At 34.3% G+C, this 72,089-nt stretch overlaps 2 protein-coding genes across 9 annotated transcripts; both read left to right on the forward strand.

Annotated features, from left to right (window-relative positions):
• Positions 1-18,676: 18,676 nt before the first annotated feature.
• LOC120624492 (TOX high mobility group box family member 3-like) lies at positions 18,677-50,890 on the forward strand. Of its 8 annotated transcripts, none has more exons than XM_039891066.1 (14): positions 18,677-18,757; positions 34,506-34,580; positions 36,610-36,735; positions 41,081-41,190; positions 41,704-41,920; positions 42,421-42,498; positions 42,660-42,793; positions 43,766-43,901; positions 43,972-44,052; positions 47,845-48,117; positions 48,236-48,454; positions 48,816-49,112; positions 49,355-49,473; positions 49,766-50,890. In XM_039891066.1, the coding sequence occupies exons 1-14, from the start codon at positions 18,692-18,694 to the stop codon at positions 49,833-49,835; spliced, it is 2,001 nt and encodes a 666-aa protein (XP_039747000.1). In that variant the 5' UTR covers positions 18,677-18,691; the 3' UTR covers positions 49,836-50,890. The 8 variants fall into 8 exon arrangements, 7 of the variants coding, with proteins under 7 accessions (XP_039747000.1, XP_039747003.1, XP_039747001.1 ...); XR_005658769.1 differs by having other exon boundaries at positions 18,692-18,757; positions 48,816-49,080; XM_039891067.1 differs by lacking the exon at positions 18,677-18,757 and adding an exon at positions 23,219-23,304.
• Positions 50,891-60,852: 9,962 nt separating this feature from the next.
• LOC120624460 (protein RER1) lies at positions 60,853-63,340 on the forward strand. Its single transcript, XM_039891022.1, has 5 exons — positions 60,853-61,125; positions 61,310-61,414; positions 62,554-62,650; positions 62,816-63,039; positions 63,147-63,340. The coding sequence occupies exons 1-5, from the start codon at positions 61,048-61,050 to the stop codon at positions 63,228-63,230; spliced, it is 588 nt and encodes a 195-aa protein (XP_039746956.1). The 5' UTR covers positions 60,853-61,047; the 3' UTR covers positions 63,231-63,340.
• The last annotated feature ends 8,749 nt before the right edge of the window (positions 63,341-72,089 follow it).

The following is a 72,089-nucleotide window of genomic DNA, read 5'->3' on the forward strand; positions in this document are numbered from 1 at the left end:
TGAGCATCATCACGAAAAGCTTACGCTTGCGTGTTTAAACAAGAGCATGGATATAAAAGGCGGTAGGCACTACTTGAATACTACAAGCATTGCGTGTATCTTCCACGCATTGCTATTAGTAGCACAAAATTATACTACTATAAATAACTACGTAGTCTATGTTCCTCACTACAGAGTTCTGACTACTCTAATACAAACTGCTTGACCTTAATCTTTTTTAGTAAGTTTTTGTTTAAATTGTTTGTTAAATATTCAAAAATTATACTATCAAGTGTATAAGTAGGTACTCACGAGTCATTAAATATCAGCAATGAAGATGTTCATAAACCACTTTTACTTTTAATCAGGTAATTGGCTGGTAAGAAATCAGTTCATTAACATATTGACCTTGGCTTGTCTTGAAGGGTAGATACTACCGATCCGCCTCAGGATAAATTTCATATTTTTCGCAGCATAAGAAAATCCGACACTGTGAAATAGCAACGGTTCTGATGAATGATGAACATTACGATGGAAACTCAATCTGCGACGCTATTAGAAATTGGGTTTTCGTTTAGGCAGGTAAATTGTAGTAGCGGAATCTCACACCAGCTTTAGTACCTTCATTTTTGTCTACAACGATTTCCTTGACCAAATTCGGCGTAATAAAAATCTAATAAGTTCTAGAGAACACTCGAAATGTAAGTTCATACACAGGTTCACACGCCCTTGACAATATCATAGATGATATTGTCGTGTGAATTCTACCAATCCGCCAACGGCCACAGTGGTGGTCTATGGCCGGTAGGTAATGAGTGTTATGATGAGAATGTAATAGAGAATCGGCACCTGCCTTACTGCCTGCCTGCTTAATATTGTTAAAATAGTGTTCCAGAATTATAATAATTTAGTAAGGAATTTTTATGAAAATTATCAAATAAACTGTAATTTTCAAATAAACTGTAATTTTGGAAAAAGACTGGTATTAACGATGGTAGTAAGCGCCCAGGTGTTAAAAGACTTAAAAAAGAGATCTCTAAAAGCAGCATTGAACATTTTCAAAATTAATTTCAGTCTTGAATAGAGATTTAATTTAGGAAATGTTTGTTTGAATTTTTTCAGTTGTAAATTGGAGTAAAATGAAGGAGCGTCCCGGCGCGGGACGGAGGAGAATAACACATGGGGTGCAGCGAAGGGTGCGGCGGGCGGCCCACTGAAAAGTGCGCGGGTGGGGCTGAACAAACTCGCGGGGACATGCAACTGCGGCAAACCAGTTTTTCTACATTTTCAATAAAATAACTATATTTGAAAAAAATGCAAATAGATATTACTTGCTTTAATGATGAAAACATCAAACAACTTGCGCGTTTGGGGGTAACGTTATCAAAGGCGTGTGAAGTCTACAATTCCGATTGGGCTAGCCGCTAGCGTGGTGGACTACAGTCTAAACCCTTTTCATTCTGAGGGGAAACCCGTGCCCTATAATGGCCAGGCCGGTGATTATGATGAATAAAAAAACATTAGATAAGTGAGCAAAAGATGAAGAATAGAAATCTAAGTAAGTAACGATTTATAGAAACCTGAACAAAAATTAACAAATATATAATCATAATGAAATTACTAAGCTTTTTTTAATTAAAACCAAATAGATGAGGAGAATTGTTTCTTTTTTTATATCAAACAACAAAACTGTATTGAGTTCATGACGATAACAAGCCTAAACAAGGTGCGGTTAGATAAGTAAGTAAAACAATAGAACTGGCGTCCCATTAGCGTTTTAATATTCTCGTATCCGGTATTAAATTTTACGTAGACAACATCCGATATGTCGAAAGTATTTTTTAAAGAAAACATCGTTTAGTGAAGGCTCAAGCTGCGCGTCCCGCCAGTATGTACTCTCAAATAGGGGAACAAGCATTTTAGCATTACCCCCGTGCACAACTCTTCCCGCGGGGCGGGGGTGGCCCACGGCGACGTAAAAATCAATATGCTGGAGTTGTTAAATCACGCTTATAAACGAGCACTCGTCTTCGTTTCGTTCTTAAAACATCACATGTACATGTAACTCTACTTAAGCGGTAATTATGAAGCCTTTAATATATCTCCTGGTATAGACTACTTGATTCTCAAACGAGCGGTATATCTGGTGGTGTGGCGTGTGTAATATCAAGTGCAATGCACTTACTGTTACACACGCCACAAAAATATATACTATAATAATAACACAGTACAAAAGTACTTTTTTGCATAGGTACATTAAGATACAATTAATTTTCTTACAGCATTCCTATATGGATTTCCCGTACAAGTATACCTATCTATGCTTATTAATAAAGAATATTTGTTTTAACATATCAAATAATTTAAAACTACCTTTGCGTGCATTATAAAACTTTCAAGGATATCACCGAGCGTAGACTAGTATTGATTCTCAAACGAGCGTTATATCGGGTACACAGTGAAATGCACTCGCTATTACATACAACAATACTTTTTTGAATGTACATAAAATTTTTATCTTCTTAAAGACATAAACAACACCTACACGGGGTCTACGTTTAGGTCTTAATAATATCAATGTATTTTTACTACAGTAGATAATTTAAAACAGGTAATAATTAAAAGTAGGTATAATATAATATAGTAGTCATGCAATGTTAAAATACTTATTTAAATATAACTAATGTGGTCCGTGTGGATAAGGTGATGAGATTTCTCACTGGCTGACACTATTCTAATATTCGCACAAATCACGCAAATTGAGCATGCGACAATCGCAATTAACTAATTAACAAAAAATGTAATATTCGACCACGAATCGAATCTACGAATTCGAAATCGAAAACCATAAATTTAGCAATCGACACTGATCGAAGATTTCAAGCAGTTTTCAACATAATATATTTATTTAATACTTATTTGCCTACATTTTGATGGCTCTTAATTTGATACACACTAATGTGATAATACAGATACAGATTTTTCTAATACCAGCTATGTGGCAAATAGTATGTATTTTACCTCCTCAGATATGATAAATGAGCTAATCGCTAAAAATTTCGCTTGATCAAATTATTCACAATAATTATTTTTTTTAATATGAAAATATCTCTCTAAATATTTCTTGCTTACAATTAATTGCTAGCGCATCGTGGTATCACAAAACTTCACAAAAGATATCAGAAGCGCCTTTTTCCTTTAATATTTGTAATCGTTTTTGCAGTGTGCTTAATCATTATTAAAATATCAACTTTCAGCAGATAAGGAGATTTTCATCCACTGATAATATTAATAAATTCTTGAAACGCGAGTGATAGGATATTGTCAAGAGAGCCGAGAGTGTTATATACCCTAGAATCATATGTACTATTATTATTATAGTGTACAATATAAGTTCCTTTTTTCTTGCAGCTTTCTTAGAGCAGTATGCGACCCTGCTATTATCTATTTCAATACTAAACGTCAATCTACCCGTTCATCCCGTTATAACTTTTACACTTTTAAAATTTACGTAAATGTTTGAAAACTGAATCGTTTTATTTATTTTAAACTTTATAAAAAATACCTACTTAGAACTAATTATCATATTATTCACATATGCATTCATCATCATTTCATTAGATGGAGGTATATACTGGACGAAGGTCTTTTGTAAAGAATTCTACACTCTATGCAACTCGCTGCACTCGCGGCACCCCCACTAAAAATCGGTCCAGTACTTTCGGAGCATATTCGGTAGAAACGAACCAAAAAGTCTTTCCTGTTTATAATATTAGTATCGATATAGATTAGATACTCGGAGCTTATTTGCCCGCTGCTCTCCATTGGCCGCTGAGTGACTCCTTAATGTTTTTCATAAAATTAATGTGGACATTCTTTTTTAGCCCAAGATCAACATTTACTGATAATTCTTGGAAAATATATCACGCCCCATAGTACTTACGCAAACTAACGTTGCTGTAGCGAAAACTTTAAGGTATATATTTTATGTTATTTTTGCATTAAGCATGTTATTTTTTTAAAACAAAAAACAAGACAGAACTTTAAATCTCCAAAATTGGAGATGTGTGTGACGACAAAATACCATGTGGCCACAAATATGGGTCGGGGCCAAACTTTTTACACATGCAGCCATACTGTGTGCCTGACATATTATGAGCGATAAAAAAATACACACCACTATTACTACTACATTTACAATCTTATATAAAACTGACTAATCATAAAAATATGTAACGCTGCAATCTTTAAATTAGTTTCTAAATATTAAAAATACAATATATGCCTACGGCTTTTGTAGATTGACCTTTAATGGGACGTAGACGACAAATTTCGAATGGTTTAAATTCTATTATTAACCCTACAAACTTCATAAAGTTCCTTAGAAATTTTTATATTTTAGGCGAGAGAGAGTAATTTTTTTTTTATTTCAATAAAGTTTGCTTCAAAAGGATTCTTTGAAACTACGCTTATTACATCAATCCGTATATATTAATAATGCTGTCTCGTGTGGTGCCGGCAGATCACAATACAGTACTGTTATCACCAACCCTCTTCTTCCCCTGACAGTCGTACGAAGCGATTAAGGGAGTATAACGGAGAACGGGCAGCAGCATTCTCTGTGCTACTACTAACTCTACCAACTAGTCTGACCAGCGTGGGGATTACGGGCAAATTCTTCCAGTGGGCGAGGATTGTAGCCCATGCTTTCCTTACGTGTAATTAAAGTTTATCGGAAAACTATTATAACTATTATATATAATTGAGGTGTTAATGTTCACATTTACTTTCACCACGTGTTTACTGCCTTTTGTATACAACATTATTATAGATATAGGTATTTATGTATATATTCAAACACTCTTGGCCTTATCCCGTTCTCTTGCTGTAAGTCCTTTCTACAAAGGTTGCCTGTAAGAGATTGCTTACAGCAATAAGGCCTCCTTTGCATATCTACATTGTTAACTGTATATTGTGTGTTGTTGTGTTTACGTGCAATAAAGTGTTTCTTCTTCTTCAATTAAGTTCTCTGAGCACGAGAATACAAGCAGCTTATGAGACCCAAACTTAGCAGAAACAGACCGCATTTTCAGAAATCCATGGGATATATCATCAAGAAGGAGACTAGCATCCTCAATTTTAACAGAATTATCGTAGAGAATTCGTAAGTTAAGCTTCTAGATATACATGTTTAAACAAATATGATTATGATAATGGTCAGTCTATCAAGTTTTTAAGTATGAGGAAAGATAAGATGGAATTTGAGATTTATTTATTTAGTGACAAAAAGTATATGAATTTAATTGATGTGCTTTGCAGCCCATTGGACCGCAAAGCATTTGGCAACCACTTGCTTTTCGTATCTAGTAAATTATTGCTAAATTTTAAAATATACACACACATTCTAAATGCAAGAGTGTGTTTATTTGTTTGTCAGTCCTTCACGCCCTAACTAAGCAACCAATCACTTGATTTTTGGCATAGTTACATAACATAGGCTAATTTTGGTCTTGGAAAAACATCAATTTCCCAAGGGTGGTGGAAGATTCGTATTTTTACATCAAATAACGCCTTTACAAGGCAGTCATATGACTTATTCACCGCAGGTATCACCGAGTGGCGCAGCTAGTTACGATTACACTAAGTAAGCATGGAACTCATGTACATATAAATTATTTCACCCCCAATATATATTTTGCATTATAAATAATGTAGGTATGGTAGTTGTATATATTAGAAAAATAATACCTACAACATAAATTGTTATTACGTAGCAAAAATACGATAGAAAACTTAATTAATTCAAACAAATAACACGCCTCCCTATACAAAATATGGGAATGGGGGCTGAGCATACATAAACATTCTATACAAGACAGCCACGCTTATAACCACACTCGTTCGTTTAGATTAGACTTAAAACTGAATAACATTAACTGAAATAATCAACGTAAGTATCTGTTTGTCATTATTATTTTTGCTATAAACAAAACGAAGCTAAATACAGTATATAAAACAAATAAACTTATTGTATAAGTAATATTAATCTAATGTACCGACGAATTCTTTAGATCTATTAGAAATCTGGTAAAGCTAAAGTACATAGGAACTGCAGTCACAAATTCTCATTGATGGGTAGTAATATATTTTTTATCGACTTTTTATGAGTGTACAATACATGTTATTATCACAATAAAAACGTGAAATAGTTACCTAAAAGTAAAAAGTAATATTACTTGTCCCGTTAAAGTGGGTCACCCCCGGCGCCCCGCACACCCCCGCACCCCCTCCACGGCTCCGTCTCTCGTCCGCCTCACGACTGTCCCCACTACCCACTCCACCCCCAACATTCATTGTGCCGCAATATATTTCTTTTTATGTGCAAACAGAAAAGTCATTTATTTAAATTTTCTCACGAATTCGCATAGCAATTTTATTTTATTATATTATCTATATCGCGTTTAGATTTCTTCGAATAACATTGAAGAAGCATGCAAAGTAAATTATTTTGAATTGAGTACCTTTCAATACATTCAATATGGCTGTTAAAAGCAGAAGAGAACAGAACACTTGCAGATAGCGACTACCCATACACCTGTATGGATTATTTTTCCATGTAGCAATTCGATAAAATGAAATAAAGTTGTGTCCTTTTAGCGGAAGGTAGTATAATACATCTACTATGACTACACTGTCATCGCTATTATGTCCCCAAATAATTAAATTGAAAGCGCTCGACGTCGTCGAGAATAACATTAAACTCAATCGCATTGCAAAGATCACAATTTCCCACTGCTAGTCTAGAGGATAATGAAATATGAAAACTTTTACTGATATTTTTTACCTATTTAACACAGGTTTTATACAATTATTTTAATTTTTGGTAGGTTATACTGTAATAAACAATAAATTATGTTTTAGATAGGTAATTTTTAAATACGATAGTTATAGAATACATTGGTGGCTAATTGAATTGTAGTTATTAACACCTAAGTCCACCAACGTATATTGGAGCCGAGTGGCGGGTCTAAATTGTATTCTCTCTCTCCTTTTAAAATGTTCATGCTTAACCATTAACCATCAATTTGGCTTCTAAATTTGGTTTTGTCTAATACTCTTTAACCGAATATTTCCATGCTACATTTGTAATGTATAACAATACCAATGTTTTTCATAATATGCGTTTGTCTGATATTGGATCGGTTAGTAGATCGACTGTATTCATAACTACGATAAAATAGTAGCGTAATAAATACTTTAAAAAAGCGGTTAGATGCGAGTTGCACTTGCACACCTAGGTTTCCGTACAAAGATATAATAAGAAACACTACAAATTACTAACATTATTAGGGACGAGCTTAACACTCTAAAAACACGTTTCCTATATGGGGTTGTTACACTAAATTTGAAGAGGTAATTCTCCACTTTTTATTTTCAATAATGAAAATAATTTTGTGATGTAGCACATTCCGTGAATTTTTTTACTATTTACTAGCTATAACGGCTCATGAGATACACCCTGCTGACAGACAGACGTCAGTGTTCTTAGTAAAATCACACCATATGTTTAGATATAAAATATCACATTTACGTCACATTTTACCTGAAAGCGGATTTACGTCGTTGCACAGCCGGCGACCTAAGCCGGGCGACTTTCAATTATTCATTTAGTAATTGAAATTTTGCTTTTATGTGTTTGTCTTGTTAAATAAACCCATTGTGATCATGAAGAGGAATAATGTGTGACACGCGTTATGCCTACCTTAATCATAAACCACTGCAATACGCAGCGTTGTGGACTACGAACTACACCCTCTCTTTCTGAAAGGAGACCCGTGACTTACAGCAAGCCAGTAATAGGTTGATAATGGTAATGATGATAATAGAGAATCAGTTGTTTATTCGTAGAAATTAAATCATAAATTATTTTAAAATGCTACAAAACCTATTGTAGCAAATATCTGCGTAGCGTTGTAGCAATTGCGTAGCATATTAACATATTAGTTTGCGAAAAAAATAAAAAACATATTTGAATGATAATGTAAATTCATTTTGATAGTCGTTTTAGAGATGGATGGATTGTGCGGAATAAGTAATGCGTGTGCAGAGGGAATAATGAGGTGAGAGCTGGTAGAAGTGAATGGAAGATGAAGACATGTTGTGCCAACCCCACTTAGCCTGGGACAAGAAGGAGAAAAGTAGACTTTGAGACAAACACTGCGTTAAATGTGACCGTGTTCGATCCCCAGCATGCACCTCTAACTTTACGGAGTTATGTGCGTTTTTAACTGAAGCAAATATATATCACTTGCTGGAAAAGGTGATTAAGGATAACATCGTAAGTAAACCTGCATCAGTGAAAGTGTCCAATTCTCAAAGGTATGTAAATTCTAACAACCCGCACTTGGCCAGCGTGGTGGACTACTGCCTAAACCCTTCTCATTCTGAGAGGAGACCCTGTAGTGGGCCAGTAACTTCCACAGAACAGTTAGCGTATTCTGTACATTTTTTGGCAGTTCCTCAACGCTGCAGAGGACAAATATGCGAGTACACAAGTAATGCTTTTTGTACGTAAACAAACGCCTTTTGATCTAGTGCTAGCACATTCGACTGCATATCACATGTTCCTCTCAAAGATTCTCAGATCGAAACGAAATTTTCTTGGTTAACATTTAGCATACGAGTCAACTAAAGTACGATTTCGATTCCTCCTTGAACGATTACTATTCTTTGTAAGTGGAAGAAGCTGAGACTGATAGGACATGGGATTACCTACTGCTATCGACTAATATGTAGTGCTGCTGTCAACCCAAACATATTATACTATCTCTTCCCGTTTTTAAAAAAAATTTAAATAATATCTGTATTTAATAAACGCATATCTGGCGTAGTACGCCGTAGTAGTAGTAGTAGTGGCAGTAGGTACGATTAAAAAAACTTTACGCTTGGTAGCAGTACGCTGCGTCCCGTAAGTTACGCGAGCGAAGCCGCAGAGCACCGTACCATCCCACCAGCCTACATTAGAGGAGCGTTCTGGGTCTACGCATCGCAACCATCGTAGGATTTGAATAGGTCCGATATTAATAATCAATAGAATCCAGAATCCTAAGAGTTAGTTTAAAAGGATAGCAATCCTAAATTGAATATCCCATCCAATCAAATTTTGGACTAGAAGACAGATTAGTTATTAATATCAGGCGTTAGTTGAAAACTTGTGACAAAAACCAGGGGTCTTACTTCTATCGCTAAAATCTAGTCAATCTAAAACTCCGTTGCGCGGATTTTGAAAGACAAATGCGGAAAAAATAGCGATGCTGTCCTGGAGAAGCTGTTTGCTTTTTCGGACTATATTTGATACATGAGCTATTCCAGACTATATTTTAGGTATCTCTTCCAAATTTTAGCCAAATCGGTTCATTCGTTGTGGCGAATCATAACGAAACGAAACAAACATCCATCCATCTATCGATCTATATATTTATCCATCCATCCATGCATCTCCGCATCGCATCCATCATTCTCACAAACTTTCGCATTCGATCTTTGTCCCATATGCCTTGCAACTTGCTGTTATCTGTGAAGAATTATGTCCTTGATCTCCGACAATATTCATCAGATCTTCATTAAAATTAGACAATACATGCTTGGTAGTACACACTGTCAAATAAAAAAAGAATGATTAAAATCGGTGCAAAATTAACGGAGATATGAAGTAAAATTGATAAAAAATTTCATCCCATTTCCCGGAGGAAACTTATTGTTTATCGCAATAAAAAGTATCATAAGTATATGTTGACCCAGGATATCAGCTACCACTATACCAAATTTTATTAAAATCCGTTGAGTAGTTCACAAACAGACAGACAGACAAAAATTTAATAAAAAGAGACCATTTATGCTATTACTCAGCGTAAATTGTAAGTTGGTACCTCAATCCGTATCTGGGAAATAGGTAGACAAGAACTTAACTCACCATTCTTTAAAGTCAGTTGAAATTTTTTTGTGACGCAAAGTCGACTCTGACTGTAAAAATTTACGCCTAATAGAATGTGATTAGGTATAATTTATTTACACCATATTGAAATCACAATGCTTGCTTGTTTGTCACTGTTACATTTCGTGAAAAACATGAATGTTTTTCAGTGCCTGTTTATCTATATATAATTATTTGTGTATACTATTCATAAAAAATATTCATCAATTATCTTAGTACCCATAACACAAGCTACGCCTACTTTGGGATTAATGGCGATGTGTGCATTGTCGTAGTACATTTATTTATTATTTATTTGAGATACAGTTTAACTTTACGTTACGTTACTGTTGAAGCAAGTGAAAATTAAATTGCTTTAACTAAAAGCGCGAATATAAATCCGAAAACTCAGTGGTGCATGCCGGAGATCGAACTTGGTCTCCACTACAGGAAAGCCGAAAACTTACCAACTAGGCTATAACCGCTTATCTCCACGTATTATCATCATCATATCAACCCATTGCCGGCCCATTACAGGGCACAGATCTCCTCCCACAATGAGAATGGTTTAGGCCGTAGTCCGCCACGCTGGCCCAGTGCGGATTGGTATCTCCAGGTATAGTTTATTATAAAGTGTACTTTTTATTTTACTAGTAATTGCCCGCGTTTTTTACGGTTTCCTCCAAAATCCGTGGGGACTGTTTGTTTCCAAGGATAAAATGAAACTTATGTTACTCTTCGTTCTTTCAAATAACTCTATAAAAATAAAGTCAATTTGTTGCTTTGTCAGGGCATTAAGTACGGACAAACAAACAAACACAAATTCGAATTTATAATATTAGTAAGGATAGGTAGGTAAGGATTCATTTCAGTATCAGTTTTTTTTATCTTAAAAGTAAGCTAATTAAATTAAATATTAAAATTAAAGTGGCGCTTTGATTACACTGACGTAATATGAATTTTGATTATTATTATTTATTGTCATATTCGCACAACACGCAGCCTTTGTATTCATACTGTCCGGTTATATTTTTATAGTCCACAATAATAGTCAACTTTAAACGATTGTCAACGGCAAAATAACAGACACTTTACGAGTAAATGTATTGAAAAAGCAAATTGCAGGTGTTGAGGCAAATCCCCGCACATTCAACAAAGTGGCGATAAAAAGCGAGTTGGCGCGTTCATTCATTGTACACGCCTGACTCCGCCAAGCTCACAGCGTGTTGCTTTCGACTGTCGAGTGCCACACGCATTCTTTGACAGTTGATAAGCTCGTTTGCCTTCAAATTGCTGAATGAATACTCCAATTGCATGCCATATTGAGGAAATACCTGCCATTATTTTATATCGTTCGAAGTTTTTTGCCCATTGGCAGCACCGTTTAACATTAGCTTGACTAAATGGGCTGCCAATGAGATTTTTGAATGTTTTGAATATGATAGGGAAATGCTAAACTGAAAAGTAGACCATCGCGCTACATTTTAGGCTACATCATCAATTACCATCAGGTCTGATTTCTATCAAGTGCTGGTGTATAAGACGTTTGGTCGCTTATAATATATTCGTAAATGTCAGTTTTGCGCTAACTCTTTGTTGGCCTTACTTATAAGTGTAAAACCATCGCGTATAGCCAGAGCAACACTTCGCAGGGCATGCAAGGAGCTCATCGTAGGAAGACCGCCTAGTGTCCTGAGATCAACCTGAGACGTAGGCGCTAAACTTCATGTGCCTCTGTGATTAAACCAATAACCACTTCATACAGACCGCAACACAGCATTTCAACAGTTCTGCTTTGCGGTAATAATTTGCATGGCGGTTGTTCTTTCCCGGACGAGCTCTGTCACAAAATCCTCAACTACTGCTTACACTAAGGACACTAAAATACTGTTCTTTTTTTTATTCCACTACAAAGTAGCATTTATCTTCAATCTCACCGGCTGGTAACCCATAATGCAGTCTAAGATGGTAAAGGGGCTTGATAGGGGGGGCGGGGTTTAGCGGTTAGGTATATTAAACCCATTCCCCTAATCGGTTTCTATGCGACATAGTACCGGAAGGCTAGATAGTAAGCGCCACCTCTTTGTCGGTAGGGTGGTAACTAGGCACGGCCGAAGCCTCCTAAAAGACCAGATGGAAAACTCAGAAATTAAAAGCTCTGCCTGAGATCAAACCCGGGACCTACCACTAAAAAACAGCGCTCACCGCTGCGCTGGAAGGTTTAGCAAATATTAACGCAATGACGTGGTATTTGTTTTCATTGAGACTGAACATAAACACGGTAGTGGCGCACGAGTGCAGGCGGGCTTTCGGGCTGTCGGGCTGATGGCGGGGTCACTTAAAGTTAGTGTCGGCTCGTAAACGTATCGGGCGGGGGCTACCGCGCCCCGCGGCGACCGCACTCGACACGCCGCACGTCGCCGACGCTGAATCGCACCCATTCACACTATGGTGTAGCGTGGACATACCCTTGCGAATATTTACTAAACTGGTTTTCTTTTCTCAGTCTTTCAGCAGGGCTGGCATAGGCAGGAATTAAATTATTCCCCGAATATATCCAGTGATAAGGGGCAGAATTAACTTGTCCATCTGCCAAAGCACGGTAACAGGGTTAATATAATATTACACATTTGGATAGTTAATAGTGAATCCTCAATAATATTATAAATGTGAAAGTGGGCTTCTTTTTTTATCCTTCCTTTTCCTAACTCAGCAACAATGCTGAGTTAGGAAATCGCTGATGATAATAAATAATTACCAGTGATTACCATCATAAAATAAAAACATATACCACGTATAAGAGAAGTAGAGTGCCAAAAAAGTCAGTAAATAAATTTGGTAAATTGTAAATTGAGTAGAACTTTTTGGCTCATGTGTGTTAATGATTTAACCAATCCTTAGTTTTTCACAAAATATACTTGTAGTGATCGGGAACGGCCTTTTTAGACCTTCCTTGCTTATATATCTTAGGCTGTGGGAAGCGGACTAAAACTTAAGTTTAAAGTTATAATTCACTGACCCTGAATTCCATTCATAGGTGTCAGTACTTGTAAAGTAGGGTCAGAAATAATTTATTTAGATACAGTATTTCTTTTCCTCGCAATTGAAATAAAAAGCAAAGCCTTAACTCTCATTTTATCTTTCAATCAAAAATTAAACCGGAAAACGAACGAACTTGAACAAATTTCCTTGCATTTCCTCATTTTATCCTCGGCTGAAATATCAGCCCTCGCCTTCCGCTCAGGTAATAACCATCTCCTTTTTTTTCTAATGATTGTTTTTATTTTAGTTTTTTTATTTGGTGTACAATAAAGTGTATTTTCATTTCATTTTCATTTCATCTTGTTGATATAAATGGATTGTTTTATGCGCTATAACACAATCTACTATTTCTCTAATTCTTTACTAATCACACATAATACCATTTACCATAGAGACTAAGAAAATTTATCAAAAATTACCTCAATAGAATAAGAAAATCCTTTCGCAATTGCTGCCGGCATGTCCACAACAGGCTCCCCTGGGAAAGGCGGCGGCGCTCCGACAACAGACAGCGGGTGTCAGCCGCCACGTGCTACCCAAGGCCACTCGCTTAGTGTCAAGGTCATTGCCACTCCAGCTACACGCGGCACCCACGCTTCTGCTGTCACCACAAATAGACCGACCCACTCGAAACAACCTGCTCGCTGATTCTGTAACTTTTTTTGACATTTATCGACCGTCGCGCAATGATCGAGACCTGTCATCTTCATACAAAGCTCTTGAATTCGAGATTAGTAAAGTCTTTTCCCAGAGAGCTCTACTAAGCAATTCCTCACTACTCATCCCTGCCTTCTTACATCATTCAACACCAGGCACTGAACTGGTGTGCAAGACGTACAAGGGTAATGCGGAGCAGGAACCTCATGAGTTTTCCACAAATCTTCAATGTCCACAGCAGTACTAAAGGCCTTCCCAACGGGTTAGTTTGGCCATAGTCACCACGGTGGGCAGACGGGTTAGTTAGTGATCGCAGTAGATGGTAGTGATAGCACAGAGAACGCTGTTGCCCGTTTTCTGTTATATACCCTTAGTCACCCCGTGGGAAGAAGAGGGGTAGTCACAAATGTTTTCAGATCTGCCGTCACCACACAGCATAAATCCTTCGCCTCCCTTATTAATTTAAATGCAAAACGATTTTTTTAGTATAGAACAGTATGGTAATGAAAACCATCCCCATATTACCTACCCTGTCTTAGGCTATTGTTTGATTAGGATAAAGTGATCAATGCATAGATATGTTCCGAAGTATATATTATGTAAGCCCACTAATAGGAACGCTCTGTAGCCTCAACTGGTGGAAAAGGGTGAACTTAGATAGTAGGGAGCTCACACAAATACCTTGCTGTAAATCCTCTCATAGTTGATTTAAAGGCAGCCTTATCCTCTTTATTTCGGACAATGCTCTTGTGGAGTCATTTAAGTGCTTCATGATTAAATCAACACACGATTTAATAGCTCTAAATACACAAAAAAATCACCGACACCAAGTATTATTGTTGTCGTAGATTCTACCTGCTCCAACAATATTAGTATACCCCAACAGTATGCAGCTTACTCTTCCAAGTCTTTCCTGGAATGATAAACTACATACTTTTCATACAGACCCTTAGTATTTAGAATCCTATAAGTATTAGTGTGTAATTGTTCGTAAGTATGTATATAATAATAATACACCCCACCAATCAGTTTCCCTTGGTTTTCCTAATCCTAAGGTTGCCTGGAAGAGATCGCTTCTAAGCGATAAGGCCGCCCTTTGTATCCTACTTTTTAAGTTTATTTTTGTTGTGTCCATTGTTTTTTTTTTCCTATTTGTGTTGTACAAATAAAGTGTATAAATAAATCCTTGGACTTTTACTTAATTTATTACCTTTCCAATGTAAGTTTTGTTCGGGTTGGCTCTACAATTTAGACTAATGCCACTTAACATTTTACTAACATAAAATAACATATATGATTTCTTTCAACCATTCAATACTATGTTGTAAATCTTGAATGAATCATTTTTTTTTATATTAAATATGACTATCTTTTTTAATATCACCTTACTTCAAACACTACAAAACTAAAAGTATAGAAGAATTAGTTTTGAAAATCCAATATGCAAATACCTACAGATAAAAGTTGAATCGAAATACAAACAGTAAAAATCGAAAATATGTAAAGTCAATAATTATTTTAAGTGACATGAATACGATGCACATTTATCCATTACCAAGCAACAAAATAGTTAATATTTTGTCTTTTGACAGTGTGTTCCTTCGTTTGTTTTTTAGTATATACGTTCATCTGTCCTCTCGTATCTCCGAAAATATTTATTATAATGGGATAAAATAAATGTTTTACATATAAGTAGGAACTCTTCATTACACAAGAATTCATCACCAATTACAATACTAAAGTAAAAGCATTAGTATGCAAAGGCAGTTTTATTGCTCAAGCAATTACTTCGAGGCAACTTTTGCGATTCGCATTAGCACTATATGCATAGCGTACCCATTTTACGTGTCTAAATGACATCATGTCAAATATAACTATCAATATTTGAACAAAAATACTCAAATTAAAATAATAATTTTCTAAAACCGCCAAACGAAACTATCTGTTCCAAGCGCTCGAGCTGGCTATTCCTTTTGCTATCACTGTCTGTAAGTGTCGCTTAAAACTAAGAGCAATATTTATTTAAATATAAATGAAGTATAACCAGGTTGCATTAACGTAAATCATAGAGCGTTTAGAACTCCCAATAGGATTTTTCTATAAGCTTCCGAATGTTATAAACACTTTGAGCTTATTAAGAGCGATCCCCATGATATTATTTGCCAGTTTATTACAATAGTATACAGTTAAGACCACCAATCCGTTCAGGGCTAGCGTGGTAGACTACGGCCTTAACCCCTTCTCATTGTGGAAGGACCCGTGCCCTGTATTAAGCGGGTAACAGGTTGATATGATGATGCTGATGATGATGATATAGTTAAAATAAATACTAATTTTATCAAGTTTTTTACTGTGGACTCAGCTTTTGTAAGCTTTTTATGGTACTCTATCCATATTACCATACTTATTATTACAAAATTAAAAGTGTATTTATATGTTTATTGTTTACCCTTTTCGCCCTAATTAAGCAAGCAATCAACTTGATAATTGGCACAGAGTTAGTTGAAAGAACGGCGAATAAAATAGGCTTTCGTATCCCGTAAAAACAAACGGTTCCCAAGGTATTTCTAATAAACGCGGTTGAAGAACGCGGGCAACAGTTGTCTGGAAACCTTCTAGCTGGTAGCGGGGATGGTAATTAGTTTCTACGTTTTATTTGACCATACATAAGATGATTCATTTCAAACCTTGAGCTTGAATTAAGTACCTCCTTCCCACCAACGATTTTATAATCTAAGGTCTATGCATAGCTTACGGTTAAAGTGTAAATGTTAGGTTAGGTTATCCGAACTGCAGTCGAGTTTTATAGCAATGTGAATTTCATTTTATAAGTGCACCTATTATATATTATTTTACTTACTATTAACACGTATGTTAGTGGCAATAACCGGGAATGATGGTTCAACTTGCTCTTAAAGCTAGAAGTGTGGACAGCACCAATATCTCCAACCTGAGGGCTGGTTGTAGTATAACCCGAAAACCTTTAACTGAAATAACGGACGGATATTATAGCCTCATTAAAAGACAGTGTTGGAAAAGCAAAAACAGGTAGATAGGGAAATATATATATATATATTGCATTTATTACGAATACAACAAATTATAAGTGTTCTTTGTAACTCAATCTAATTTCATTCGCACTTGGCCGAGAAACTTGAACAACTTTCGTATACTTATTCAAACTTTGCTGGTTTTGGCTGCTTTCCAGAACATGGTTGGATAACAAATTTTTGAGTAAAATTAGTTTAATAATTCTTATCGTTATATCACGAGAATTAAAATCACAGATATTATACTTTTTACTAAAACTTGGAGGCAGGTTCCAGTTCATAATACAGGTATAGAACGACACGTGGAAGGTATAAGATTAATTTGTTAATTAGGCAGAAGGCAGTGAAATGGCCGAACTGAGGGTGAGGGGACAGGGATAGTCCAATTGAAGCAACTCGACGTATGTTTCGATGTTCGAACATAAATAATTACTTCGTGTCTGGGCGTATTTTCCTTGTTGTCTGGATGCTACTAAACCGGTCTGTGCCCGTAGCAAAATCGAAAATCCACTTTTATGATAAAAAAATAAAGTTTTAAACTTTACAAGTAGAGGATACCTAATATCATCCAATTACACATCTTCGGGGTGCACGTAGCACTCCTAAGATGCTTAATTTGCACTCTATTATAAAAAAAACATAGTTTTCTTGTTTAGAAAAATTCTATGAATAGATATCTAATTTGAATGTTTGAATTGTTTTAATTTTAACGTCGTTAACATAAAACCTTTATCATCTTGGCTCAATAATAAATACAGAAAACGGTATCTTCTTTTATTTTTGATGTAAAAAAATCTACTGGCACTCCTTGGCAGTAAAATCTACCCTAATACCGTCTTGGCAAACAGCATGATTATGCTTATACCATCTGGCCCCTGGCCCCATAAAATCACTGTACTTCTAATTTGATAGACGAAAAAGTATTTCAAATCTTAAGATTTAATACCTTCTATCCTATTAATAAACTAGGCAAATATGTACTTAAATATGCACACAAAATTTAAAATGTGCTCAATTTATAAACCTTAACCGAGGAGCGTTTAGGTTCAAAATCATATTTCCTCACCACACTTACTACTTGTTCCGTATACGGAAAGAAAGGGGCCAAGTAAAGCAAAATATTGATGTAGTAATTTTTATAAGTAACTGATTACAAACACTTAAGTAATGAATGTCATCAAATTAAGTTCTAAGCTCAACAGAAAACATTACTGGAACCTTAATTCGCGATTAAGGCGAGCATAGAATGCGGGGTGAGCGGCGGTGGAGGCTTCAGAGTGCATGCGGGTGTGGGGGCTGCAGGGTGCGGGGTGCGCGGGGCAGGCGCGCCGCGGGCCGCCACTTCTCTGTACTCGAGGAGCCCCGGTACACCTCGGTTTCCGGCGGGTGCTCCCTCGCGGATTCCGTCGCCGAAGTGTGTCCCGCCGCGCTAGGCCCGCGTGCCCGAGCCGGCCACGTGCTCGCAGCTAACCGCCACTCGCCCACTGCCGGTGACGACACCTCGCTTTACGCGTACCAACTCCATTGATAAATACCGTAATTACTATACGCCGATTGTAGACGGCCTTTCATCCCAATACAAGTTTTCCAATCAATTGTCTTTTATAAACAAATACTTTATTATATCAACTATTTTCTTAAGAAAAATATTTTTTTTTTTTAAAGACTGCTAAAATAATTGATCGGTGGGAAATAAATTGTTTCATATTCCAAACTTTTAAGAATGTATTAATAACCTGTATTTTAAGAAATTTAAATATTATCTATAATTTGATTCAAGCCTTACATTTAAAAATACCTTCCTTCTAAATACCCTGTTATAATTTGCAATTAAAATAATTAATTAAGGTTTAACGGGATTTCATATTTGAATAATAAGAATATTAAAACCTTATAAAGGTTAGAGTTAGATGACTTACGTTAACGTAAAGATAAAGTAAATGGACTGTTTAGCTTGGAAAGCAGTGCTCTATTTAGTTGATGAGTCACCATGGAATCCACTCAAGTCGCTGCGGATGATCGTGATAGAACCTATAAAATCTACAATATGTACAAGGTAAGCTTAAGGTGAAATATATATTGTATTAAACTTTTCGCTAAAGCTTCAATGTTTTACTACATAACTAATCTTAATTTTATAGTTGGATCACGAAATATTAGATATCGTATCGTATTATTTGCAAATAAACCCATAATTTCCATTATTAGTAATATTTTTTTATAAATACACCACGACTTGTTACTTCGGTATACCTGCCTAAATTTAGAATATAATACATAAGTTGCCATCAATAATATCAAAATAACTGCTATAAATTTAAAAGGTATTTCAAGAAGAACTTGAAGCAGCTATAACTAAACTAATTATGGTATACCTAAGTTTATTTGTAAATTATGAAAAACCAAATCAAGTTACTGGTCACGGTGGCACAAGGTGCAAAGTTATATAAATCGGACCCGCACCGTTTATGCTTGTTTAGAGTCTTAAAATTCCATATTAATTCTAAAATCTATTTCATTAAAGTTTTACACCGAGTAGTTCACTAAGAAAGGATTAAACTATATACTCGTACCATCTTAGATGTCAAAGAAATCCATATTATTAATTTTAAAGTCGTTCATTTGTCCTTCGATCACCTAGCAATATATTGACGGATTCACGTGATTTTGTGCAAAGATATAGTTTGTGGTCTGGAGAGTAAACTAGACTACTTATTTCCAGGAAAAATGCACGTTTCTTACGGATACGTCGGATAGATCTTAAGCAATTCTGTTATTAGATACCCCCCTGCCTAAATGGCAAAATGGATTTAGACGTGGTCTAATATTAAGGGATCTTAAGTAGTTGAAAAATTATTAATAATCGGGATTCTTTTCATCCTGGAAATCCAAAGAATAAAATAAAATTAAAGAAATGCACGTTTCCTATGGGAAAGATCTAAATTGCAATTCTGTTATTCAATACCTACTTATGTTACATACCAAGACAAAATAAGTTTATCGTACTTTAACACATAAACATTTAAATAGAAGGTACGCTTCTAGCGTTGAGTTATCGCTAAGAAAATTATCTCTTTGAAACAATTTACTTGGTCGTATACTTTAAGATTTTATACAACACTCATTTTATTTATTTTTTATAAGTACTTGCCATAATAGATACGTTTATAAAATAATGCTTTCGCGTGATTACGGCCGCATGGACTTATTTCTACGTAAGTAAAATAACTTTGGCCAGTTTTTAGTTTAGATTTTTTGAAGATCGAAGTGATAAAACTCACAAGGAATCCAATGCTCTGTGTAACGTTCAATTCAATTCTTGTTTATGGCTAACGTTACAAGACAATAATATGACTATGCCATTAATGTAAATATGTTAACTTTTGACATTCTATATTATGTTGATTAATTTTGTTCTTTTCGCCGACGCTAATAAAGTAGATTCTCTACTAAAATTGACAACTGGAATTCTGTCAAAGCTCTGAGATGAACGACCAGATGGGAAAACCAACAGTTATTGGAACACTTCGGCTATTTTTAATCTATGTAAAATATTTATTCTATAGATTATATGCGATGGCAGCTGCCCTCCCTGGAAATTTTGCAGAAAATTTATGAACTCTCTTAAAAATTTATGGCGGCCAAGAGACAGACAGACAATCAAAAATGAAAAAAAAAATACTGTTTTGACTTTAGTAGCGATCATAGAGAGCCCTAAAAAAATTTCACAGAACAGCCGCTGTCGATCGGATCTTAAAATGTCTTACTTGCCCCACCTGGACCAGAAGCTGGGTACGCCCATGACCGGTCACGATATATTTTTACAACGTCCTCGAATTCTACCAGGGATCTTTCTTTCCATCAGTACAGTTTCTACTTTTAAAGAATCATGTGGTTTTTGTTTTGATTCCACTATAAGTGAGCCTTTGACTGCAATCTGACGTGGTGGTAAGTGATGACGCAGTCTAAAATGGTAGCGCGCAGTCTTGTGAGGGAGTATGGCAGTTATATTAAGGCCACACCCCGAATCGGTTTCTACCTAGCCACGGCCGAAGCCTCCAACTAGACCAGACCAGAGAAAATTCAGAAATTGTGAATTTCCTACTTGGGCCTGCCGGGAATTGAACCCGGGACCCAGCGCTCACCGCTGCGCCAGGGAGGGATTGTGTATTCCCCAAGAATACTGCTGCGTTTACGCTTCTGGCTGGAACAAATAATGTGTTTCTGGACTTCGAGAGCTTTATGTTGAACATGTGCCTGTCGAGTCCACAGTGCCATAGAAGTTCATATTATCATTTAGGTGCCTCAGAAATGGCTTTTCCCGTTGTTGGGTTTCATTAGAACTTTAGAATGATTATTTCCTGTGATTTTTCTCCAGCGAACAAGAGTTTCTCTATACTTATAATAAAACTGTAACTGGACGATTTCTGTACATTTAATATATTTTGAAAATTTTGACCGGGGGATGCTTTATAATCGATGCTGAGTCCAAAACAGATTTTGATTTAATTTTTGTCCGTCCGTCCGTCCGTCCGTCCGTCCGTCCGTCCGTCCGTCCGTCCGTCCGTCTGTCTGTCCGTCTGTCCGTCTGTCCGTCCGTCCGTCCGTCCGTCCGTCCGTCCGTCCGTCTGTCTGTCTGTCTGTCTGTCCGTCTGTCCGTCCGTCCGTCTGTCTGTCTGACAACGAGTAAGGAAGTTTCGCCAGGCTATTGAATATTGTAAAGAAAGGACCAAACTGTATTTCTATTGGCCGCATACCGTAACCAAACAGGACATTCAGAATCTACTGATCTGCAATTTTCTTTGTGTTTATTCAAGATTGGTAGGTTTTTTTATTAGTAGAGTTTTGGCAGATAAGTTTCCACACAGATACTTATTGCGGTGACTTAGAATTAGGAGGCGTAGATACCCAGATCGCGTTAAAGTTCTACCTTGTTGTATCTCGAAAGACATTTAACCTTACCTGGAGCCGAGTGGAATTGGAAAATAATGTTTTACTAATATAACAAATAAAAATGCAGCCAGCTTCGCTCTCATCTCTCGCAAGATAGAAAATTATTGTAAATGTTGATGTTGGAAAAGAGCGACTACTGAGTTTCTTGCCTGCTCTTCTCGGCAGAATCTGCTTTCCAAACCGATGGTAGAGTCACTACAAACAGACGTACTTAACGTTTCAAAAGTGCTTATAAAGTAGGCTTACTTGAATTAAATAAAATTAATATTTTGAAAAATGAAGCTATCGAGTTTCAACCTGACAGGTGGATTTTTGTGCATCATACAAAATGTCTAAACAATATCTTTATAATTTTTATTTGTTTGTTAATGATTTTACGTTATACATATTTATATTCATAAATATTTGTAATAGTAAGCATATTATGGTTACAATAAGGATCTATATATTTCGGTATGTTGCGCCGTTACCCTTTACATTCTTGAATTACTATTCCCAATGGTTGTCTGAAAGGGATTGCAATAGCAATAAGATCGCTTTTGCATACCAATGTTCATGAAAATATGTAACCTGCTTTAGGAGTTCTATCTGCGAAAAAATGGGTTCAATAATGTTTATCTATCTATAGAATATATATTTAAATTAAATAGACTTTTACTAAATAATTGATAAAAGTAGTGTCATCTTTTTTCTCTGTAAAACTTTTTAAATTTCAACTTAGATTTCAGATTAGAAAGCTAGTCAGTGGTAATGTTTTATTCACAGAGCCTTCGGTCTTCTTTCAGGAAAAAATATAAAACTTCATGAAAGTCATAAAGTAATGGAGGTATAATGCCAAAAATAATAATGTTCAGTACCTTGAGAACTAAGGTTTACTTTATGTCCATTCAAAACATTTTATTACATACTTGGGGATTGAGTTAAAAATAAACTATAAATATTAAAAATTAATAGTGATTGGCTGCTCCGGCTGTTCCATTTTTCAATTAGTCAACCTCCGAAGGGGATGGATTAATTACACTAAGAAAATCATAATCATTATTATTATAATAATAATACAACCTACAAAATAAACCTGAAACCGTTAAAGACTAATTTTAAAGTGTTAAATGAACCTGAGCCTCAGATTGTATTAGATGGGCTGCTAGCTTTGTAAGGCATCGGGAACACCCGTTCAAAAGATCGGTGCACAGATTTGAGTTGTGCCGGTTTGGAAGGCTTCGGTTAGAGGCGAGAGCAGCGCTCTCGGCGTGGCTCGGCTGCTAGGGGAACTAAAGGCGCCCCACCGAAGCCCGCGCCACGACCACCGACCGCCACGCAGTCTTCCCGCGCGGCCCGCACGTGTGTCTAGCGTGTCATCATACATAATTTCAAGTAATCGCTCTCGATCTAATTCGATTCAAATCTTAACAGTGCAATTTAAGTTACAAAAACATTAAATTTAACCGTGCATGTCTGTGATCTAAGGGCGTAGACGTCGTCTAAACATCATTGTGACCGAACATCAGTGTAATTAAAACTGTAATTGTTATAAATTTTACTTCCTCGATAGATTAATTAGATCTTACATGGAACCGGAACGTATTTAATTAATGTCTGGAATTTATTATTCTACAGCCAATGAGATATGTAACTTCAACAAACTGTATGGTGTGTATTTAACTTTCTATTAACTATTTGTTTAGCTTGTACGTATCTCTACTGTAGCAGCAAGTCAAACATGGGCCTATCTACCTTATTAATAAACTTCGAGTTTCGGTACATTTACATAATTCTCTACATATATTTTCTGTTAATTTAAATAATAGTGTGTTTATGTATAATAAATAATACATTTTCTCGTCATAGTCTAAAACACATGTAGGTAGAGATAATAAATTGATGGATAAATGTAAATATGCACTTATAACATTTATATATTTATTTATTTGAGGGTGCGCCTAATTGTAACCATTTAAACACTACCTTATTATAAACCGTAGCAGAACCGTGGTAAGATAGATAACATGAAGCCATAATATAATGTAAAATTTGTTTTATATACCTATAAACAAGCAGTAATTCAAATTAAACCAAGTCCCCACTCTTGCCGGCCGTCTTTTGTCTCAAGATTATTATAAGAGAGAGTTCCTACTCTACTTGACAGAATCATATTTTTCTTTTGTTATTGTAGGTAGGTATGTGAGTTGTTCAAAAGTGTATATTTGATACCGTCCGTTTGTATGCCACACTCATTTTATCAAACCATAAAATGTATATCTGAATTTCACTTTTAGTTCGAATAGAGAATATTGTAAAATTTTTGTGTCTATAAATTATGTTAAAAACAACATTATGATAATCATGTGGTGACGTAACTGTATTACAAATAATATTTTTATTACTCTGTCTTCCAGCATGGGTGATAACGCCTCTTCCGAACTCGATTTTAGCAATATTCTTTCTTTTATAATCGTCCGTTATCCTTTTAGGAAGTAGAACTCTATTTCTTCCAAAGATTGTTATTTTAAAGTCATACCTACCCACGCAGATAGGTATGGTTTTAAAATAGCATTTTAAAACACTTATCTTAAAACACGCACCTAATTAAGTTATTTTTTTTATCATATGCGTGTCACATTTGATCGTGTAGCACCCTAAATCGATGTTGGGCAGGAAACTGGCTGGGGCTGATAAAATATCCAACAAATAGAAAACTTGTAGAAAACTTTAGAAAAATAAGCTCTTTTCAGACCTTTTCTTCAGAATACGGTTCTAGTTATTCCTGCGGTAACTTTTGATATCGGTGTCGCATGTTAACCTATTATGCAAGCTATATATGTATATATGCAAAAGAAATCATCAAGATCAATGCAGTGTTTGATCCGAAATACCTAGGTAATGAACAAACAAATAACCAAACAGACACGCTCACATAAAAAACAGAAGTATGGTTATAAAAAATAATTAAGTACCTAATTTATAAAATATAATCAAATATAATATGATATAATAACAAAGGTTGTCACATTGAAAACCTAAATAACATCGTAAATTAGATAAGTACCTACACAATGCAGTTGATAAAATTACTATCTGCTGACAAAGTAGGGCGTAAGATATTGCCCACCGATATTAAGATAAGATGTGTTTAAATAATTCCCCTTTAGTTTTAAATAATTACATTTAGTAATTCGGTACTCAATAATGGGAAAATGGGTTTGAATTGAATCCTGACTTCCGCCATTTTTCTTTTCCAAATAAGCGGCCACGTATAAAAAATTTATTAACCAATGTTTGGCATCAAGTAACTTATTATTTCATGTAACAAAATCCGCTTTAGAGATTCAGGTTCGGGATATAAGATATAATATAAGGTTTTCAGTAATTAACTTTTGAATTAAAATTAAACATCCCACCTTACAAATTGCCTCTGAAATATCGTTTTATGGTAGGTAATCTAGGTCTAGACCAACAGGAAATTGAATAAAAATTTACCCACGTGACTCCATCACTATCTATGCAAGTGGAAGATGTGACTGGGTCGCTTTATGAAAATTGAGGATGGAAAGTCTGCGTCATTATACCTTCCTTTTAGATCTTTAAATATTCTCGTAAAGTTTATTTTAAGAAAATTCATTTTTAAGGGTATGAACTTGTATGCAAATTTGATGTCTTTAAAGTTAGTCATTAAACTCTGAAGTCCTTTGGTGTCCTTTCGGGACAAAATTAGGTAAACGCTAAGAAAGGTTTTTACAAAAATACAACCATTGTCAAAAGTCAAATTAAAGTTAGAAGGTATAAAAAGATAGAGAAACACACATTTATACGAAATTTTACTTTAATTTTCGTCTCAATAGACCCTTTTTACCAAAAATTGTTTTTACTCTTACTTAAAATTCATTTTAATTAAATTTTTGTTTTCTACTTTATTTTGTGTAATAAACAATCTATCTTTCAATTTATAAATCTAGTAAGATATGATTAGTTAGATTAAAAATCAGAGACAACTATAAAGTAACCAGTATAGAATGAAGGTTTTTAATTTCTATAAGTTCAATAACAGGTATTTCATCATAAATATTATTTAATAATCAAAATTCTTTGAGACTAGGTACATTTTTTCTCGATCGATGCAACTATAACTAAAACACCTGTTCATTTCCGTTATAATTGTATAGGTAGGTAGGTACCTATCTATTAAACGGTTAAAACTCCCCTATACAAAATGTAAGCAGGTTACGTTGAGAGATGCGTTCCAATTGTAATAACACCAATTGATTTAATGCTATTTTAGTGGGAGGAACTAAACGAGGTCACCGACCGGCAATTATGTCCTCCTAAAGAATTCTCTACCAGAACCGGCATTAATAATGGTGTGCTCTCTTACAATATTCAAATGCTGTGATGGTAAGTAGGTAGGTACAACTCATGGTATCTATCTATTAATTATTTTTATGACTTATTATTGTTATTTATTAAAGCAATTTATATCCATCCTAGGAATATGAATAATGAACGTAGTGCTTTTGTCGCCTTTGGATGCATTTATTATAACGTACATTTAAGCATTTGTTATTAATAATCATATCTTAGGTATTATTGTATCCTGACTCAGTGACATAGAATTCAATTAGTTTTTTAATGTAATTATTACTTTTATAAAAATCTAGTCTAACATATACTTATACTAATAACGTGTATGTGTTAAACCTTAAAATTATGACTTAATAAAGAGTAAATTTTCATCAACTAACATTTTAATATACCTAGTCCCTTGAAGGTACACTCTGTTTTATATATTGGTGCTCATAGCTTCAATAAAATATGTAGTCGGTAATTTTGAAGGTTGCAAAATAAAAGAGGCAGGTGGTAGTGATGATAATGATTTTTCTATGAATCAGTAAATCTTATTTAGGTAAACTAGGAAATTTATGAAACTCGCCAATAGTAGTCTAGAATAGGTACCACCAGTCCACGTATAGGGTTCCCACTTTTTATTTTTCTTGTACTTGTCATATTGTGTGTGTTTTTCCCTGAGTAACCATAAACAATCTGCTTATGTGAATGCTTAACTAAAGAAATAAAGGTGTTCAACTAAAGTGATAGTAGTTTATTGATACGGTCAGGATTTTTTGTCGTAATAAATTTAAACAGGAAATATAAACTCTACGTAGAGTACACTGGTAAAAGCCTACTTTATTGAATTTTTTATACTATTATTTATATATATCATACAGTCAGACTATATATACATATGAGTCGTAGCCCCGTCCTTGTTTTCAAAAATAATACTGCAGTCTTAATACTGTAATAATTTTTGACAATGCTCGATTCCCTCTTAGGTACCATGCCAATGTCAAGTGTTAACAATGTATTGTAACTCAACCAGTCTACGAACTTGCTAATTCCTTAAAATATAATAATAATTTAGGCAAATAGATACGTACCTTCTGAGATATGTTTATTAAAGTTGCCTACTTTTTAAAACTTTCTACTTTCCACGCTCTAAAAACATATTAGAAACATACCTACCTACTATCGTTATGGACGCAATATAATTGTCTGTAAAGAGTTATTGGAATTCTTTTCTTATATTACGAAAAAGTTACTGAACCCATTGTAAAGAGGTCAAGGCCCTTTGTCAAGGGCCATTTCTCCCTAATATTCTCTACTTAGCAATCGATATTTAACGAAGTAAATTTAGGTAAAAATCCATGTTAGTAGGTACTATGTGCTTACGAAGGCAATTGATTGGTAGGTATTTCATTAAACAAAACAACATAAACCGGCTAAGTTCGAGTTGGACTTGCGACCGAAGGGTTCCGTCCCAGGATTCAATCTGAAACCCTACCTACTATTAACATTATTGCTTTCTGAAAATTGAAATTAAGGGCGTCTTACAAAAATAAAACCCATATCATGTAAAATTAGAGAATATATTTTATTTGAACGAAGTTCCCTTAACGCGGCTTGCGGTAAGAATTAACTGGCAGACATTGTCCGTAACGAAAAAGCGTTATGCCCATGCGAATAAATATCAACTATATTCTTACGTCATAGATTTTAAGTAGGTACTATGTACAGAGGAAATGCTTTTTGATACTTGCATAGTTTTAGATGCTAGTTTTGTATTTTCTTTAAGAAACTAATAAATTATTTTGAACTTATAATAATTCGAACTCACATTAGTCTTTTTAAAAGTTTGCAGACAATGGCACTGATAATGTAATATATTTCAAAACGTGCAAAATATTAAATATGTTGTATCTGTAGCATTTTGAAATGAGGTGTCTATTTGACTTGTATTTAAAATTGACCGTGTTTAGCACACATTAATTAGTAAGGTTGAGGTATTTGTGGAGATATAAACAGAAAGACCTGCATTCTGATTTACTAGGAGTATTAACGTAAAATAATTAAAATATCGAATAATCAGAAAACAACGTAATGCAATGTGGATATTAACAGCCCTTTTTCTTTAGGTCACGGAAATTTATAAACATAAATAATTACCAAACATCAAATTAAATTCGAAGTTAAATAAAAGACTTCCTTATACTTCGAATGTAATTTGATGCACATATGCACAAAAGCCAGAATACACAAATGTTTTTATATAACTCGAATAAGTACATATATATAAGCCATCTTCTTGCTTCATGCCTAACACATTCAAGCCCACATCCTAGCCGCAGACTCCGGAGCTAAAAGGGTATATGGGATAGTGGCATTTTTTTATTTTTCGTGATATAAAAAAACTATAAGATTAAATCTAAACCTATATTCATATAGACAAACGAAGTGTTCTTGAATGATACCATTTGTTCATCCACTAATCCTATTTCCTATTTCGGCCGATTTTGCAAAAAAAACAGTGTTATTTATGAAGTAATTTTATTTTTTCTGTAATATTTGCAGTCTTTTATCAATTCTATCCCATAAAAATCTAAACATTTTCAAGGGCACATGTAACGAAAGCTGAATCAGCATTATTTATTTCTCAATTTCATGTTGATGCCATTAGTAGGCAATTTACTATGTTATGACATTAATAAGTTTTTATTATTTTAGTAAAAGAGCACTGAAAAATGGTTTTATTACAGAACACCTAATCTCAAAGGTATCAAAAGGTACAATGGTTAACTTACATGCAATTTCAATTCTCGGTTACATAAATACATAATCCTCTTATATTATTAACTCTTGTTACCTTATTCTAACTAACTCTAGACCTTCTTCTTCTATTACTTAATAGCTAACTAAGCTCACGGTGTAGCCCTTTCCAAACAAAACAACGTATGTAAAATCTAAATATTTTAATGAAGTATATTGCAGTCTTTGGTAATAGATTTTCAAGTTTTAATATTCGATAAAATATAAAATGATTTATGCGAGCCCAGCATTTTATTACAAAATCCAATAACACAGGGCAATTATCGGCGTGTCCTTTCACTTACGGTTGATAGTGTGCAACGTATAAAGACCTATTGGGACCGCAGCAGCCGGTGTGCTGAGTGGTTCACAAACCGGTCGAGGAATGAGACCAACATCGAGTCAAGGCACTACAATATTGATCAATCGATTTTTGGAGCATCGATGCTAATTTATTTTCATAAAATCCTTTTGAGTCTTATTATAAAGGTATCTTCAAAGATTGAATTTATGGTAGACTAGCTGTTGCCCGCGACTTCGTCTGCGTTTGATTTTGTTTTTTGATGTGGCATTCAATTTAGTGGTAGTTCTAAAAAAATTAAAGTATTTATTATGTCTAAGCCTTAAATGAGTGAGGTTTGCTGCTGTCCGCTATGGAGTTCTGTCCTCTATCTCCAACCACATTCATCAGATCTACACAAAGTTTGGGCAAAATTAAATACATATTATATCCTCTATAGTACAAAAATAATTATTTAAATCGGTTATAATTTGTCGGTTATGTGAATTTGGAGATGATTTTATTCCGATTTTAATGTTATTGATCTATATTAATGCGTGCTTACCCTGGGTCTAGTATAATGTATCTCTCTCTTACAAATGAATGCCTAAAAATTTCTAAGAATATCATATTCCGCATTACACCAAATAAATTTTAATAATAAATTAAAAAGGAAATTATGAAAAAATTAAGATTTGATAATAGTCATTTAGGACAGTATAACTTGCTTTGACGGTGCGCTTAAGAGAAGAATGTGATCTTTTCGTTAGAAAACTTAAAACTTGTTGGTATATATTGTAAGCTAATGCAGCAGTAAAAAGGCTTTTTCGAAATCAATATTAATTATGATGCCGCTTCTAAGAAAAAAGATCTTGGACAGCCAGACCAGCCTTGGCGGAGTGAAACCTCGTTTATTCTAGAAAATTCCTGCTTCTTTAAGAGTTTAAGTAAAGATTCACTGATTCTTGAAAAATATTGATAATAGATCTTCCCCCGGTAGAGGTTTCGAGAACTACCTTTAGGTCAATGATACCCAAAGTGGTCTATCTATATCGACCGACAGCGTCGACGACGACTTGGGGAGTCCATGTCATTGGAGAAATTGGGGATCCCTGAGATTTAAATGTCAACAATAGTTAGTGGGTCTCTGAGAGGATTTTGCTTCCATGAAATGAAAGTTGGCTAATATTCAATAATAAGACCCCTTGCTTAACACTTAACTCTTAAACTGCTTATTAAGTCGTCTAAGAGTTAATTCAAGATAAATAATATATTGTGCCATAATAAAAGTACCTAGCACATTTTAAGAACTTCGAGCGAATAGAACAATATTTAGTTTATTGCTATTGCAGAATAAAGTCGTTCCACTTACTAGTAGGTACTCAGATATTTCTTAAGATTGCAATATCGATATACCTACCTAAAGTTGCATGCTACTAAGTAGCTATAATATAATTGTATTAGTTTAAATAAATTCTACATTAATGTATTACATTTTCCTTGAATTCAGATCCAAAAGTTATTACTATTAATGAAAGTTTCGCTGATGCTCCGTTTATTGATCATTCTTTTTGGACGATCGATTGGCGCAGTTTGCAGCGACCCTGAGTCCAAGGCCGTGGGTTCGATTCCCACAACTGGAAAATGTTTGTGTGATGAGCATGAATGTTTTTCAGTGTCTGTGTCTGTGTGTGTTTATACGTATATTATAAGTATTTATGTATATTATTCATAATAATATTCATAAGTCATCTTAGTTCCCATAACACAAGCTACGCTTACTTTGGTGCTAGATGGCGATGTGTGCGTTGTCGTAGTAGGTATATAAATTATAAATTATTAACAAATTGCTGAACTTTATTTTATCATTCCACATTGGATTGTACGTTTCAGTGTCCATATAATAAAGAGAGAAATCTCAACTAAGATGTCTACTAAGCCAGAAAATTTAATAATTCCATCGATAATTTCATTGTCCAAAGTTCTGCGGGATCTTGTTCTAACAAGAATCCCGAATCCCTTAGGAGGGGGAAATCTGCTTATATAGAAATAATATTTAAATTACAGAAAAATACTGTAGGTACGAACAATGAATAAACTTCATCATCTTCATCAACCCATTACGGGCCCACTATAAGATTCGGGTCTCCTCTAAGAATGAGTACAGTTAAGACCGTAGTCCACCCCCGCTGCAGACAAGACCTCGCAACCTCGCTTGGAGGTTCCCTCTCGATTTTTAACCATTAAAGCAAGTTATCTTTAACTGCTTAAAAGGCAGATAACTCTAAAAAGTTAGACGTGCGTACCTGGGATCTTACTGGATCCCCGGGAAAGGGTAGCCGAAGCCTTACCCTCAAGTCTATAACCTTTTAAATAAACTTAGATCACCCAAATGCCATTCGTAAACGTTTTAATGAAAATGTTTACGAATAGCATTGCTTGGTAATATGTCCTTTATAATCTAACATTTGTAATTTAAAAACATGTGGTATACAACCTACTTACTTAGAGGATCGACTAGAAATTTCATCTGCATATCGTTTAAGCAGGGTAAATTGTGGAGTTGAGCATATCCCCTCTCATTCAACATACCTATTTATAATAAATTTGAAAATGTTGATGTAGGAAATGAGCAACTATGCTAAATTTATTGCTAGCTTCTTCTATCTTTCTAGTTTAGAAGGCAATATGCCTTCAATAAACTTACATCATTAAATTTTTAATTTAAGTCTCATAATATATTAAATCATTTATTTCTCTCCGTATTCATAATCTTCTATTCTCTTTTCGAGCGGGTGAAGATCATAATCTGCACCCATGTACACCCAACAATAGAATATCATCATAGTAAATAAAAGCTCTATTTGACAGTTCAAAAATAGGAGTGCTCCGATCGTCACCAAACTTTACAGGATTACTCGCCAGGTCAATCCGGAGATTTCCTGAAAGTTTCATTAAAATCGGTCCAGCCCTTTCGGAGCCTATACGGAACATACCCACACACTTTCTCTTTTATATACCTATATACTCGTAGATAGATAGATGGATAATAGTTTTCTTCGAATATTAAAACTGAGAGACAATTATATCAACATTCTCATTTTAAATCTTGAAACTCATTAGCTGTTTGGATAATTGCTTTCAAACAAACTACGACACCGCAGACAAACTTTAAATTCAGACGTTCAAATTACAGTCTTTTTACACTGATCTGGGTAAGATTGTTTCGATCTTAATATTTATTAATTTTCTAATCTACATAACATGTTTACCGTGCTAACCGATCATTCATTATATTCTTTAAGGGGTCACGAATATTGACAGTGACTAATATTTATTCTGTGCCTTAATACGGGCCTACTGGTATATCCGTTTAAACTCATTGTATAATTTATAACAATAGTATAGTTTATATATAGTAATAGTATAGTTGCCAGCAAAGGTTTTAAAATAGTCGTAGTATCAAAAGTATCTAAATATTATTTTTATATAGAAATAGAAATGTCAATTATATACGTATACACTACTCTAAGGCAAGGGCCACACCTCTCTAACTCCTAGAGAAAATTAGCAAATGTGAGGTTTTTTTTTAATTCTAGTGCCAGTACTCTTGACTGTAATATCACGGAGTGGGAAGTGATGATATGCTAGCGAGCTTATGTATCTAGAGTATGGCAGTTATATTGAGCCAATTCCCCAACTCAGTTTCTATCGGAACGCTAAATCGCTGCACGTCTTTGTAACTAGTCAGTCAGTCTTTGCAGACTGGTAACTAGCCTTCTTCCAGACCAGATTAAAGTAACAACTGTAAAATTGATATTAATTTTACGATTCTTGTATTTTAATGAAAGTTTGGTAAAAAAACTACATAAAAACAATCTCGCTCTAGCCGAGTCAACTTTGTTTTTAAGGAATACCTAATCCGCAGAAGAGATTTTATCATTTTTCAGATATTATCCTAAACTTCGAAAATTACCAAATACTGACCCATAAGAAGAGAAGGAAATGAGAAGCGTTTAGGCCTTAGTCCGGCCAAGTACAAATTGGTAGACTTCATACGCGATGGTAAAAGCTCAGGTTTTGCATCCTATGCCGGTTTCCTCACCATTTTTTCCTTCGCCGATAGTAGATACTTATTTAAAATATTAGCTTCAGAGAACTAAGAGTAGGCACCAGGCAATGCCATAAATAAGCCTCATCCTAACGGTTAAAGATAATTATTTATCCCTTGAAAAAGGGCGTAATATATCGAAGGTATGCAGCAAACAATCCCAGTAGGTAATGCCGAAGTATAAATTTAAAATATAATTTAATAAAATTGAACCTATCATGTCGGGAAGTTAACGAGGTTGTTGTGTGGTGATCACGGCTTTGTACAGTCTAGTACCCGACAATTGCCAGGAAATAAGTATCCATCGCCCTACAACGTAATAAATTCACATCGAGATAAATTAACCGTTTACCCAGAGGTTGATCTCCCATCGTGATTATGTCCAATTACTGGATAATTTTGTTAACTATGGAATATAGTTTTTACAATCCGCTAGTTATACTTATAAGGGAATCAATTAAGCTGTTACTTGTTAGTGTGTACCTAATCTAAATTTTCTGCGTCGTGCGACTAGTTCTTTGTTTTTTATTTATAAATTAGCCCCTGATTGCAATCTCACCTGCTGGTAAATGATGAGGCAGTCTAAGATGGAATCGGGGAAACGTCTTAGGAGTATAGTATGGTAATAAATTACTTAAAACAAAATAAGGCTCTCTAATTTTTTTGACTGTAACTTATAAATGCATAAAATTATGATCTAGTTTTAGTAGAGACCTATGTTAAAGTAGAATTTCTTAAATAGTGTACACATAATTAATTGCGAAAACAATTCAATTTGTTTACTTAAACTTAAATAACACAAACAAGAAATGTAAAAGTTTTACATAATTCTGGTTTTAGTCACGTTTCCCAGGAACTGCTGGAACTGCATAAGTTTAATAGCGAGTACGGAGTAGGGCCTCATTTACTCCGTATACACCGGGGCCTGTTTGGCACACTTTCAATCAAGTGAACCACATTTCGCTGGGGTTTCTGCTCCCAACAGACTTTTAAGGCTCTTGTAAAAATATCCAGAAAAATATAACTTAATAATTGGACAGCTTTATTTAATGAACTCTCGAAGATTTTCGATCCGTCTGCGCTGACGCGTTTGCGGTTAAAAATAAAACATAAAATATGTTTTTATAATAAAAATTATGATGACACTTAAATAAGTTTAGCCCAGAAATATGGGCAGAATCCCTGGCAACAAGCGGGCACGACTTGTATAGTAATTATAAGTTTAGGTTACAGTTACATTACATAAAAAAATAGATATTTTAGAAATATTTACTAATGTTAATTTAATATAAAGATTTATAATCCTGTTTCGTATCTTTGTTTCAGCGGCCAGAAAGCCTCGAATCGCCCCTATCTGCGACTCGCGATTCTAAGGCAAGTGTGTACGCTATGAATGATCAGGTCAGTATATCATAATGGTTGAATTGTACGTTATAGATACGCAACACCATTTTAATCGTACCAGTATTGCTAAAATTACTAGTAAGTACTGTAATAGTTGTCAACTCAGGCTGGCATTGACGCCGAACCTCTGTAGTTTTTTTAATGTAATTTTTTGTTAAATCATGTACTCAATTATTCGTCTTCTTAGTGTGCCGTCTCCTTACGAAGGTTGGCAATCATTAGGGCTATCTCTACTTTAATGACACCGCTGCTCTGAATAATTATTTGGTGCTCTTTAAAAACCATTGTCGTAGATTTTGAGCCATGATATTCTTCTCCGGCTAGGCCATCTTCTGCCTGCCACTTTACCTTGTATGATAAGCTGAAGAAGTTCCTTTTTTTTTGTGTTCCCCATCACATGACCAAAATATAAACTTAATTATTAAAATTGATAAATCAAAAATAACTCACCAAAATCGTTCGGTTAGTAAAGCAGGTTGTTGTTAGTTACCCATACCCACTTATTTATGTATAAAATTGGGGGGGTTGTAAGTGGGAAGCGGTGATGTTCTAGTGGGCAAGGCATCGGCTTTTCATTCGTGGAGACAGAGTTCGAACCCCTGCACGCACCACTGACTTTTCGGTTGTGCGTTTTTAATTTAAGCAATTTAGATATCACTTGCTTTAAACTGTAGAAGAAAACATCGTGCGGAAACCTGCATGCCTGAGAGTTCGCCATAACGTTCTCAACGGCTTGTGAAATCCATCAATCCGCACCTGTTCAGCATGGAATTCGGCCTAAACCCTTCGCATTCTGAGATAACACCTGTGCCCTGTAGTGAGTCGGTAATGGGTTGATGATGATGATGATGACTTTGGTAGGTTGCCTGGTAGAGATCGCTTTCAAGCGATAAGGCCGCCTATTGTACCTTTTCTTTCTTTATTTCAATTCTCCTTTTTTTATTGCTTTGTATTTGGTGTACAATACAATTTTTAAGTGTATTTGATTCGATTTGATAATGATGGAGTGAAATTTGTAATTCATGTCCGGGTATCATAAGTTGTGGCCTTTATAAGTTATATTACAATTTTTATAATAAAACATAATTTTCTGAATTTTCCGAAGGGAGATTACAACCTTGTTGTAAACTACAACAGGTTTTTCTTCTTTTAAAGTTAAAGTTTGGGACTTAACAAGTAAAAGTCTTAAAAAATTAAGTCATACGCACACGGAAATATCTGAAATAGAGCTTATAGAGATAAATATAAAAATTATAGAGAAACTAATTTTTATTTGGGTATTATCAATGAACAGGATATGTATATAACTCATAAAGGGGTTTGAAATTTGAACAGTAGTTCCTAAACGTTCAATTCCTCAGCATTATAATATTACTAGCCGTGGCCCTTGACTTCGTCTCCGTAGGAACAGTTTAGCTGAGAGACGTGTGGCATTCAATTTAGGTGTAGTTCTACTTATGTTTCTAAGTTGTGTTGTAGGTGTAGTTTTTAAAAATAACAATCCGCTTGTTTAAAATATCTAAAAATAGCTGTTTTGTTTAGGTTAAGTTCTTAATTTTTAAGAAAAATTTAAAAACAAACAAATAAAATACAAAAAAATCTTTTTTAATAATTTAGATGCATACAAAAATAAATATGACAATTCCTCAAAGTGTAGATAAAAACACGAATAAAAATTATAAAATTTAAAAAAAAACTTTCCTTTTTATACTATTGTAGTATATTTAAAAAAAAGTATGCTTTACAATTCTTATAATAATACCTAGGTAGTTGCCTTTGTTTTCGTTTCGTGTGTATTACAGTCTTTTTACAAATCCCGTGGGAATAGTTCGTTTTCCTGGATTAAAGGTAGCTTATATTACTCTCCGTCCTTCCAACTAACTCTATGCCAAACATCAAGTTGATTGGTTGCTTATGGTTGGAGTTATGGCGTAAAGAAAGACAAAGTTACAAAAAAACAACCACACTTTCGCATTCCTCATATTAACTTGCTACTAAAAGCTATAAATTGTGTATTTTGTTTTAGACCTTTCATACGCCATCTTTTGGAGACGAAGAATTCGACATTCCACTGATGCACGGACAGCATGCTACATCTGGCGGAGGGCAGCCTCATATACAATATACTCAGCTACACCATTCAGCCCCACAGGTTTGTAAACATAACCCAATATTTTTTAGACAAGTATTACTCCCAATCATTCCTAGCCTATTCATTTCTGAAAAAAGGAAGTCTACTTTCTCATAGGAGAAACGAAATAATTGCATTGGCCCACCACGCTGCTTCATTGCGGACTGATGGGCTTCTTTACTATTAATATCACATCTAAGTGATAAGGTGAATAACAGAGTCCGACATGCTCTGCGAGTTACGAATTGAAGGCTGGTACTGAAAATTGCTATAAAGCAAAACGCATTAAGCGTTTTGCTTTATAGCAATTTCCAATTTATGGCACCACCTGAGATTCGAACCCAGGACCTCGTGATTCGTACTGCGTAAGTAGTTAAACACACTGACCACTACAGATATTAACTTCCTACATAACACCTAATAATTTAGAAACGTAGTAGGTGGGGACATCGTCTATAGAGTTCCTCGATCTATCTAACCTAAAGTTAAATTAAGTTTTTTAAGCATACACCCAGTGGCGTGCATAGAGGGTATGCAAAATATATAGAAAACTATATATACCAATAACTATATAGGTGTATGATAAACCTAAATAATTATGGTGGGGTTTCATTGTACCTACGCGTATTTTATTATATATCCCCTATATGTTCTCTATATATTTTTAAACGCGCTTATCTCAGGAACTACCAAAACGATTTTAAAAATACATAAGATAGTCCCCTTACCAATGTTAAAAGTAAATATAAATAGGAACGTATCTTTATTTTATAATATTTTGAAGTCAGGTGCAACCGGGGCACTGCCAGCTATTTAATTGTAAAACTCTACAATTTGAAATGTTTGTTTCAATATTCGCGACATACCTAAGTATAAATTAAAAAAACTTGTTTATTTAAGCTTTCGGTAATAGTGACCATGCCTGAGATTACGCATGAGATTTGTTAATGTGTTATTTGATACAATGTATTTACCCAAGTCGCACTTAGTGGACCATACCTTTTTAAATATTACCATCTGGCGTGAAAACAAAAGATTCCAAGCTTTTGAATAGCAGGTACCAATAATGTGCACGTGCTGTGTGCATACAAAGCAAAAACTGCTTGCCAAACGGTCTTCCTGACATAGTATTCTTTAATTACCTGCTTATTTTGGAAGAAATTCGAATTCACTTTCAATTCTTATTCTACATTTTTGTAGAGAGTACTTTTACGAAATGCGTCCTCCTCTATCATCTGCCCTACTTTTTAGATTGCTTTTATTGAAATGGAATTGCCTTTGAATGAATTCCGTTAAGAGACTCGGGTCTAGTAGTTTATTTTAGATCACTCTTATAGCTATTTTAAAAATAAAATTTAATGTATCGATCCCATAATGTTTCTAGTACAATCGTAAAATTTTATTGATAGGTACATAAACTGTTACCCCCGCGTCTACTAAATCGGGGAGTTTGATATTTTAATATGCTGTATTTTAACATTACATAATAAAAAGTTGTTGGTAAGTAAGCTTGAAACGCTGTGGTGCAAATCATGTTGTACCTACTCAACGAAACTAAATTGACAAATTTAAAAATAGTGCTTTCCTTTTCCCAAGGAAACATCATTATAACTCTAAAAACCATTTTTTATTATTTCACAACAAGTTAGCCCTTTACTGCAATCACACCTGCTGGTAAGTGAAGACGCAGTCTAAGATGTTAACGGGTGCTAACCTGTGAGGGGTATGGCAGATATATTACACATACCTATAATGGGTTTCTACGCAACATCGTACCGGAACGCTAAATCGCTTAGCGGCACGTCTTTGTCGGTAGGGTGGTAACTAGTCACGGCAGAAACCTCCCACCAGAACAGACAAGAATTCTGTAAGAAAATTCAGAAATTATAAATTCACCTTTATTCAGAAATGTTTTATTCATGTAGACCTTATCACAGGCACTTATGAAGCGTCCATACATTTAACATGTTACACTAATGTTAGTGAGTAGTGTTAGCACTAATTTTAAACGTGTCAATTTCTGTTTAGTTTAGAAATTATCGTACAACAGAATAAAATTAGATTTACAAAGTAAAAGTCGGCGATGCATTACTTTACTCGCAAAAGGATGTTTTCGTTATATTAAAACAAACTATTTTTAACTTTGTGTGCTTTTAGTATGCGGACCCTAGATTTATAGTAGTTAGCTTAATTTATGATTCAATGGCGCTATTCCAAAGAAAAATAAGTTATCTCATTGAGAATATACAAATGACGCTATTTCTAATGATATCCTTAGTTACACCCCACTTTGATATATTGCTTCGTTGAAACTTGAAAGCAACTCGTGTAAAACAAAGTATCCAACATGTAGCTGATTTTAGATGTTGTCTTAATTAGTACATAGATCTATCTTAAGAATGGCTTTATCTTAAAGCATGTAATTTTTGTCTGCTTAATAGATATTATTGATGAAGTAATTTTCAATTTAAAGTTTTTTTTTACTACACCACAAAGGCTTTATTCGGAGCGAACTCCTATAGACTTAGGAATCATGGTCGATTAAGATAAGTATAATTTATAAAAAGTTGTAAATTGCGGAGTCCAACAAGATAGCGTTCTAAATCACTCATTCACTTCAAAAAAAAGTCCGTGTTATTGACTGACTTGTTGACTTCCAAAATATGCGGACACAGGCGGGCGAAGAATTCGTACTTTTAAGGTATTTCAGAGAAATTTTTTATTATCAGCTCAGATTAAGATATTGGCGGACCACCACCTTGCCGCAGTGAGCAGGTTAAGCCGTAGGTCGTCATTATTATGACCAAGATTTAAAAATCGTTAGAGCCCGCCAACCTACATAAGAACAGCGTGGTGGGTCTATGCTCTAAAACGCTATCGGCTATCCGAGAAAGTGCCCAGCTAGCGATATTGGGCACCATGCTCAGTGGGCTGAAGAACCAAGGGGACGGTCGAGCTGAAATTCGAACTGGGCTGTAAAAAAACCTTAGTACCACGCAAGAATAGGAAATTGGCGGTCCACCAACATGCCGCAGAGAGCATTTTAAGCCGCATTGGAGCAGCATAGGCTCTGAGTCCTGTCTCCTATGAAAAAGGAGGCCTGGGTGGTTTACCCCTCAAAGGTTCAGGTGTATCGTCTGTGAATGGCATAAATTTTAACTTATGACTATGGAGGGTAGAGGTAAGGAGGATCATCTGTGTATATGAAAAAGTGTCGTCAAAATGTATTAAATTAGGATGGCGCCACATTTGCATCAAGGTTACTCTTAAAAGAAGCGCCAAATATAAATATTGTTAGAGTAGGCTTGAAAAATAAACAAGGAAGTAAGGTTATATTTACCACAATATTTTGTACAACGTAAGTTGTTGAAATTCTCAATAATTAACTACTTTAGTCGATAATGACATTAAATTTTTTAACTCGGCATACTTCAATTCATCTACGATTGCTACATTCATACCATACCCTGTGCATCCACCAGTGCCATTGTGGAGGATTTTTGAACTGTTATTTAGCGCATACACTGGACACTTTTTCAACTTTTCTCCCATATAAGATGACTCTCCTTACCTCTACCCTCCATAATACTTTTGACTCATAAAAAAAGTCCTAGACAATGATCTCAGATGAAAATTGCTTGCACTGACCTAGAGTAGTGACTGTGTTCCGTTCATCGTAACTTGATGCGTAAACAGATTGGCAGTTCTGGAGCATTCAATGCTGCAATTTAATGTATGAATTGCGTGACCCAAAATTCCGGGACTAAAAGTACTGATATATTCTCCTGCAGCAATAAAAATGGTAAAGCTGCAAAGCAACCCACAATATTAATGAATAAAATCAATTTGATGGTAATGTAGATATTATACAAGTATTACTACAGCGCGGCGACACTTGCGATAGAATTTATTTATTTTCCTTGTAGTGGCTTATAAAATTCACTTTAAAACTTACCTAGTCATAATCTACATATATCCTGTTTATGCCGCAAATTCAAAAACTATCTTGTGCTAATGTTTTTTAAATTAGCACAAGTTCGATTTCTTCGTTCTAAGCTTGATTTCAGCCTTTTCTTATTCATAAAATACTTATACTCTTTTATTATCCCTTTAGCACTTTCAGATTAAATTAGTGAAACGCAATAAAACAAAAAAATAGCAGCCAAGTTATTAAAGGTCAGTTATCAGGTCTTCAACCGAATATCGATACCTATGTCTATGCCCTACTCCGTACATTTTTTAAATAATACGAAGTTTTGGTCAAAATGTAGGGTTTACGTACTGTGATATTTTCTTTATTTTTATAAGATTTCTTTGATACAATGGTAACATTTTTATTAGTAAATTTTGTTTAATTCTATCTCAGGTTGGTATGATGAATCCAGCACAAGACGGATTAGCTCCGCCCGGTGGGGCGCCGTCATATCAACAACCTCTTTACTTACAAGAACCGCACACTCCAGTCACTTCACACAGGTATGTTTACAGTTTTGGATACATATTATTTTCAGTTGATTTAACTGTACGATACAAAATTAAACTTTAAACTAAATAAAGATTGTAAGTAGAAGACATAAGTTGTTCTTTAGTATTACATGACTGTAAGACCAAGCAATAATTTACCAAAATAAGTTCTCACTTTAATTTAGATTGAGAATGGTGGTTTTACCTACCCATTGTTTCTGAAAACATTCTAAATGTTACTTTATTCGTACTTTTTGATAGTTTCGACAAAATTGAGAAATAAATTTTATTTAAAAAAGCGAATTTTACAATTAATATATTGTTTTCGTTTCAGTAAGTTACTATGTTAGTTATATAGTTTACTATGAAATGGGGTAAATTAAAGTGACCTTGCTTTGCTGCTGTTCAAATGAATATGACTATTCTTCATGTCTATTAATACATGCACAGTCCAAAATAAGCAAGCTGTAATTTTTTAAAGGTTTATGAAAATTTACACATATTGTAAAATTATTTTCCTTACAGTAACGCAGCTGCCCCAGCAGGTAATTATATGATCCAACAGCAGCCCGGTGGACAACAACAACTGCTAATGCTCCAGCCAACACAAGTGATGAGTGGGCCACCTACACCAAGCACACCCACCCAACCTGCACCAGTGTATGGCTCTCCCCAAAGAGCATCACCACCAGGAACTACAAGTGATGATTCTGATGACAGTGTACCTTCACACCATTCTCAGGTGAATATTGATGTTCTATTATTTCTTACATAGCCTTTTTAAAATGCTTGATTAGCTTATTTTTAAATACATATATAGTTTTCTATATTTTATTATGTAAACTGAAAATAGTGCCTTTTGTTTTAGTTTCATTCCTTTTTTAATGATTCAAAAGGTTTCAATCTAAGTGCTTTTATTAGTTTATGTTAATTTTTAGAGAATGTGATTAATAAGCATCAGAATAAAACACAAATGTAGTAAGAAATTTATATGAACGTTTATATCATTTTCCAGAATCTCCAAAACCTATTTATAGAGTTTGCATTTTATGTTGTTTAATTTTTACTAATATGAAACAACTGTTTAATTATCATAGTAAACACTATCACTTTCATTTTATTTGCTCCTTATTTGCTGTAAATAGTTCATTGGCATATACATTTCTTCATATTTTTGTAGTTTAATTGATATATTCCAAATTATTTATGAAATACTGTTTTAAACTCGTTGTTTGTTGGTAGTTGCCTGGTGATGCGGAAAGCCTTCTGCCAATCCATTATTGCTCAGCGAGCCGGCAGCAACAAACTACGATTCATCAGGTATAGGAACATTTATAGTTAATGTACTTACATGTATAGATATAGAATTAAATCTAGTTCCGTTGATATGTATTGCCAATGAACTATTGACTCAATGAACTTTCTTTTATTAAAATCTATCAACTAAAACTACTGTAATATAAGATTATACTTTTGCTTAGATGGGTGTTAGCAACATGGGAGTGAAAAGGTCATCACCAGAGCCAATGGACAATGGAATGAACCGTGGGCAAATGCAGAAGAAACCCAAGGTTCAAAAAAAAAAGAAAAAACGTGACCCAAATGAACCACAAAAGTATGAATTTAAAACAAAGAAAACATTCAATGTCTTGGCCAAAAGTATTGAACATTATTTCTACACATGGTATATAGTTTAAAGTCAGACAGCCTACTATTTGATTTTAAGTCTTAAAAAGTCCAAAATAGATTCCTTTATAGTTATACTTAAGTTTAATCAATGGATTCTCTCTCTAATACTTACTGCCCCCAAGACACCCGTGAAGTTATATTAATAAAATTCGCACATTGTTTAGGTTTCATTTTAATGAAGTCATGGAAAATTAAGAAAAAAGTATCAATACAATTTTTTTCTAAGAACATGATCGTTCTTTTTAAAGGGTTATATTATAATTTTTTTTTTAAATTGCGTATCATTTGAAACATCGTTTACAGGTCGAAACGTTTAATTAGTTTGAATTAAGATTACCTTATTAAAGTTCGGGGCTGGCTTAGCCCCGCACTTTCGAATTGCTAAATTTGCCGCGGCGCCCGGGCCTTACCTAGCTCGTTAAAATAGATCGCTACATGTTAGTTAGGCGGATAGGCAGAAAAAAGAAAACATCCAACCACAATAAATAATAAATTTTTGAAGGTATGGGACAACAGATTTTTTTTAAACATACAGAAGGAGCATCTCGCGACGCACCTCTCGTAAAGTCTCGTACTTTCTACAGCGCCTAATGGTGCCGTCCAGATTGGGAACCCCTGTGTTAGACTAAACATCAATTTCAACTGATTGTGATAACCCTAGGCTTTTGAGAGTCCCAAATTTAACTGTAATTGCGAACATTAATTAAGAACTAAACAAGAATACGAATAATACCAATTATCACATTAATATACTCATAGTTTTAACATGTATATATCAATCAATATTCTATGTTATTCATAAAATTAATAGTTATAATAAATACTTTTGACCAGGTCAAATTAATTGTCAAAATTAACTATTATTTTCAATTTGAAATTATTGTTATGTTTTTTCCAGACCAGTGTCAGCATATGCTTTATTTTTCCGCGACACGCAAGCTGCAATAAAGGGTCAAAATCCAAATGCAAGTTTTGGTGAAGTCTCTAAAATCGTAGCGTCCATGTGGGATGGCTTAGATTCAGAACATAAAAGTGTGAGTGTCTCTACAGTTATCTTGTGCTTATACTTTGTTTCGATTTTGAAGAATAATATGTTGTTCTCAGGTTTACAAACAAAAAACAGAGGTTGCGAAAAAAGAATACCTAAAAGCACTAGCCGCATATCGAGCAAGTTTAGTATCAAAGGTGAGTAGATTACAACAAATGATTTTTCAAAAACATAATTTGTATTATTTATTTACATTAATTTATTATGTTACTCTAGTAACTAGATAAGCAAACGCCCGTCGGTGCGTTTTCACGTCCTATATGCCTGTATATCTACGCTATTTAAGCTATATCTAGCTTCAGGTGCCAACATAACGTACACTCAACAATACAAATGGTGAAATTTGCCCTTAAAATATGTTTATTACGGCTCGAAAACAATTATAAAGGAAGTGGTATCACTTAACGCACGTAAGTTAAAAAACTAATTAAATTTAACACATAGTATGACCACTAAAAACGGATTTTCATTTTCCCACATTGTCGGGAGTTTAGTTCATTGTGTGAATGAAGATGGTAAGTGCATGTAAGTAGAATAGTCTATGATTTTAAACAAATCATAGTAAAAATGAAAAGGGCAGGGAAGAGACAATTAAATTGAGACTGTTACGTAAATCAATCATAATTTAATAATATAATATCTGAATTAATCAACCTCAAACCCCTCAAAAAACAGTCCTCTGATATGTTCTTTTCCCAAAACTAATAGTCTTGTGACATATATTGTTTATTATGCCGTTGATAACTGAATAAAAAATATACAAATACTAAAAAAAAACTAGCATCTTTATAAATCACCATTATATGTAATCAAAAAATCCATATGCGAAGGCTGTCCTCAATTTTTTTGAACGGCCCCATGATAGAATTTGGAAACCGCGCTGAAGTCAAATTGTGTATTGACGCGAAACGTTTAGATCATGAAACTTAATGCAAGTGTGAAGTTTGCACGGGTGTAGAGCTAAGCGGGCAGTCGACAGTTTCTTAGTGCAACCGCTGCGCCTGCTAATTAATATCGTGTTCGATAATTAGTTAAAACAGTCAACTGGTAAGCATTTATTTACCATTATAAGAATTTTTCACTGTTCCCCAAAAAACTACACACTCACCAACTGCTGTATGTGAACACTCAAACACTCAAAGCCAATATACATAACTTTATCGACGCATGTTGTCATTTTGTGAGCGAAGGACCAGTTACACGATGTCCTGCTATTACAATCTTTGCGATGGACCATGATACAATTAAAAATATGACTAACGATAATCAGAAAGACGCCAAGAATTTAAACAGTTTCAATTGTACTCCTAAAATCCATCAGGTAATATTTCACGATGTTGTTTGGGATTACCGAAAGGCACTGACAAGCTTATGATGAAAAGTTTAAGCTGCTCTTGTGAAGAAGAATGCTACCATTTTATCCTTCGGGCTATCAAGTGACGAAACTTTGCGTCCAGGACGTTCACATGGACTCTTAAGACGAAGTCAGGCTAGCTTATATCTTGCCGGATAGAAACTCTATCACAGAAACCGACATTACACTACCGTGTGACAATTTTAATACTAATGCCTAGTAGAGGCAGCCAACAGCAATTCAAAAATGGTGTTTACGGTCTAACGTAAAGTTTAACGTCAGAAACACGAAATATCGTGGAAATGGAAAAGGCTAACTATCCGTAATTTTTAATGAACATTTGTGATGATCCACAAGTTTAGCATTGATAAAGATGATACTTCTGATGTCTGTTTTGACCAAATATTGGGGAAGTTACCTTTTTTGTAATACGTTGTTAAATAACCTTTTTTACTTAGAACTTTAAAATGTTGATTGTAATATTTTTTCACATTTTTTTCATAAAAAGTGTATTTTGCATAATTTCACGACAATTTTTTCGAGTTTCTAATTTTTAATGAACATTTGTGATGATCCACAAGTTTAGCATTGATAAAGATGATACTTCTGATGTCTGTTTTGACCAAATATTGGGGAAGTTACCTTTTTTGTAATACGTTGTTAAATAACCTTTTTTACTTAGAACTTTAAAATGTTGATTGTAATATTTTTTCACATTTTTTTCATAAAAAGTGTATTTTGCATAATTTCACGACAATTTTTTCGAGTTTCTTATTTTTTTCAAAAGTTATGGAACACTTTGTTTTTAATGTAGGACAGTATTGTTGTCCTTCGAATAATCCCATTTTTATCTCAGTAAGATCAAAACTTTAAGGGATATGATTTTTTTCGTACACGTATAAGAATAGGTATTTCAACAAAAAATTACCAATCCACTTATTACACAGGTAATAAGTGGATTGGTCCCAGGAAGAGTGTATTTGTACTTAAAAATAGTTATCATTTAAGTGTTTAAAATATCGCTAGTTCATGTCCGGACAAACTATAATACAGATAATTTCGTACTTGGTTGGTACCGCCCACTTAGTGCATGCCACGCTTAACGAACAACTAGAACTAAAAAAGATCGGTTTTGAAATAAAATAAATCGAACATTCATCTAACAACCTATATTAAGATATTTTGTAAATATTAAAGTTATTTGCAATTGTTTGTTAAGATAGACTGTTTCTTATATAACAAATTATTTTAGTTTAAAAATAACACATGAATATTTCCAGTCGCGTAGCATTTAGCATTTATAGAATGGAATAATTTAACCAAAAAAAAAAACTTATAATCAATTATCGAATAAGTGCATTAACGATTTACCTAAATTAGACAAAGCATATTTAGAGATATGGCAGTTTTTTTGTTCGCGTAACTTAAAGACAACTGGTATCAACACTGTCGGTTGATACCAGTACCGTACAGTACCAGGCTTTAAGTGGTTCAAATTAGGATTCTACCATTTTTTCCCCTTTTTAGTAATGAAAATTTTACACCTGCAATAAAGTAATAGGCATTATCAACATCCATTCCATAGTTAAAGTACATTATCTAAAAGGTTGACAGACAAACAAAATCGCAACATAAGGATCGTTATTCCATTTTAGTATCAAAGCCCTTAAAAAGGTTTACATCAGCCCATTTTTTTGTCTTCGGTACTAAGTGTTGGATTTAATATTCAACCTTAAGAGAGTGTTTATTTTATTTATATTATGTTAGCTATTTCCGTATTGGTCGAGCGACATAGATAAGCTTTTGGCCTTAATGTAATAGAAGGCTTCAAACTAGCTTTCGCGACACGTTACGACTACTAAATTATTATAATCGGTTTAAGAAGCCCAATGACCATTCAGATTAAAACAAATCTGCCACGCATCTTTAAAACTATTTTTTAACTCAAAACTACTAACGCAGACGGCATTTAAATCAGACTACTCCCGGCCGAAGTTGGGGATGGAAATTGGCTTGTCTGAAGTCGTGCGCCCTTGCGCAGTTTGTTGCGCAGCGTCGCTTTAATATTTAAGATGGCAACTGGAGGTGAAGTCATTGACTTTTAGTGTGTGGTGAATTCTGGCGTCTGCTCAGTGTTCGGAGATTTGTTATTCTGTATATTAATATAATTGCGTAGTCTGAGGGTGGCTGATGTGTTAAACGTTTACAAAATGAATGATAAATTGATGAAATAATAAAATTAAATATCACCACTAAATTTGTTCTGAAAATATCGACGATCGATATTGGGGCTTGGTACCGCTTTGGATACTTTCGTAGCGGACGTTTTCTCCGGTAAGCTTTTAGGGAGCTTTTAAGGTTGTCTTTTGTTTATATTAAGTCATTGAGTCTTGCAACATAGAAAATTAACATATGTGTATTGTTTTACGATGATGTTGTGATTATGTTGTGATGGTACCACGCTAATTAGTTAAAAAAAAGATATTATTGACTAAAAAATATTAAATATTTAGGGAAAGAACACAAACGAATATGAATTAGGATTGCAAAATAACCGTATTTTCTTTTATACCAGGGAGGAGAACAAGAGAATCCAGTAATGTATAACCACGGCAATACCAATGCAAACTACGGAAATTATTATCAAGGTCAAGCATATGGAAATGGACACTCGCCTCAAGGCTATGTTCAAAACTCAACACCACAGGGATATTCACCTCAGACATTCCCAGGTGGACAATCTCAGCCTTCATATGCTGGAGCCCCACCTCAAAGCTATCCACCAAACAATCAGCAGGCTCCTCAAAATTATCAGGGAAATATGGGGCACAATACTCAGACATATCAAGTATGTTATTTAGTGTTTTGTTTTTCGTTACAGTTATTAGGTTTTTGTAATTATCATTTTCATTATTTTTTAAGTCAGTTTGTCGCCATAAACAAATCTAATTAACAATTTTTTTTAGGGTGTGCCAGGACAATCTCCTCAAGGATATCAAGTAAACACAACAGCTACACCACAAGTCTGCCAGCCCAATATGGGACAGTCAAACAGAAACTATCAACCTTCACAATCTCCTAATTATGCTGCTAACGCTGGGCTGTCTCCGCCAGGCTATAGACAAGTTCCATCCCAATCACCTGCACAATCTGTGCATGCTATGCAATATCATCATTCCCAACAGGTACATATGAATACAATTTTGGTTCCCAATGTTTAAGAAATTTTAATATACTGGATCTATACATATATAATATTTATGAGTCTGATTGGATCTTTTTTTAAATTTAATTACTTAAAATTTGATGGAAGTAAATAGGATTATGAACCATTCATTGTAATTTCGAACACCAAGATTAGTATTAAATGTAAAGTAGATTTAGATCCAAATCTGTATTATTATACTATATATTTTATTTAATATATATTATGGATTACATAGATTACTGGTTAAAATTAAAAAAAAAAACATTAAGACTGAGTATAAGTTCTTTAAATTTTGTCAATGTATCAATATGTTTAAGCAAACATTTAAAAAAACTTAGATGCAGCAGGCTCACCAAGTACAGCAATATCAGCAGCAACAGCATCAACACCAGCAACAGCAACAGCAACAACAACAACAACAACAACAGCAACAGCAACAGCAGCAACAACAACCACAACAGCAACTGCAGCACCAGCAGAACCCGCAGCAACCATTACTGCACCAGCAGCAACAACAACAACAGCAGCAGCAGCAGCAGCAACAACCTCAACAGCAACCTCAGAACCCAGCTTTAAACAATGAGCATCCTTCCAATAGCAATGGTAATTCAGGAATGCCACATAAATCGCCAGAGGTACCTATACAGTCTTTTCGTATCAATGAAAAAAATATGAATTAAAATTGTCTCCGATATAGATAGTGAGATAACTTATTTACACAATTCAAATACCAAATATGACCAAAAATACTAATCGGATTCTAGCACATTATATAGAATTTTTTGATATATCCATGATTACTTTATTCAAAAAACATACAAATGTCTTATCACCTCAAAGAACAATAACAACTTCAAATATTTTTAATGGATTTCAGCAAAACGAAAATCGAAGTACACCGTCATGTATACGCCAGGGCTGTACCAATCCTGCTATAGCCAATAGCGAATGGGAGGATGAATATTGTTCCAATGAATGTGTTGTCAGCCATTGCAGGTATACAAAATATTGTCTATTATACTATAGAGGTTAGGTTAACTGTTATAAACACAATAATGCAAACAAATTGGTTAATATTAGAAACTGCTGGATCTTGATACATAACAGAACATAATAGCTGTAATTTTCATATTAAGCTGTTTAGAAATAAATGTGATAATCGCAATTCTTTCGATTTCGAGCCATTATTTTACAGAGGTTTATATAGAAGTTCCAAGAACGAATTCGATTCTCTGCCTTGCTGCCTTTTTCTCGGATATTTAATATTTTTTTATTGTTTTTGTTTCAGAGATGTCTTCAGCTCATGGGTAGCATCCAACTCAAATAATCAAATTCAAAACTTCTCTGCTGTTAAATAGAATGATAACATATCAAATTGATCAATTTGTGAATCTTTGGATGGTGTATAAATAAATATTAGCATAATAATTTGCCTTGTCATCGTTATATATGAACACAATGTTAAAATTACAATATATAAAATATAAATACATTTCGTATTAAAATCTTAATAGGGGAGATGAATTACTTTGTTTTTTCGTTGACTAAATATCTTTATTTTCATACAAATATTTTTTTAATATGTAAAATATTGGAGTGCCTTGCCAACATAAGGACAGTTGTAAAAGGTATTAAGAAAACTGTACAGTATGCCACTTGGACAAAAGATAAAGAATGGAAAGTAACAAGTAATTTACTCCCAATTTTTTAATTTATTTTGTTGGAAATTAGAAAACATAAATATTTGATCAATAATTTGTTTACAATGGTTTAAACTTTAAAGTATTATAATTTTGCATTTTAATTTATATCAGAATCTTATATTGGTTTTCTGCCTGATAGATAAATCATTTTTTGGCCTTAAAACTCGATATTACCTATTAGTTTTAATATTTAATAAGTACACTCGAAAATGTTTATACTGTTAGGATTTTTGTCCAGTAAAAACTATCGGATGAAATTTTTTTTTTAATTAAACGCGTATCTTAGCGTGTTAAATGGAAAAAATAGTGATTACGAGTCGAAACTCTACTGATAGAATATGTAGGTAACATATTTAAATATTTCCTACACTGTTTATTCCTATGTTAACTCAAATGTATTCTTAACAGCAATATCAACTTATTCCTTTAGAAGTTGTGCTTAGCATAGGATATAGCTGGACCAAAATTTCCTTTATATTCAAAACAATGATACTAGTGTACGAATAACTTGTTTTTTTGTATATTTAGTAAATTACAAGTGTAAATAAACCCTTGCAATAATAGTATTAGAGGTAGTTAAGGTAAAATAATTATTATGTTATAATTATTTCACGTAATCCTTGGATAAGTATTCCCAATAGACTACTTAGGTAGGTACTTCTAAAGCAAAATATCTATGTATTGTAAAATAAATGTGTAAAAAATGTAACTAGAACAATTATTTCATTAAATTTCCTAAACAGTAATGGCTTTTATTGTTTAAGTTTACCTAACTTAACTTAAAAGGATACTTTTGTCATGTAGAATGCGCAATTAAAGTATCCGTTTCAGAAATTTAACTGATGGTGTTATTTTGTATATGACTTTATAAAAACAATTAGCAACAAATTGGATGCACAAGCGTAAGTTGCCATTTTATTATCGACTACTTCTTTAGTTAATTCTAAAACGGGATCCGAATATTTAAGCATGGAGCCTTTCATATCCGCTGACGCCTATTTTTTATCTATACTTATAATAAAACTAACTGGAAGATTTCTGTACATTTATTATATTTTGAAAATTTTAACCGGGGGATGCTTTATAATCGATACAGAGTCATAAACAGATTATAATTTAATTTTTGTCTGTCTATCTGTCCGGGCAACACGTGAAAACTACTCGACGGATTTAAATAAAATATGGTATAGTGGTAGCTGATATCCCGGGTCAAAATATATGATACCTTTATCCCGATAAACAATAAGTTTCCTCCGGGAAATGGGATGAAAATTTTCATTAATTTTACTTCATATCTCCTTTAAATTCTTTTTTTGTTTTCAATTATACCTATCCAAAAAACCTCTTTAATCTAAAACTCCGTTGCGCGGATTTTGAAAGACAAATGCGGCAAAAATAGCGGTGCTATCCTGTAGAAGTTGTTGGCTTTTCCGGGTACATACATCCACCCATCCATACATCCATTCTCACAAATTTTCGCATTTATAATATTAGTAGGATGGTACGCATGCATTCGATCGTTGTCCCATATGCGGTACGCTTTGCAACTTGCTGTTATGTGTGAAAAATTATGTCCTTGATCTCCGACAATATTCATCAGATCTTCATTAGATCTTCAAAAATAAGACAATAAATACATGCTTGGTAGTAAAAACTGTTCATGTTCACTGGGATGAAAATTTTTATTACTTTTACTTCATATCTCCTTTAATTTTGCCCCGATTTTAATAATTATTTTTTTGTGTGTACTAGTAAAGTATGTAGTCAGTGTATCGAAATTGTCGGAATTTTTGTTTATTTAAATTTCTATAAAACAGTCTGGAACAACATACGACAATTTTTTTTAATTCGACTCATTGGCGGACGAAGTAAAAAGGATGAGTATGAAATTATAGACCGCTCACTATTCTTCCAATTATAGACAAACTGGTACTAACTAACTCATATATGTACTGGCATACACGAATTCTACAATCAAAATTATATTCTCTCAAAAAACCAACCACTACACAATTACTCTCTAAGTTTTTACAGATTTCATCTGTGTAAAACTTGATGCCAAAAATCATATCGTTGCAGTATTCATAGACTTCAGCAAGGCTTTTGATGCCCTGCGCCACGACACTCTTATTAAAAAATTAGATGATTGAGAGTAGGCCCTGTACTCAAGTGGTGCCAAAATTACCTTAAGAACCAATCCTACTTTGTGAAAGTTGGAAACGCAGCGCATAATAAGGGCAGTGATAAGAGCGAAATTAAAATTGGAGCAGTTAAAGAATCTGTCCTTGGTCCACTACACTATCTAGCACACGTGAATGACATTAATCAAGTTATTAAAAATTGTGTAAATTTTCAATATGTAGGCGAACGATACTTGCATAATATCTGCAGTCCGAGATGCAGAAATTGCACTTAGTAGACTACAAGAGGACTTTACAATGATTTTTAAATTGCCCCGTAGTCATGGCTTTTCAATAAATATTAGTAAAACAAAGTTACTGCACATACACTCTTGTAATTTAAGAATATCAGGTCAATTAAAGTTGATAGCTCACAATCATCTTTACCTTCACGAAGCATGCATTAACTGTAACTGTGATTCAATAAAACAAGTAAATCAACATCCATATTTAGGTTTAAAAATAGACAACAGATTTAACTGGGGCCCGCATAGCATAACGTCTGATCTAAACTGCGTGCGATTCTAGCAAGTTTTTGATGAGAAATAAACCTACTTTTTTGTGACTCTGTCATGCCAGAGATACGCATTCGACAGTGTGAGCTTTTAAAAGTGCTCCGCAATCTGGATGTGAATAAAGCCAGTGGTCCAGACGGAATTCCAGCAGTGGTTCTTAAAACCTGTGTTCCTGAATTGTCTCATATTCTAACACGTTTATTCCGGTCCCTCCCTTAAAACCACTCAGGTCCCGAAAGCTTGGAAGATTGCCAACGTGCAACCTGTTCCAAAAAAGGGTAGCCGTGCCGACCCATCTAACTACAGACCAATTGCTATAACCTCTTTATTGTGTAAAAGTCTGGAGCGTGTACTTAATAACAGACTTCTGGCATAACTCGAAAACAACGAACTCCTGTCAGACCGTCAGTACGGTTTTCGACTAAATCGGTCAACAGGGGATCTTTTAGTGTATGCCACGCACATCTGGGGTGAAGCCATGGATAAGCACGGTGAAGCGCTCGCCGTTTTACTCGATGTGTCGAAAGCTTTTGACCGTGTCTGGCATGAAAGTCTTCTGCACAAGCTTCCAGCCTACGGGTTACCCATTAGTTTTTGCAACTGGATCGCTGATTTCTTGAGTGGACGATTTTTTCGGGTTGTCGTCGATGGGTCCTCGTCTGACCTAATGGCCATCAACGCTGGTGTCCCTCAGGGATCGGTTCTTTACTCTACGCTCTTCCTGCTGCATATAAATGATCTTCTAAAACCCGGCATCCTTGGGTATGCAGATGACAGCACTGTGACGGTTAGATAAATGCCCAGTCCACGAGCTAGTGGAGACGAAACTTGGTGGAACGCGTAAATCTGGCCTTAAGCTAGGTGCCCGATTGGGGTGACACTAATCTGGTACAGTTTAATGCTTTGGACAATGCTAAAGTCCAAAGCTAAAACTGCTGGCAAAAAACTTGGCATCCTCAACAAAGTTAAGCGCTACTTCACGCCGGAACAGCTTCTGTACCAAGCTCAAGTTCGGTCGTGCATGGAGTACTGCAGCCATTTATGGGATGGCTCTGCCAAATACCAGCTCGATGCTTTGGATTCGGTGGATCGTCGTGCTAGGAGACTCATCGGCAAGTCAGTAGACTTCAAAGTCTAAACACCGGCGCAAGGTTGCTTGTCTGGCTGTTTTCTACAAGATACATTCCGGAGAGTGTGTTCAGGAGCTATTCGATTTGGTCAAACCATCTCCTTTCTACCATCGAACTGTGAGGTACCGAAAGAATCTGCACCGTTACGTGGTTGAAATACCATCAACACATACGAAGCGTTTTGCTTCTTCCTTTCTGATCCGCACCGCAATGCCCTCCCATCTTCCGTCTTCCCCGATACCTATTATCTGGGTACCTTCAAATCAAGAGTGAATAGGCATTTTCTAGGCAAGCGCGCTACATCTTAGGCTGCATCATCACTTACCATCAGGTGTGATTGCAGTCAAGCACTTGACTATATATTTAAAAAAAATATATATTACAAATGTACAAAGCCTTAGGTAAAAAAGCATTATTTTATACGGATTCAGCAACTACAGCCGCACATATAAAACATACATCGAACAAATTGAAAAATACAACTAAAACAGAGTCTACCGTATAGACTTAGAAATAAATTAAAAAATGACGACGCATAAATTTATAAAATATAAATATGTACGTCGTCATAATTTTCTCCCAATCCAACTAAAAATCGAAACACGGCTACTAATAGAAAACTTTTTTAACTATAATAACAATATTTAATAGTAAAAGCATGATAGTAACAAATCTTCTATTAAAGTCTAAAAAAGTTTTTGTCAATAGAGTAAATAACTATTACCTACGGAAAAAGATTGACCAACTGTTGTTACAAGACTAATAAATAGCCTGCCTAAAAGTTAGAGGGAAAAAAATTATAAAATATATTTTCAAAAAGTAATTTATGAAATTGGAAGAATATTGATATCTTATTCTGGGAACAACATTAAATTTTATAATTTTGTTTAACATTAGAGTTAGAGCAAAAATATGTTATTGTGACTTAACTATAAAAATTAGGCATATAACCTCGCGGTCTTTTTTTTTTAAAAGACCATTTCCAGTAATGAAAAGCGACAAAGAAAACCACCAGCATGGCAAAACGATTATGTGATGGATGCTGGACGATCATTCCTCTGTGAAATAGTTGAAAATAGTGTTGAATGGGAAGAAAAAATAATAATAGAGATTTAATCTCATATTAAAATAATAGTAAAAATATGATAGATAGCAAAATTTTAAAATACAAATACTAAATATGCACTTGAAGACATAGATCGACGAAAGACAAAGAAGGGTTACACGGAAACATTTGCACCATTTTTCCAAAAATGAGTACCATAAGATTACTTGTACATCCAATTGAAAATTACATGAAATTAAGACAACTAGATGTGTGTACTGCATTCTTAAACGGTGATATATATGAAGAAACAGAAAAACCGCGATAAATATTTAAAAATAATAATAACACGTGGAGATGATAAAGAATTGGTCAGAAAAGCAAAAGAAATGCTACAAGAGTCAAATAAATATAAGAATAATGGAATATGTAACTAATCAGAGCAATATATGGTCTGAAGCAGGCAGGAAGACAATGGTTTTTAAAGTTACATAAAAAATTTATAGAAATAGGATTTAGAAATTCTACAGGGATCCTTGTTTATACATCTTAGAAAAAGAAGGCGAAAAACTCTCAAAAACATTTATGTTGATGACTTAATACTGGCATATAAGTCAGACGATCTAAGAAGTCAAAACAAAATTGAAAAAGCTTTGAATTACGAGATATGGGTTCACTCCATCATTGCCTGGGTATACAATTCACTAATGTAGGAGGAGAGATGACGTTGTCACAGGAAAATTACATAGAAAATATTAATTAAAAAGTTCAACATGGTTGATTGTAAGTCAGCTTCTACACCTATGGAGACAGGTTTGAAATTGGAGAAAGAACATAATGAAGAAGGGCGGCACAACAAACGATACCAGGAATTAATTGGATCATTGATGAATCTGGCTGTAACCAAACGACCAGATATCATGTTTGCAGTAAGTTATTTAAGCCAGTATAATACCTTTTTTTTACAAAACACATTGTCTAGCTGCAAAACAGATTGTTCGTTACTTAAGAGGAACGAAGAAAGTTAGCATTAGATATAAGAAAACAAGAACGGTATTAGTAGGTATGGCTGATGCTGACTGTGCGGCTTGTGGCGATGATCGTCGTTTATATACTGGATATATTTTTAAGTATGGTGGTGGTCTAATCAGTTTTTAGACAAAGAAACAAAGATTTGTAGCTTTATCAACAGCAGAAGCTGAATATATAGCGATGACTCATGACAGAAGAAACTAAAGAAGCTTTGCATTTAAATAAATTTTTGAAAGATATTGGAGTGTCTCAGCAAGCTATTCCTATCTTAAATGATAATTTCGCTGCACAGAAATTAATATAACAGCAAATTATAATTCCTTGTTTAGATCTGTAATAACCTCTGATGTATTTTAGAATATGTAGTTTTGGTTACCATGACCACTGATTGTAATTAGTTAAGTTGTCAAAGATTATAAAATGAATATCTGCTGCGACTAAATGCTCGTATTTAAAATTACAGGTTAAACTGAGAATAGACAAAGTATAAAAAACAAACCTATATACCTATCTCAGGAGACAGATAAATGGGTAGACATAGTTATTAGTTTGATGATTTCCCGCCAATTGCTCAGTTGCAGGTTTTTCATTTCCATATTTTTGCTCTCATTTGAGTCTAAGTGGACGTTTAAGAACTAGGTATAAATTTATATTTACAAGAAATGGACGAAATAATTTTAGTAAACAAAAATTGAGCTAAGTTACCAACAAAAATAGTATGCTCACAAGAACTAAAATAGTATGCTCTAGTTCATAAAATGGAGCTTACACATAGCCTAGAGTACAACTGAAATGAGCCTGAAAAGATATTAGGTAAGTAATATTATGATGAATTCGATGCTATAGGAACAATGATTATTAACATGGAATCAGGTAAGAATCAGGACTTAAAAATATCAATGAAATGCGTTTAATAAGCTAGCTAGCATTTTCTGTAGGGACTAACCTCGGAAGATAAATAAATAATCTATACATATAAAACAATCGTAGACTATTCGTGTCTTACGTTGTCGATACATTAAAGATTATTGTAATGGATAACGTTTGAAATAAGCAGTAGAATGTGAAAATGGTTTTTTTTCTCATTCTTTGTGTCTGTTGGTTTGTGCAATTAAAAACTACTGAACGTATTTAAGTGCAATTTGGTACATTTATAGCTGATTAAAATAATATATACTTTTCATCCCGAATGATGTATATTTGAAGTTTTTGTCGATTGTACTCCATGACTCCGCCACTCCTTAACCGATTTTGATATTTTTTCTTTCACTGGGATGGATTTATTATTAGTTTTACTATGCCCACATTTTGTGAAGTTCTGGTCAATATTGTTGGAGGTGGACTTAACCCCTCAGGCGATCGGAAAGCAAACCCCTCATTTATGTCGTATTACGTGAAAACATGCCAGGTGAATAAAGGCGTGCCCGTTAAAAATAAAGTTGCTCATTTATCAATTTACATTTGCGCTTGACATACATTTGATGTTTCTACTACTATTGTCATTGTTTATGTGATTGAAGCTCCGATAAGTTTTATATGTCACATACCTTAGTCCAGACTTACTATTTACTAATATTAAGAGAAAAGATTTTTTTCATTGTTTGCTTGCAACGAATTGGTTCTAAAAGTTCTGGACGTATATCAACCATTTCTTAAACAAAAGAAAACTAAATTATCAGGCAGTAAAATAGGCTATAATTAAATAAAAAAAAAATTGTAGTTTCTTCTTAATTCTTTGGTAGGAACAGAATTGGGTAATATTTGTATCGGCAGTATTAATACGTATTCAAATAAATAGTTTTATAATCAAGGGTATTTACATAGCAGTAAAGTACTTTTTAATTCAATTCAATTCAATTCTTGTTTATGGCTTTTGTCTGCGCCAACTGGGCACAAGGTACTTCGCCAATGTCTTGTAGATGAAGAAGGCACGAAGGAGATTGATCGGTGAAACTAATGAAAAGTTAATTTTGAATTTGTACCAAGAAATAGTTGTTATTAGCTAGTTAGCTCTTTAACCTAAGGACACAGACAACACATGCATATATATCTTACACGGATATTTTTTGTACATTATACTTTAATTTTATTACTTACTATATATTTACATAAAAATCTACAATAAGGACTGAAAACAAACATTAAAAAACATTTAACACTCAAAGGACGGGGGACTTTGGGAGGAAGAATGGTGGGATTATGAAGGTTAACTCATGTTTCTTGGGACGTAAACTTTTACAGTTCCACTGTAGCAGGGTTATTGGGCCCATTTTGGAGTAGTTTAAAAAGTTGGCTTAAGTTTTTGGCAACGTTGGGCGGTAAGGGAATTTCACTACATGGAGCGACAATACTAAGTAGAAATTCGGAGATAAACTCAAGCATTTTACCTTGGGAGGGAGGGTTCTCAACATTGTTGTTGAGAGCGCATCCATTAGGAAGGGATGAGGAGTAATCACCGACAATAGTCTGAACAGCTTTTTTATCGTAGCCCTTTGCTAGAGGAGCTCGGGGACGAGGAGAGCGGAAAACTGTTTGCCGGTAGGAGGTTTTGGAGGAAGTTACATTAGTAGGAGTAAACATTTCTTTTGTTATCTCAGCATAGGACCTGCGGACAGGAGGAAACTGAGATGATGCTTCAATGTAAGATTTATTATTCTGAGACATGACCATTTTAATAGATTGCTGCCTGGAGAATTCTGGGCAGTCTTTATCAGTAGCAAAATGACTACCAGAGCAGTGTAAACATGTAGATAATTCCTTGATGACCAAACATGAGTCACCTGTATGGGGCTGAGCACATCTGTAGCATCTGGGCTTAGATCTGCAGATTGTTTTAATGTGGCCAAAACGGCAGCAGTTCTGGCACTGTATTGTTGGAAGTTTATATGTTTCAACTGGCAGTGAGGTGTGGTATGAATATACCTTAGCAGGAAGCATTTGCCCCCTGAAGGTTAGGACAACAGATTGGGTAGGCACCCAAGTGATGACACCCTCTGTGACAGATTTTCTGTTCAGTCGCCTTGATTTCAGAACCTCACCACAGCCAGGCGGGAGCTCTAGCGAATCAACAAGCTCGTCCATCGACCAGTCCACGGGAACTCCTTTCACCAGCCCCATTCTGGTTATGTTGTATGTGGGAATTATAGCTCTATATTTGCATAACTTCAAAACTGGACTAACCAGAAAGTTGTTGGCAGCTTGGGCAGAAGTAAACTCTACAGTAATTTTGTTGCGGCCTATATTTTTGACGCCGTCGTGGATAATTGAACCAATTTTGTGTTTGTGCAAGAATTGACCGAAATTTATAGCCCGTAATGACGCTCCAGAGGATGGGTCCTCCACTTCCCGTGAGACTTGGACGATAAAAGGCCCATTATCATCGTCAGAGTATGACTTGGCGCCTTCGGTGAAGGAAGGATGTATGTAAAGGCTTTGAACGGATGGGTTTACCTGAGTAGGATCAGTTATAGTTTTTTTGGCCGCATATACGTTGGTATCCTCTCCTTGTCGTTTGCGAGACGAGGCTGATGCCCCCGGGTCGGGCGGCTCAGGAGGTGTATCTAGATCCATTTTACTGGAAACACTATAACTACAGACACATAATAAATATTTAACCAACACCAAATACGGTTAGATTTATACGAATATCACCAATAACAACTATTTCTGCTGCTGTGTAAATTCACATAAAACACCGAAATTACACCGGAATCTCACTAACACGTGTGCACAAATTGACAGGCCAAGTTACAGTTCAATATAAACAACACCAAATCCTTTTCAAGACGAGTTTACAGTAAAATCAAAGAAAAATTTGAGAAAACCGCGTCCGCCATGTACGAAGTTTCCCGCCGAAAAAACTAGGGTCTCTTTTTAATTCTTTCGAAGTTAATTTTGAAGTTATCGCGAAAACATTTGAGGACTACATCTTAACAAAACAGTTATTTTAAAAAACAATACTTAACTCTTCTCTCAAGTAAACACTTCTTTCGAATAAACTTTTCCTATAGGAAACTAAACTATTGCAGTATCTCGTAAAAAAGATCGAAGCATAGTAACCATGTAACGATGAGATTTCTGCCTTTAACTATTACTATTCATGCAAATTGTAGGAGCTGAGACAAATATTACCAACTTCCAAGGTCGGGCGAGTGCCCGGTTCCCAAGTTAGTAAATGGATGGGTATCCATTTACTAATGCATTAACTAATCCATTAACTTGGGTAAACATTACTTATTGACTAATATATGGCAGCCACACAATGTTTGTTTGGGAGACGGGAATTGGCCCTGGGACGGTCAATTGCGATTTAAGTTTCAAAAGTGCTCATAAACTAGGCCTATTTGACATAAATAAATTTAGTATTTGAGTTGGCAATGTTTACGTGATTTACAGTTTTACAGTTTCAAATAGTAGGTGATGTAATAATACACTGCGCCCCGTTATAAACACGGGAAAGCCGCAGGCACAGCTAGTTAATACAAAAAAGCTTGTGAAAATATATTATCTCTTTAAATAAATCTATCGCTCCTTATGAATGTACTTTTATGGTCAAAATAAAAATCAGGCGAAACGAAAATCCGACTAAACAAAAATCTGTTTAAACGATAACAACTCCACCAAGATACTTTACTCCACTAATCTATGATTTCAGTATTGGAAGATGTAAGGAGGCCTTTATAAAATAAACAAATTCGGAGATTGGCTTGGGTGTGGTAGCAACTTGACACGTATTGTTTTTTGTGATTTTCTTTTCAGGCAACATTTTCTCGTAATGTCTGCTGATATGGATGACAAGATCGCTACTGTTACAAAGTTCTAAGTGATTTTTAATTTGTGAATAATTAGAATATAAATATTCAAAAACTAGTACAAATTGTAAATCTTCATCAGTACAACTATCTTTATCATATTTGTTATTCATGTCTTAAAGCTAGAAAAGGTTATAAGTAAAAGGCACTAACGATGATGGACGGAAACGATATTATAGCCTCTGAATCTAGAAGAGGAGGTTTAAGTCAAGGCTGGATTCGTATTTCTCAAGTAACTTTTGTTTTACATCCGTAGTGTTTAATATAGTTTCGCCAAGTACACAGTGTTGAGACATTATTTAAATTTCCAACCTCTCTTAAAGTTTTTGATTGTCAATAATTGTCGCTCTAAATAATTTCTAAACGCAATCTAAAATCAGTAGTTTTACTAAGTTAAGATTTTTGATTCTCCTCAGATTTATCAAGGACTTTTAGATAAATGGACACCACATATAAAGAGTCGATGGGCAGGCAGTATATTACTTATAGCTATATTCATCCTCCGAATATTTTTAAAACAAGTAAGTTTTTACTTATATTATGTAAAAGTTTGTATATTTACATGATACATTGCTATGCTTAAACAGTGTACACAAGGAATCTCACCAAATACTTATCCTCATTCTGGCATCAAGACACCCAACTTCACATTCAACACATTTCAAAAGCAACTGATATAAATATCAGCAAACTTCTGTGTGCTGTATAGAAGCTGATTGTCAAGATTTTATATCACATACTACATAATTAACAAGCCTACAAGAATGTTTCTAAGAATATTTTAATATACTAACCATGAATATAAGAAGTATTAATAGGAACCTTGGTGATTTCCTTGTTTTCTTTGCACAACTTTAAAGTAATCCTGACATTATTGTTTTAATTGCTGGACACTAAATGTGTCCAGCAATTAAAACTATATAAATCTGAATAACCATTGAAATAAAACATTATTTCAATGGTTATTCAGATTTTTACACAATACATAATCACAACCAAAATTAAGAGAAGGTATCAGGAGGCATCTTCAGGCCTTTTTTCCCATATTTCATACATATTGCAAGCTTCATAAATATGAATGAATCACCTGAACTGGTCTGCTAGATTGTTATTTGCTAAGGATCAGCCTGGCTGTTCATGGAAATACAGACAGATTTCTGTACAACATTCCACAAGAAACTTACTTGTATGGTCATTGCTGTGCCTTGTATCAATGTCCCAATCTTAGAAACAGGCTACCAGGGTATACTAAAGTATAAAAAAATTAAGTTAAATATAAGTAAACAAAATAAAGGGCCAAAATTGCAATGAAGGATACAATATTTTTACCCTTTTATGACAATGTTGAATCATCACAATTTTGGCCATTTGTTATGTTTATTTTTATTTACTTTACTTTTTTATACTTTTAAAACATGCTTACACTTTTTAAGTACTTTTGTAATGAAAAGATTGTTTACTCTATAAGACAACTGAGAGTAGGCATTTTTGCACTACTTATTGAATTTTCCATACTTAAAGATTTTCGTGTATTTTTATAAAAGGACAAAACTATGTTATTTGATAAGTTTCATAAGATTTTATGAAAACTCATAAGTTCTAAAGTTAAATTTCCAAAGTGTCTCTCTAAAAAAAATAATTTTGTTTTGTTTATTTACAGGGCTGGTATATAATCACTTATGCACTAGGAATTTACCATTTAAACTTGTTTATTGCATTCCTTACACCAAAAATAGATCCTGCTATGGACTTTGATGGTAAGTTATCCTATCAGTATTAAAAGCAAGATCTAAGCCAGAATAATTAAAGCCCATTGTTATTTTGTTTACCAGTTTTCATAACATATTCTTATAATATATCATTATAATTAATTGCCAGTAGCTAAAATATTTGGTGTTAAGCTTAATATTTTATTTTTGCAGGAGAGGATGATAATGGTCCTGCGCTTCCAACAAGAGCCACTGAGGAATTTCGACCATTCATTAGAAGATTGCCTGAATTTAAATTTTGGCTCTCGGTCACAAAAAGCACCATTGTGGGTTTCTTCTGTACATTCATTGATGCATTCAATGTTCCAGTATTTTGGCCTATATTAGTGATGTATTTTATTACGTTGTTTTGTATAACAATGAAGAGGCAAATTAAGGTCAGTACTTAATATCTAATGTGATCATATCATTACATTATTTAAATTTAGTATAAAACTATTACAATTATTATCTCGTTTAATAAAATGTATTTTTTATATTTCAGCATATGATTAAATACAGATATTTACCATTCACTCATAACAAGCCCAAGTATAGAACTGTGGATTCAACCATGACTGGAAACTGACAGTGTATGTCAATAAAAATAAATAAATAAATACTACCTTAAGCTGTCAAAGAAGTTTGTAAACTGTTGTATGGAATTATTTTTAGAAATACAGTTTATATTATAATGTTTTTTTATTTTTAATTTATTGTATTAAATAACTATAGAATTTAATTTTATGTTGGTCCTTTGCCAAGCATGTATGTAGGTACCTACCTAATTTGTAATTTTATGAAAAAAATTTGTGTAATTATTTAAATTATAATAACAGATTGTGAATAAGTTGAATAAAATGTAAAATATGATAAAAATATTTAGAATTATTTCTTAAAACTTGAGATTCAATCAAAATATTGTTTTTTACTACTGTTTCGGCCCAAAAAGCTGTTAGGTATTAAAATCATCTTTAGTTTTTCTTTAAAATTTTCAACCGACAACTAAAATGTTTAAAAATAAAGTTGGTAGAAACCTTACCAAATTTATTATTTTGTATTGTTAATTGCAAAAATTAACTCTGTAGTTGCAAATTTAGAATTATAATTATAACAGAGTTACTCATTACGTTAAATGAAGGCATCCTTTTAAAAATTTATGCATGCTAATGACCTTGTTCAAAATATATTTATTTCGAAAATTAATGACAGATTAAATTAAATTTAATTAATATGGTTAACATTATTTTTTCGAAAGTAAGCATTCCTTAATTCCCAAAAAGTGAATCATAAACTACAAATTACTTATTCCTAAGGCGCCTCGGTTGATTCCCATAGCTGAGTTACTAATAATTTAATAATATTATATTAAGTCCCTACTCCATAATTTTCAATTCTCTGAGGTGTTCGATTACTCATTAAAAGGTTATTTAAATAAGTAATTCATTGATTGCAGAAGAGTTCAGCAATATTTTTGTAATTTTCGGATTCTTTGGTTGTTTATTTGTGTATGTGTTTGACTGTCGGTTTGTGCACGCATCAAGAAAAAACTACTCAACGGATTTTAATGCAATTAGGTACATTTATACTCCTGATTAAAATAAAATATATAGAATACTTTTAATCCCGAAAAATAATAGGGTTTGTTCAGGATGCGATAAAAGTTTTCGTCGATTTAACTCCATAACACAGTAATTCCTTAACCTATTGTAATCATTCTTCTTTCAGCAGCAAGATTGTATTATTATTTTAATTTGGCCCAAATTTCGTGAAGATCTGTTCAATATTATTGTTGGTTCGGAAAAGAGTTCAGCGGACAGCAGCAAACCCCTCACTTAAGGCTGCGATTACATTTTGAGTTTTACGGAACTTTGTTAACTTAGTTACGGAACGATCACGATTACCCTTACGATCATTTTACTAATGTAACCCATTTTGTAGTTATTGTTACGTACTTACGTAAGCTGTAAGTCGCGGAAGTCAGTTTTAAACACGTCACGTTGCGCTTAAAAACTCATAGAGGCCCTTTAAGCTTATCGAAGCAGTGTCGATAGGCTCAAGCTTTCGAAAATAAATTTACACCCGAGAAGCTTGTATGCATGAGCGTAGTACATAGTTTGAGGTTGTGAATGGGCTTAACCGAATTGAACATACTACTTTTGATATTGATCATGAAGAAAACGAATGGGATCAGAATACTGGTCAAAATATTTTTGAAAAAAATTCATACTTAGTTGTTTTTTTTTGTGCATATAAAAATGACGGAACTGACAAAAACGGCGGCCAATTAGTTTTTCATCTCGCCTCGACAAGTGAAAATAGTAGTAGTAATAGTTCTTCATAAATAATAAATTGGCTGAAATATAACCATGATTGCTAAGATAAAATTAAAATTATTGATGATACATAAAAGTAATGTAGGTACTATGTTTGAAGTACCTAATCAACATTAACGACAAAAAGTCTGCGAGGCTATATTAGTCTTAACAATCACGATGACATTATCTTATGATATTAATCCGAATCAAAATAAATGATGTAATTAAGATTGATTATGTACCTGTAAATTACTCTTTAAGTTATTAAAATTGGAACTATGGTTTAGAAGATAAGACAGGACTAAAAATGCTATTAGTAGAATAAGGTGCCGCGGTGTAGGTACTTACACCAACGGTACGGCAGTCCAATACTTATACGATTTTCAATTGAATTGAAGGTATCCGGAAGGTACTTATTATAAAAACGAAAGATTTTTGTTCGTGTGATTTTTACTAAAACGGCTTTTTATTTTAAAAAAAGATCCTTAATAAAATTGCATTAATGTAATTAAGTAATATTATTTATTTTGCGGTAGCTAAGTAGGTAGGTACTTCGTGATTTAAATGCTTATTATTACCCAAAAAAAAACCAAGCGCAATCCAGCGAGAAAAAGCTGGAATTAACGGGGACAAAGTCTCGGGCAACACCTATTTCAACTAAAATTTCATCTTCGTCTTTCGTCATAATAATAAAGTACTTACTTAGATCATTTTTTTGGTTCACGCATGGCTAGACACACTTGCAGCACTAAAATGGCGTCAATCATTTGGAGTGGAGGCGAAACATTGATAGCACATACTCTATGTATTCTTCATTCTTGTATCATTTGTGTTCATACATATAACCTACGTGAGCGTACAAATTATATTTGAGGGTGCAAATGGGTGGCGAATCCAAGATTCGAAACGTGGTCGCTTACTATGGGCCTCATAAGAAGGCTCAGAATCACTCAGCGGGCGATGGAAAGAGCAATGTTGGGAGTATCTCTACGTGATCAAATTAGAAATGAGGAGATCCGTAGAAGCACCAGAGTTACAGACATAGCGCAGCGAGTTGCAAAGCTTTACATATAGCAGTTGCAAAGCTTTAGTAGGCATATAGCTCGGAGAACCGATGGACGTTGGGGTTCCAAGGTGTTGGAATGGCGACCCCGCACAGGTAAACGCAGCTTTGGTTGGCCCCCAACGAGGTGGACAGACGACATCAAACGAGTCGCTGGGAGCCGCTGGAAACAAGCGGCCCAGGACCGTGGACTCTACAAAAGACCTATGTCCAGCAGTTGACTTCAATCGGTTGAAGTGAAGATGATGATGATGAAATGGCTGGCTTTTTACCACTCTTTTCAACGTTAAACAAATATACTTATCATATTGACAACAATAACATATTCTGTATGTAATTACTATACTATGGCAGCCGAAAAAATGTAATTATGATATTAAATTTACAATTCACATAAACGTTTATACGCACACAAATGCACGTGTTAGTGTCAATGACATTTGTTTAGGTAACTTTGTAACGAAAACTAAATTATAATCATTGCTCTAAAACATGCATTAAGTACTTAATCATACTTTTTATCATGGTAGCATATTGAACCCTTTCCATAAAACGTTGTATTTAGATAGTCACGCTAAAAAACCTTTCCCGCCTTTTACCCCTCCATAGGAAAATATACAGTGAGAAGTACCTATAAGGCTATACCTAGTTGTATCCCTTTTACTCTTAGGTCACATAAAATAGGTTAATCGTAACTCAATGACCTACATAGGAAAGTATGCGGTAAAATTAGGTGTTCATTTGAGCGTGAAAACTGCTGAGTGGATACTTAAAATAATAACACAACTTTAACGCTCAATATATTATATTATTTAGATATTCATTTCTTATAATAAGTATACTTATACTTGGTTGTAAGTCAGATGACTAATTTGTTCTATCAAATTAAAGTTAAAAATGAATTTGTTCCGTGGATAAGTGAAATAAATGCTTTTAAGTCGAACTATAGCCAGCTGTTTTTTTTTTTTTAAATACTGCTGGAGTTTTTTAAGTTCCTCAGTTTAGAGTTGGTTCTTCTCCGATATGGGGGCATACTTAGATATTGTAAGGAATACGTTTTAAAACCCAAAAACAATATTTTTTTGCATTAAATTGCCGCTTTATTGAACTGCTGACTATTATAAGTTCCTCGCTACTCTTCCACGTACAACGTTTAGTATATACATAATTTATAAGTTTTTTCATATGGATCCGCTATCGATATATAAGTACAGAGACACACCGCGTCGCATTCCTTTCCACCGCTTTTCTTCGTTTCCGCGGCTCGTAGCATCATGTCGTAGGTATAGCCTATTAAATGTTGCCCGTGACTTCGTCCGCGATTACTTTTTTTTTTCTAAAAATCCCAACACTCTTTATCCCAAATAAAATGTATCCTAGGGCCGTCTTCAGGATAGAAACTATTTTTAGCCATGCATGCATACATAACAAACGCTTTTTTTTTTAAACCAGCAGCTTTTCCAGAATAATATATAAAATATAATCTTCCATTCTTTGTCTATCTACAAGATGCAAGCCACATATTATAACGTGCTACATTTCATAACGGTTGGCCGAAAATAAGTAACAAACAGTTTACTTTCGCATTAATAATATTAGTAATTAGTTTTGCAATATATAAAATGAGATGCCCAAGAGAGTCTTTAAGAGATAAATTTAAAGAAGCTAAAATTATGACGGTGCATAATCAATACATATTCGAAAATTTAATTTATGTACATAAAAATATAACAATTTTTAAAAAGAAAGTGGGCTGTAACAATATGAATATTAGAAGTAAAAATAAACTTGTAGTGCAGTTTACTAGGCTGCATAAAATTAGTAATTCATGTACATCATTGTATGTCTTTTTATAACAAATTATCAAATGAAATCCTTGAGATGTCTCTCAATAAGATCAAAGTTTATATAAAACGTAAGCTTTTAGAAAAATCCTATTAGAATATTAAGGATTGTGTATGATAAAAAGCTTGGGTATGAATTGCTCTTACTTCATAGCTCAACATTAGCTAGACTGTGAGATGGTGATAACAAAAAAAAAACTTGGGTAAGTTTGTAGTGGGCTCTTCTTAGACCAGGGCGCGTTTGGAACCCTCCTAGCTACCTAAGTTAACGAATGCAGTTATCACCATCACTAACATTAGTGTAACATGTTAAATGTATGAACGCTTCATTAGTGCCTGTAATAAGGTCTACATGAATAAAACATTTTTGAATTTTAAATTTAGTACAAGGGTAAACTTCCTCAAGAATTAGGTTATTGAATGAAAACAAAGACTTTTCAAATCAGACTAGTAGTTTCAGAGATTAGCGCGTTTAAACAAAAAGACTAAGTAGGTACATAATCTCTGGCTTTATTACCCATTAGTTCATACGATAGATGGGCAGCTGCACACCCAACATACCTACTTAAAACTGGAAATGTAATTCCTAAATATTGTACCAACTACGTAAGTGTAACTCGCGACTTCACACGCTTTTAATTCATTTAAATCATAACAGACAGTATTTGTAATGTAACTGGTAAATAAATTTTCTAAAGTAAATAATTTTCCAATTTGACTCGGGACTTCCCAAGTGCGATAAACTCACATAAGATCATAATAATTTGAAATACATGCCTCCAGGATTTCATAATAATTGTGTACCTTTACATTTGAGAGCGATCAGTGATGCCAAAGCTGAAATTAATAAACTTTGGCAACTATTCTTCTTGCTCTAATTAAATTTCGGTGTCGCAATAAAGTCTCAGACTGAGACACCTGCAATTACACAAAGACCACCGGTACGTTTGAAGCCGGCTTTAAAAAATACAGTTTTTTTTTTTTTGTTCACGCATAACTTTTGGTTTATGAATAGATTTTACATCGAAGCTTCGAAGCAGTCTCGTTCAAATTTAATTAATATTATAGTATATACCTGGACTCCGAAGATATATCTTTTGCTGTTTGAAAATTATTTATTTATTGGTTAGAAAATTCTAATTTTGATAAAAAATTTCACAGAGCTACAATTTCTAGTAGTCATTAGCAAAGTAAACTTTTTATCCTGAAAAAGCAAACGGGCAGTGTATCAGGATGTTCTTTGAAGGGAAGTGATAAAAAATATTTATTATAATACAAACAAATCCGTAAATATTTATTCATAAAAAGAATCAGAGGAATTGAGGTAGGTACTCCTCCTGTTTTGAAGTCGGTCGATAAAAAGTAAGTACCTTCTAGGTAACTTATAGGTACTTACTACCAAGTAGTTAGTATTTTTTTTTTAACTAAAAAAACATAGAAAACCAGTTCTAAGCTTCAAATAAGAAATAACAGCTAAATAAGTAGATACCAATAACGAAATAAAGATAGGTATGTGAATCTTTCCTAGTTTGTAATTTCTGTAGCTTGATTATTAGGTATTTCAGCAGCCCTGTCACCAGTGCAACAATTTCACGTGAGTGTTTTATCTAAATTATCAATAGGCACGCATTCCGGGCACTTAGGTTATCCTAAGATCTTTCATCATCGCGTTAGTAGGAATTAACCGAGATAATAAAATGAATGAACCTATAAGTTCAATTTCGTATCAAATTACAGTATGTATCTAACTAAAGAAACAAAATGAATGTGTAGGTATATTTAACCGCTACAGTACAAACTAAAACAATTATTACCCTAGAGTTAAAAATAGTCGCTAACGATAAAAATAATACCTACCTACCTATCGTTTGGGTGACGTGTGATTACGCGTACGATCACGGCAGACAGCCGAGTAAACGGGAAAAACGCTTTTACTCTGGTCCGGCGTTTATGATATGGCGTTTCCATTTTTTAAAACTAAAACTATAACTTAAAAGATTTTTTTATAAAACAAAGCTTTATTCTTTTTTTTTAAATTTCAGCTAATTCTACCGTTATTGAGATATTGTCGAGCCGGGCTATAAAAAATTGTAAATTCTGTTCAATAGTGTGGCTTCGGTCTTTCAAGCTTATAACTTTTTTATTTTACTCTTCCATTTTATTTATTTATTACTAAACTAACTATTCATAGTGTGATTGGCATAGACAAGATGGGAGGGTCTAAAACTCAAAACTGTATTTCCGTTATCTCCAGTGTTTAACAGGGGCCGTAGTGTTTAAATAAATTTAATATCTTCCCGTTAATCAAGTAAAATAAAATAATTAAAATAAACCAGTATAAATTAATCGACGCTGCGGACAGTGCAGCCCCAATGGCGCGCGGGGCCTTACATCAAAGGCACAGCGCTCGCCTGCAAGCATTATCGATCTTTTAGTCGCCTCATCAGCAACAGCTGATCCATCTAGGGGTAGCGCAAAGGGAATATACATTCCAAAAGAGCAATTATACTATCTTTCTCCGGAGGTTCTCAATTTGATGAGTGTCTATGTAATGCCATTTATTTTTCTTGACCGAACATGATGAAATTTGGCACATAATTAAAAAACTACATCTGAACTTTTTGTGCGGGAAAAGCACTGAATAACTGGGCTCAAAAACATTTCTTACCCACGGGGTGTTATAAGTTTGATGTGTGTGTGTGTGTGTGTGTGTGTGTGTGTGTGTGTGTGTGTGTGTGTGTGTGTGTGTGTGTGTGTGGGGTGGGTGTGGGTGGGTGTGTGGGTGTGGGTGGGTGGGTGTCTGGCTATGATATCGTATTTCCCGAACCGATTTTGAATTAGTTTTTTTTTATTGAAATATCAATTAATCGGGAATGTTCCTAGCTATGTTTCTTGAAAATCAGTCCAAGATGGCGCCGCCTTGAAATGGCTTTTTTCACAACTCTCTCAATGTGGGTATCAAATGAGAGGGCTTGACTAGTAGAATAATGTAAACTCGAAAGCCGGGTTTTTTTTTAAATTTATATATTTTTTAAAATGACCACCTGATAGTAAGTGGAAACAATCGAATATAAACCACTGTTACTAACATTACTTACAGTACCCTTATAACTATTATATTTAATGTATATATGATAATAAATATCATTATGATTATAAAGTATAAACAGAGCAATATTTCGCAGCCAATGAAATAAGCTCGGAGGTAGTACTCACCCGGACGAGCTTTGTCACAAAAGCTCTAGGTACTACTACTAAAATGGCTTATGAAGAGTGTAAGACATTTATTCCTATCCGACTTTAAGTTATTTAGATAGTTCTCTGTCGAAGTGCATATATCCTGGAACTCTAGATTCGACTAAATAGATAATTAGCATGGTTAAAGCAATTCGTTTGACTCTCCGAAACCAGTAAGGGATAAACTTGCTCATATTGGTTAAAATTGGAATCAGTAATTTAGACAACAGTTTATTTATCAGGTTTAAAATGAAACCAGAATCGATAAATAAATACTACGACAATATCCACATCGCCATCTAGCCCCAAAATAAGCATAGCTTGCTAGTATGGGTGTTAATATGACTGATGAATATTTTTATGAATAACGGACATAAATAATTATAATGTACAGATACACCCAGACACTGAAAACTCTCATGTTCATCACACAAACATTTTCCAGTAGTGGGAATCGTACTCACAGCCTTAGACTAGACTCAGAAAGCAGGTTCGCTGCCTTCTGCGCCAATCAGCATTCAAACATATTGGATATAACATATTAAATGAGGTATATTACAAAACACTGAAAGAAAACTGCGATTTGCTAGGTACTAGGTGTACGTACATGCTAGGTAGGAAAAGAAGGTAGGTAAATGGCCACAGTTTGGCCATTAGCACACCGCACACGCCTAATATTAGGGTGCGTTTCCACTGACTACAAGTTAACGGAGTGGAGAGGAGCGGACCCTAAATTGTCCGTGAGGTGCGACGGTTTGGGTAGACGTGTCTGGACCGAACTCGTGGCCCGTATTTCAATTCCAAATATTAATTTGAAATTTCGAATTTTGCGTGTTTTAGCTATCTAAGTAGACAGTGCTATTCATATATTTTTTTTTATGTAATTGTCGAATATTTCATCATCACATTACCTTTCACTACTTCACTATAACTTTGTGAATATAAAATTACTTCACTATAGTGATGTTACTTTATATGGTCTTGAA

The sequence above is a fragment of the Pararge aegeria genome, chromosome 6 (genome assembly GCF_905163445.1).
Source record: "Pararge aegeria chromosome 6, ilParAegt1.1, whole genome shotgun sequence".
Classification (NCBI taxonomy): domain Eukaryota; kingdom Metazoa; phylum Arthropoda; class Insecta; order Lepidoptera; family Nymphalidae; genus Pararge; species Pararge aegeria.

What these genes read in the sequence shown, in the direction of transcription:
- LOC120624492 (XM_039891066.1), top strand. Translation starts at nt 18,692, where the DNA reads ATGGAATCCACTCAAGTCGCTGCGGATGATCGTGATAGAACCTATAAA. An exon ending in TGTACGCTATGAATGATCAG is followed by an intron (nt 34,581 to 36,609) that starts GTCAGTATATCA and finishes ATTTTGTTTTAG; the next exon opens with ACCTTTCATACGCCATCTTT. An exon ending in TGTGTTGTCAGCCATTGCAG is followed by an intron (nt 49,474 to 49,765) that starts GTATACAAAATA and finishes TTTTTGTTTCAG; the next exon opens with AGATGTCTTCAGCTCATGGG.
- LOC120624460 (XM_039891022.1), top strand. Translation starts at nt 61,048, where the DNA reads ATGATGGACGGAAACGATATTATAGCCTCTGAATCTAGAAGAGGAGGT. An exon ending in TCCGAATATTTTTAAAACAA is followed by an intron (nt 61,415 to 62,553) that starts GTAAGTTTTTAC and finishes GTTTATTTACAG; the next exon opens with GGCTGGTATATAATCACTTA. An exon ending in TCCTGCTATGGACTTTGATG is followed by an intron (nt 62,651 to 62,815) that starts GTAAGTTATCCT and finishes TTATTTTTGCAG; the next exon opens with GAGAGGATGATAATGGTCCT.